This window comes from Oncorhynchus mykiss, chromosome 28 (genome assembly GCF_057628025.1).
Source record: "Oncorhynchus mykiss isolate SJ-2025 chromosome 28, ASM5762802v1, whole genome shotgun sequence".
NCBI classification, from domain to species: Eukaryota; Metazoa; Chordata; class Actinopteri; order Salmoniformes; family Salmonidae; genus Oncorhynchus; species Oncorhynchus mykiss.
The window spans coordinates 37,399,139-37,470,662 of record NC_143049.1 but is presented as its reverse complement, the minus strand read 5'-3'; the positions used below and the strand labels follow the sequence as shown (position 1 = coordinate 37,470,662).

Here is a 71,524-nt window from a genome sequence, read left to right as displayed (position 1 = left end):
TCATTTATAGGAACTATGTAGATCAATGGCCGGCTCAAGCCATGATTGTCCAGCCTTGTAGTCCTCATATCCTCTACTTTATTTCCCCTGGGTGGTGGAAGGATTTTAGGAGGATAGAAACTGGGGTTAATTTAGGATCTGATTTTCAGAAAGAGAGAAAATAATTTCTCTGTTTTCTGGGCTTGTGTGAGTAAAGATTTGATTGACAGTGACATACAGGTTACATACATGTGTACACTGCATTTTTCTGGACAAACTTCAATAAGGCTGAATTGTTGTCGTCTGTTGACTCCTGAAACACATAAGACACGGGCATGTTTGGAAGGAATCCAGCAATGTGTACAACGCCATCTTGTCTATTTCAAATCTTCTCTCATTGATACACCCCACGCCATGATGACACTCACCTGTCTCGATCAATGAGATAAGATTTGAAAATAGACTAGATGGTAGCTTTCACATTGTTGGATTACTTCAAGGAGCAAAACATTTTATTTAATAACAGAGCATTTTCTAAATTCTAACGAACCCCCCCTGCAAATTAGACATGGATGTTTAGTCGGGAATTGAGGAAGTATCTTCAAGTTAAGTCCAACATTTTCTGTGCTATGCCAAACAGTACGTAATCTGTAAGGGCTAATGAAGCATCACATTAGCCCGTTACAATCTGCTAACTAAGCCAGTTAGTGACCCATAGGCCTACTCTTGCTGCTACTTTAGCGCGTCATGCATTATAACATGTATCCAGAAACAACGAGGTATCCCAGCTGTGTTGACATTTCACCGATCCACGTCATGCACTTTTGATGTCACTACAGATGTAGGATCTTAATTTGATCATCGTGTTGCAGAACTTTCCTGCAACGCATTTAACACTTGTAGTGTATTTGAGTTTTTAAAAGGCTTCTGAAGTTTGTAATTTCCACTTTCAGACCTGATTTTCACAAACGAACAATGTATAAACCCCAACATGAATGTCCATGAATTATAATTCACATAAAACATCAAATTTCCTGTTGCTGGAGGATTATTTTCCTGCTGTAGCAAACTGGCTCAAATTAAGATCTGTAGCTAGCTATCCAGCTAATGTTAGCTAGGTGACATAAGCCATGAAGCTAGCCCTTGATAAGTTGTTCAGCTAGCATGTGCCTTGCTAGGCTGCTTACTTCACACATTCAATGTGACATTGGCAGCCATGGATATATACAGTGGGGCAAAAAAGTATTTAGTCAGCCACCAATTGTGCAAGTTCTCCTACTTAAAAAGATGAGAGAGGCCTGTAATTTTCATCATAGGTACACTTCAACTATGACAGACAAAATGAGAAAAACAAATCCAGAAAATCACATTGTAGGATTTTTAATGAATTTGAGTCCCTGGCGGCATAGTGTTCTCAGAGCATGTGCAGACCAGCAAGCAGGTCCAAGTCTGTGATCCTCACATGTCGCAAGCTGACTACCATCATTCCTGTTCCCAAGAACCAAGGTTACCTGCCACAATGACTACCACCCTGTAGCACTCATCTGTAATTATGAAGTGCTTTGAAAGGCTGGTCATGGCACACATCACCTCCATCATCCCAGACACCCACCCCAATTTTCAAACCGCCACAATAGATCTACAGACGATTGCACTCCACACGGCCCTCTCCCACCTTGACAAGAGTAATACCTATGTGAGAATGCTGTTCATCGACTACAGCTCAGCGCTTAAAACCAAAGTGCCCTCCAAGCTCATCACCAAACTCGGGTCCCTGGGACTGAACACCTTCCTCTGCAACTGGATCCTGGACCTTCTGATGGGCCGACCCCAGGTGGTGAGAGTAGGCAACAACTCTTCTGCCACGCTGACCATCAACACGGGGGCCCCCCAGGGGTGTGTGCTTAGCCCCCTCCTGTACTCCGTTTACCCACTACTGTGTGGCCACCAATGTTCCCTCTAAGCTGCAAGTGGGATGCGCAGTAGCCCTGAGACTGCCACTCAGCTCCCCCGGGACAGAAGAAATACTGTATCAGCCCATGGAGAAAAGCACAAGATTGAGTTTTTCCTGTTAGGTAATACTATCAACATTTCCCTTTACTGTGGCAACTGTGATCGAATCAACGCAAGCCACTTCAATGCAACACACCAAAACAAACTATACAAGAGATTTTGTTGTAACCCCTACTCTAAACAGACCGGTGTGGCATAACCAATCAGAGCTGCAGTAGGCCTATATTTAGTTAGTATATATATTTTTTTTAACCAGGTAAGTCAGTTGTGAACAAATTCTTATTTACAATGACGGCCTACAAAAAGGCAAAAGGCCTCCTTATCAGGAATCAAGGTAAGACCCAGATGCAGACACGTCGAATAGACAATGGTTTAATATTCCAACAGGGGCAGGCAATAGACAGGTCAAGGCAGGCAGAGGTTAGTAAACCAGAGGTGGGGCAACGGTACCGGAGGGCAGGCAGGCTCAGAGTAGGCAGAGGTCAACAATCCAGAGGTGTGGCAAAGGTACAGGTCAGCAGGCAGGTTCAGGGTTAGGGGCAGGCAGAGTGGTCAGGCAAGCGGGCTCAGAGTCAGGACAGGCACGGGTCAAAACCAGGAGGGCGAGAAAAAGAGAGACTGGGAAAAGCAGGAGTTGAGAACAAAAATGCTGGTTGACTTGACAATCTGGCAACGGACAAACAGAGAACACAGGTATAAATACACAGAGGATAATGGGGGAAGATGGGCGAGACCTGGAGGGGGGTGGGGACAGTCACAAGGACAGGTGACACTCCTGAAGGGATAGGGGGCTGGGATTAAAAATAAATGTCATAAAAATATAGGACAAAACACACATCACTGTATGCAAAAAGACCATTGCCATATATGGATCTGTGTCAGACTCAGCCCGTACTCCTAACAGACTGGTGCAGCACAACCAATCAGAGCTGCAGTAGGCCTATATATAAACCATTGCCATATATGGATCTGTGTCAGACTCAGCCCGTACTCCTAACAGACTGGTGCAGCACAACCAATCAGAGCTGCAGTAGGCCTATATATAAACCATTGCCATATATGGATCTGTGTCAGACTCAGCCCGTACTCCTAACAGACTGGTGCAGCACAACCAATCAGAGCTGCAGTAGGCCTATATATAAACCATTGCCATATATGGATCTGTGTCATTTACTTTGAACTGGACATTTACTTTGAATGCTGATGCGCATTCTGACTGAGTGACAACAAACTTGGTGGCACAGACAGCCCTCTGCACGCTGCTCCCAATCTGCAGTTTTATTTTCAGTTAGAACATGCAGGGAGATATTTTGCCAACATCTACTTAGGCATATTAAAACATTTTTCTGATCACGAGTATCATGTCAATTTACGAATACTATTACAAATATGAGTATGGAAATGTTGGCACAACCCTATTAGAGGGTAATGCTCTCCCCCCACAGTGCATTCTTATTTTTTTTTATCCTCAATCTTTAGATGTGCTCCACCAAAGCTGCGGGAAGTAGGGGTACTGGGGGTGCTGCAGCACCCCCTGGTGGTGAAATGGTAAAACTGCAATAATTTGTGTTGCAATAAAAACTGTTCTCTTTTGTAAAAAAAATCGTTGCTTTAGGTGCCTTGCACAAGGGCACTGACGGATGTTTCACCTAGTCGGCTATCCGAAATGATTGACACCCTTGATAAAGATGAGCAATAATAAGCTGTATTGTATGCTTAAATTATTTTATACTAATACAATTGCTCAGAGAAAGAGATTTTGTTTAACAAGTAATATTTTGTTTCTTCTCAAATAAGGTAGGGGTCAAAATTATTGACACCTTTAAAGATTCTTATAAAGTAGTTAAAGTAGTCAAAAATAGCAGATTTGGACAATTATTGACAATTAAATACAGAAATGTCTATATTACATAAGTATTCACACCCCTGAGTCAATACATGTTAGAATCAGAAGTTGTCTTCCTTAATTGACTCCCTATAAACGTAACATACATATACTAGTAGCTGTGCCAGGCCCACCACATCTGTTGACTCATCCGGCTGTAACACATATAATTCACTGGCTTGTATTCAAAGCAGTAATTGTTTCAAAACATCTCCTGCCATGTCACTGATGCATCGCGAAACAGTGGTATTTGATGGAGGCATTGTCTGTATAGTTTTTTTGGCCTTTTCACCCCAGCATTGTCCCAGCCATATCCATGGCAGCAGAAAAAATCCTAGCCACTTGGTAGCTCACCATTTAAGACGCTTCTAGCCCCTTCTTATTAATGGTATCTATTGCTTTTATTTATACATTACTATTCGAAAGTCTTAATTCTCGCTCAAAAAACTTTTTTTGGGGGGGGGGTGGGGCTTTTCAAATTGGCATGTTTTGTTTCTAAATGTCTGTGCAAGAGTGAAGGTTTCATCAAGTTGTGAGATAGTACTGTAACGACCCTGGGTTTATAAGCGCCAATGTCGACTCTGCCGCTGGAGTATGCTTTTGCGGCACAGTCGATAGTGCGCTGGACTTCAGGCTAAAAAGTCGAGGGTTCGAGACCTTATGTTTCATTACAGTATTTTTACACATATGACACACTGTGGCTGACGAAAGGCACTACTCCCAATATAAGTGAATCCCAAATCAATGTAGTTCTCATCATATTTGCGCGTCTTCGATGGTCCAACGTCCTTGTCTGTTGTTTGGCATACCCCCGACGGCATTACGCGTTCCCAAATTTGGGAATTCCTGCTGTCATTCAATGCAGTATCCTCCAAATCTCTTTTTCCAACTCATCCATAGTCATGCCGCCGAAAATATCAAAATAAATGTTCCCCTCATCCATCTTAGTTTTCGTAACAAAGTATCGATTTATCCAATCAACTGAAAAAGGTGTATGTTGCTATGATAACCAGTTCGATTTTTCTGTCGGTGTCGTTCGGATACATTCACTTTATATGAGACGGCGGAGATCGCAATTCAATATTGAAACAATATTGAAAAGGTCGGAGAGACAGACAGCAAGGTTCATACAAATCTCTGCTGTTGAAAACCAAATGATAGTCTAAAAGAAATGGGAGATAATGTCTAGATGCTTTATATAGTGGAGATCAAGTGTACATTTCCTGGCAGGGTTGATGAGACAGTGGATTGCGCAGTGAGATGGAACAGAGTAAATAGGCATTTCAACGTCATTTATTTAGTTGGTGGTGATTTGTGAAGTAGACCCCGGCTGGAATGCGGTTTTAACCAATCAGCATTCAGGATTAGACCCACCCGTTGTATAAAGTAATACTATATTCACTCAATATTCACTCATTTTACATCAACATGATGATGTGGAAACACTGGACAGTTACTTTACGATTTAATGTCTGTATGAAATATAATCTTATATTCTTAAAATAAGTATTTTAGATGAATTACCAGCCTTGAGAATTTCAACCATGCTGATAGGTTGATATTTTGATGGGCGGGAGTTGATCATTTATATGCAGCTGTCTGATATCAAACTCGTTTGACACGGTAACAACATGAGATCTAAGATACAGCTGCGAGTTCAATTCTGGCCATTGTTTGCAATTGGCCCCCCAATTTTTTTTTCATTATGTTTCTAATTTATCGGTCATATATTACAGGGGCCTGTTGCACAAAACTAGGATAAGGGATTAAGCCAGGATATCTTGGTGATCCTGGCTCAATTGATCCGTAATCCGGTTGCACTAAAGATGGATAGGGGGCAGGAGGATATGTTATGGTATAAATTACCATGGAGATTTATTCTGTGGAGCTAGCCTGCTCCAGACCAGGCTAAATTCCAGGATCTATTTAATCTCATCCCTAATGTCAGTCAGCAGTCACCACAAATGGAAACCAATAGTTATTTCACTGCTCACTATACATTGTTATCACATATAACTAGACCCACTGTTATTTAAACGTTTGTGATCATTAATTTCAATGATTTTGGATAAAAAATGATTTTTAGATGATGTTGCTATCATTAGATAATTTACAGTTTCCCATAGACTATAAGGCTATATATAAAATGCTAGAATATTAGGGCCACAGAGGGGAAAAAAAACACAAGTCATAATATTGTAACCAGTTGTTTTAAAGGAGGACAGTTGTTAAAATGACAGATGTGGGGCATTTCGTGAAATTGTACTTCAGTATGGTTTCATAAACAAAGACATGCTGATGTGCCAGAATATTAAGTATCACATTGTCATAAGTATCAAAACTGTAAAAACAATATGTAGCTTTTCTGCAGAAAGAACCAGCCTCATAAATTTATGACTTTATCCTTTTTCTTCAGTGTGGCCCTAGTACTCTGTCATATAAACAAATACACATTCCATATGAATATAAAAACACAATGTGTAACATTATGTTCCTTTATTGAATAAGGACAAAACAAAGCAGGTAAACCATCAGCTCCTTTCAAAACTGAAGTCACAGTGACTCTACAAGATGGAAAGCACAGAATCTAAGCATATTATACAAAATGATACATATACAGACCTTTGAATGTGTATAACACACCCTGCATGTCTGCACACTAAAATAAATGCAGGACAAATCCATACACATCAACTGAACAGACAAATGAATGGATGCAGTAGCCTCCCTGCAGCCTTGTATTACACACAGTATACCGCACAAACATCATAAGAGGCCAAATTCGTCAAAAAACGAACCCAAAAAAACCCAAATTCCTCTGCCACCGCAGGACATATTTAACCAAAATTGAAAGCACACATACTAACTAAAATAATTCAACACATATTGGTCCCTCAGCAGCCGACCACTGTCGTCATCAGGGAAGATTGCCGGATTGTCCCAGTCCATGGCTGGTGGCACTCTGAGGGCCCTCTCCTTCCTCAGGCAGGCCACATTGTGGAGGACAGCACAAGCCACAGTAATATCACATGCCCTAACAGGGCTGACCCTTAATTTGTGAAGGCAGTGAAAGCGTGCCTTCAGGAGGCCAAAGGTCATTTCAACTCTGGCCCTGGTCCTGGCATGGGCATGGTTGTAGGCCTGCTGTGCTTCCTGGGGGTCTGTGAAAGGTGTCAGGAGAAAAGGCTGGCAGCCATACCCCCTGTCTCCCAGCAACACACCAGAGAATTCACCTGTCAACACAAAATCTCATCATTACTACCTCATAAACACAGTGATATTCTTGACACAGCCATGATGGTTATAAATAGGGGTTGTGTGGCTTACCTTGTGATAGGCACTGATAGATTTCAGAGGCCCGAAAGATTCTGGAGTCATGGACTGAGCCAGGCCATTTTGCCACAACATTGCTGATCACACAGTCAGCATTGCAGACCATCTGAAATCATAAGATGAGGAATATTACACCAATCAATGCACATCACTGGCAATGCAGAGTGTTCGTCAATGGACAATATCAAAAAGTTATGTTCACCTGAACATTAATGCTGTGAAAGGATTTCCTATTCACAAAATCGGCCTCATGGGCACCTGAGGGGGCTTTTATCCTTATGTGTGTGCAGTCCACTGCACCAATGACATTGGGGAAACCTGTCACACAAAGTAATGAGTATCCTACTATGTGTTAACAGTTGTCCTGTAATTTGTAGATCCTCTTACCTGCAATCCTATAGAACTCCTCTTTGATGTCACAGAGTCTTCTGTGGCCAGGGAAGGAGATGAAGACATCTGCTAATGCTTTGATAGCCAGACACACACTCCTTATTGTGCGGCAAATTGTGGCCTTGTTCAGCTGTTCTGCATCCCCCACTGAGTACAGGAAGGCTCCACTAGCAAAAAAGCGCAAGGCCACACAAACCATTTGCTCCACACTCAGTGCATGGCTCCGTGCAGTGCGGTGCTTAATCCTGGGACCCAGTAGTCTGCATAGATACCTGATGCCATCTGCAGAAAACCTGTATCTTTCATATAGATGGTCATCAGGGAAGGCCAGTGGGTCCAACCGGTCCCTGAAGACCCTTTCTCACCTGAAGGCTCTCCTCAGCACAAGTGCTTCTTCATCCACCACATCTCGCACGAATGGGCATGCCATTGTCAGAGCAGAAAGGAACACACAATTTTGGGCCTTCATATAGGCTAGTGGCCACACCTGGTGCTGGGGGGGGTGGGCAAAAGAGGGCGATGCCTTATAACGATGACTTGGTTGTACTGATTGCTGGGAAAATAAAAAAAACCTTAGAAAGATGCCACCGTCCTGTGTGCTCACAATAAGAGCTCATATGTCATGGCTCACTTGACTTTACGAGAATATACCTAATTTTTATTTTGAGCTGTGTCATCTTCTTGGAGCTGGGGGAGGAAAGAAAAATAATGATTAATACATTTGTGTTACAGTTAGCATACAGTGTACATTGAAGGCATATCTCACCTCCCTCTCAAGTTTTTTTATTTCAAGGTCCAGTTTCCTAATTGTCCTCTTTTTTATTTCGAACTCCAGTGCAAGATTTTCCATCTTTTTCTTCTTGTACTGAATGTCTATGTCTGCCAGTTCTATTTGGCACCGGAGGTGGTTGCCATACAACTTTCTGATAGCTTGTGAGCTCTGTGAACACAATACAATTAGCGCAGCTGGAATTTGGCAGGATGTGGTGTCCTTTTATTAATACGCACTATGTTGCCAGGCTGGTTTTCCCACTGTATAGCATCTGGGTCCTGTAAAAGAAATTAGATTTTTTGATTTTGATGAGGACTCCTCACCATTGTAGAGTAAATAGTACTTTCACAGTCTTAACATGATACCTCATGCCTTCTGGAATCCAGAGAGATGGTCTCCTCCTCATCATCGTCTCCATCATGTGCTGTTGCTGCTGCACTGGGGCCTTCACCCTATCACATTTAATCGGATTCATATTGAAGCTAGTAGACAAGACATGCCAGGCCTACAGTATGCCTTTGATGGAGTACTCACTGGATCAGCATCGTCTGGTGCTTGTGCTGGTGGCTCTAACAGGAACACAGTGCTGCCAGACACTGCAAGGCAATAGGTAAACCAAAGTCAGACAGTCCAAATTGATTCAATATGAATGTGGTTGTATCCCATGTAGAGATGGAAGGACATACCTTGAATGAAGCGGGTGGCATCTTGGGAGGAACCTATGCTCGTCTCTTTCCCCCCAGGGATCCCCTCTAAGACGGGCCTGCCTTTATTTAGCTCCAAGGCCATGTCCTCTGCTGGGGTAAGGTCAGCCTTTGGTGACCCACCACCCGTGCCTTGTCTGTGGGTATTCTTTTTCACTGCTAAAACAGTACAGACAATGTGTGAGCAGGCACCTTCTGGGTACAATATATGCTTGTGCTTTGTTAAATATTAGTCAGGGACCATACCATTCTGCAGAATGTTCTTGTATTTGATTTTGACCTGCTGCCATGTCCGTTTTGGCCCGTTCATGTTTAATCTACACACACACACACACACACACACACACACACACACACACTTAATGGAGTCACACTGCAAAAAATTACTTGGTATTTTTGTCTTGTTTTCAGTAAAAATATCAAAAATTTTATCATAGCTTTATACAGTGTGATGGAGTTACTTTACACAATTTCACTCATATCTGCAGTGCATTTCAATAAAAAAAATTAACCGTTTCATAATTACAGTACAACTGCATTTTTGGAGATGTGAATTAAATATTTGAATTGTAATTGTGATGTTTCAGCGGAGCGGTGAGTGTGTAATTGTGCACTACTTACGCATTCAGGCGGTCTGCAATACTTTGCCACGCTTTTTCTCTTTGCTTTATCACTGTGGCGGTGTTGCCTTTCTTCTTAATTATATCTTTTACCTCCTCGTATGCCTCCATGAGGATTTGTGCTTCCGACGGGGAAAAGTACGCGGCTCTAGTTGCCATGGTAAATCAGTTAATCTGTGATCTGTGGCGGGGTCTATTTGAGTGAGCCGTGAGCGCGCACCTATCCAGGATTGGTTTCACCTGGCTTAATGAATCCGTGTCTGCTCATCCTGGCTTGGTCTTTGTGCAACCAATTAAGCCTGGACGCACATGTTTTGGCTTCATTGAGCTCAGCTGAGTCATTTATCCCGGATGTCTTAATTCTACTTTTGTGCAACAGGCCCCAGGTCATGAGAGCATACAGGTAGCTATAGACCCCTTCCGTCGTGTGCAAACATTGGCACGATAAGTGGATACCCGCACGTGCAGATGGCAGTAGATACATTCAGTGGGCAGAGAACAAACCCCTCTTCACATTATTTAAGATAGAATTGAAATGATCAGTAAAAGCAATACAAATTGAAAATGAATCTTGATATGTAATACCTCTCTGTCTGTTAGGTTTATGTACTCTTGTTCGTATATTTCTGTTTTTATTTTATTTGTTGTGTTCATAATAAAAAAAAATATATAGCTACATTCAGTGAAGAAGTTGTCGCTTAGCAACCGCTTGGGAGTTGACGAAAAACACAACAGCTGATGTTATGAAGAATACGTTTGATTTCGAGGTACACATTTGCAGCTAAAAGCTGATTTACTTTTTTTACATTGCCTACGACAAAAAGAAAACAATAATAAATAAAAACATGGCATAACTGAAATCCCTTGCGCCAAAAGGAACTGTGCTCACTAGGACAGTGATATTGTTGACACGGCATCCGGGGAATCCAACACCAAACACAGAGGACCTGTCAGAGCCACTCACGGCTCTCTATGTCGCCAAATCTAAGGGACCTCTCACCACATGAAGTACAGGAGAAGAGTGAAGAGGCTTTTCCAGAGGATTGAAACAGAAACTGACGTGTGAAACCATTGAGTTTACCTCCAAGGAGCAGTCCAAATGCCAGGCCTGGCACACACACAGAATCAACGAATAACAAGCATCGCATTCCACCGCGTGTACGAGGCAGGCGAAAACACAGATAAAATCAACTTGGTAAAAAAGGACAACGCGTTACCATGACAGTGAGTTGCATCATGTCCCAGCTGTACTATGTGGAAAAGACATGGAGGACACAGCCAGAAAATATTATAAAGACATGGAGGACACAGCCAGAAAATATTAGAAAAAGACATGGAGGACACAGCCAGAAAATATTAGAAAAAGACATGGAGGACACAGCCAGAAAAATATTATAAAGACATGGAGGACACAGCCAGAAAATATTATAAAGACATGGAGGACACAGCCAGAAAATATTAGAAAAAGACATGGAGGACACAGCCAGAAAATATATAAAGACATGGAGGACACAGCCAGAAAATATATAAAGACATGGAGGACACAGCCAGAAAATATTAGAAAAAGACATGGAGGACACAGCCAGAAAAATATTAGAAAAAGACATGGAGGACACAGCCAGAAAATATATAAAGACATGGAGGACACAGCCAGAAAATATTAGAAAAAGACATGGAGGACACAGCCAGAAAAATATTAGAAAAAGACATGGAGGACACAGCCAGAAAATATATAAAGACATGGAGGACACAGCCAGAAAATATTAGAAAAAGACATGGAGGACACAGCCAGAAAATATTAGAAAAAGACATGGAGGACACAGCCAGAAAAATATTAGAAAAAGACATGGAGGACACAGCCAGAAAATATATAAAGACATGGAGGACACAGCCAGAAAATATTAGAAAAAGACATGGAGGACACAGCCAGAAACAAATTAGAAAAAGACATGGAGGACACAGCCAGACAAATATTAGAAAAAGACATGGAGGACACAGCCAGAAAAATATATAAAGACATGGAGGACACAGCCAGAAAAATATTAGAAAAAGACATGGAGGACACAGCCAGAAAAATATTATAAAGACATGGAGGACACAGCCAGAAAATATTAGAAAAAGACATGGAGGACACAGCCAGAAAAATATTAGAAAAAGACATGGAGGACACAGCCAGAAAATATATAAAGACATGGAGGACACAGCCAGAAAATATTAGAAAAAGACATGGAGGACACAGCCAGAAAAATATTAGAAAAAGACATGGAGGACACAGCCAGAAAATATATAAAGACATGGAGGACACAGCCAGAAAATATTAGAAAAAGACATGGAGGACACAGCCAGAAAAAAATAGAAAAAGACATGGAGGACACAGCCAGAAAATATATAAAGACATGGAGGACACAGCCAGAAAATATATAAAGACATGGAGGACACAGCCAGAAAAATATTAGAAAGACATGGAGGACACAGCCAGAAAAAAATAAAGACATGGAGGACACAGCCAGAAAAAAATAAAGACATGGAGGACACAGCCAGAAAATATATAAAGACATGGAGGACACAGCCAGAAAAAAATAAAGACATGGAGGACACAGCCAGAAAAAAATAAAGACATGGAGGACACAGCCAGAAAATATATAAAGACATGGAGGACACAGCCAGAAAATATATAAAGACATGGAGGACACAGCCAGAAAATATATAAAGACATGGAGGACACAGCCAGAAAAAAAATAAAGACATGGAGGACACAGCCAGAAAAAAATTAGAAAAAGACATCAACATTTCAGTGTGAAGCTCTCTGGTCAATCTGATCTTGGGGCATCCCCAGATGGAATGGTAAACTGTTCCTGTTGTGGATAGAGGAACCCATGAAGTTAAGTACCCATACAAATACTATGCTGGCCTGACAGGGTGCAGTGATGACACACAGTTCTGTTTGGATGAATCACTGCGCCTAAAGAAGAATCATTGATTTTACCAAGTTCAACTTCACATGTTCTTATGCAATGTCTAGCGCTGTGACTTTGTGGTTCGGACAAGTGCAGAGGTCATTGTGTGTCGCATAATCAGAGATTAAGAAATGCTGCAAAAAGCCCTACCTAAGGCTGAAAGGTTCTTTCTTCTAAGTGTTTTTGCCGGAACTGTTGAAACAAAGCTACGAGCCTCTCCTAAAAACACTTTGAAAAAAACATTTCTCACTGTGGTATGTCAGAATCTGTACAATCTCAAGCAAATAAAAACACAACATGTAGTGAAATGAATTACAATTTTTACATTAAGTAAAGATGTTGCAATATCACATCACAACACATAGCACACAAACACCTTATATGATCACATTGTAAACGTTTTCTGTTCTTATCTTCTAGCGATGACACTCTTGGTTAGATTTTACACGACACACTATCGGGACTGTAAAATACTGAAATAATTCTGTCTACAGATGACTCTTCAACATGTATTCTGACACGAGACAGTTTCGTTGATGTATCTACCTTTTGGAGAATAATGGATTCAAAACTGTCTATGTAAAATTCCTCTTTAAATAATTTGATTAAAATGTTTGAAATAAATAATAATAAAATGTGCCAAATTGTGGTATAGCGTTCAGAGCTCCCAACCCCGGATCACATAACCCCTGGCGACGGAGTCCGAGCCCCGTCTCGACTTCTCTGAGCCTCTCCCTGTCTGTCTCCTTATCGGCCAGATCACTGTCCTTTCAATAAACATGGACAACGTTACAAAAGGACACGAGGAACACGGTCTCCTTTAAAATCAAGCAAATAACTCATCCCTCTAACCAGTGTCAAAATCCCCATTTGATACAGACGATATGACTTTGATCTATTCTGTCACCGCACGGCACAACAGCACAATTCTATTCAACTTTTGGAGTTTTACACCTGTCTGTTTTGATCACTGAGATCAAACGCACTTCACCTGATTTCAAAATGGGCCAGTCTCTTCTTTTGACAGCAACTCATTAGCTTGTCTGATATGCGTGACATGGCAGAAAAAACATCCAATCCACTCACTCACACTGGAGAGAATTCAGGAAGGGTGAGTGGTGACTCAATTGTCTCTGGTAGTTGACCTGGGCTCTACGGTCTATGTTGTATGGCATTATCACATGGCCTTTGTCCCCACAAAGCTAATAGAGCCTTCTACAGAATACCACATGCAGTCTTGACAGTACTCGCTGGAACGTCTAGTATGTTTCTGTGGCTAAGAAGAAGACCACACTTAGAGACAGAAGTCGTGCTCTCCGGGGTGGTCAATTCAGGACGTGTTGAAATGTAAACATTTTTTAACATTTGAGAAAATTATCCTTAAATACCAGTACATTATTTTTCAATTCATGAATCAGATTTGAGTTCATTCCTTCACTGACTATTTGAATCAAACATATCCCAGTTATGGCCTTTAAAACAGGCTATACTGAACATTCCTTTGGCCCTTCTCCAGTCTGTCATATTAAACGGATACTTCAGAACACATACACACAAACACACACACCTCTCTCACACACACACACACACCTCTCTCATACACACACACACACCTCTCTCACACACACACACACCTCTCTCATACACACACACACACACCTCTCTCACACACACACACACCTCTCTCACACACACACACACACCTCTCTCACACACACACACCTCTCTCATACACACACACACCTCTCTCACACACACACACACACCTCTCTCACACACACACACACACCTCTCTCACACACACACACCTCTCTCATACACACACACACCTCTCTCACACACACACACACCTCTCTCATACACACACACACCTCTCTCACACACACACACACACCTCTCTCACACACACACATCTCTCTCACACACACACACACACCTCTCTCATACACACACACACCTCTCTCACAAACACACACACCTCTCTCACACACACACACACCTCTCTCACACACACACACCTCTCTCATACACACACACACCTCTCTCATACACACACACACCTCTCTCACACACACACACACACCTCTCTCATACACACACACACCTCTCTCACACACACACACACCTCTCTCTCACACACACACACACACACACACACCTCTCTCATACACACACACACCTCTCTCATACACACACACACCTCTCTCATACACACACACCTCTCTCACACACACACACACCTCTCTCATACACACACACACATCTCTCACACAAACACACACCTCTCTCACACACACACACACCTCTCTCATACACACACACACACACCTCTCTCATACACACACACACACCTCTCTCATACACACACACACACACACCTCTCACACACACACACACCTCTCTCATACACACAAACACACATCTCTCTCATACACACACACACCTCTCTCACACAAACACCCACCTCTCTCATATACACACCTCTCTCATGCACACACACACACACACCCCACTCATGCACACACACACACCTCACTCATGCACACCCCTCTCTCATACACACACACACACACACCTCTCTCGTGCACACACACACACACCTCACTCATGCGCACACCTCTCTCTCCCTCACACACACACACACACACACACACACACACACACACACACACACACACACACACACACACACACACACACACACACACACACACACACACACACACACAAAAGGAGGTAGAAGCATCTCCAGTCAGATTTTGTCCAGTCAGAAGTATCGGTGGCAGTGTGTGCTTGGGGATGGGGTGAGCAATCCAGCACTCGATGGAGTTTTCCTGAGAGGGCTCCAATGCTGGGTCAGCCAAAAAAGAACAACCAGCAGCCACACACAAAGAGCCCCAATCCACCAACCTGAGCCAGTCCCAGTCACAATCACAGCACAAACACCACAGGAGAACAATAAGCCCCTCTGCTTTCCAGAAGCTCAGGCCACAATAAAGAGCCATGCGCCCAGGGACTACGGCTGTTTGACACGATCAGGCCATCGAACAGATTCTTAAGCCTCTCGACGATGTCCATGCAGGGTGACTAGCCTTCTTCTGACACCCACACACCTTGTTCTCTCCCATCTCATACCCGCATTGTCCAAGAACAAGAGGCCATGCCTCTGCCGAGACGTCGATCCTCCTTCCTGAACCAACCTGCTGCCAAGGAGCGCCCAGGTAGTGCCAACACCAGGGTTGGCACCGCAGGCATCACCAATGCCCCCCGGGGAGTCTTTGTGGGGACGGCCCCCACGGGCGTCACCTCCAGCATGGGCACGCGCGTGTCACGACGAGCCCTGGGCATCAGCAGTGTGTTCCTGCAGGGGCTGAGGAGCACGGCCGTGCCTGTGATGCCCCACGGGGTCGGGACCGGTGGCAGGCAGTACCCCGGGGGTGCCGAGAACCTCAACAGCTGCCTGATGGAGTACAGGGACAAGGTGCACGCCCTGGAGCAGCTCAACCAGCAGCTGGAGGAGCAGATCAAGCACTGCCTGGATCGTAAGGTGTCCAGCGCTGGAGCCTGGGGTCCCCTCAGACAAGACTGGGAGGATGTTTACAGACATGTAAGTAAGGAAGTAAGAGAGAAAGAAAGAAAGAGAGGGAGAGAGAGGAGGGATTTTAAAATGAAGAGAGGGTACAGACTGATAAGTGGGGAGTGAGAGAGAAGTGGAAGAGAGAGAGGGAGGAGAGGAGTAGAGAAGGAAGGACCTCTGAAGACAGGTAAGAAAGGAAGGATGAGAATGAGAGGATGACGGGAAGAGAGGGTACAGTCAGGTAGGAGAGCAGGGGAGGAGAGGGTACAGAAGGTAGGAGGGGAAGAGAGGGAACAGACAGGTTGGAGGGGAGAGAGGAGGGGAAGAGAGGGTACAGACAGCTAGGAGGGGAGAGAGGAGGGGAAGAGAGGGTACAGACAGGTAGTAGAGCAGGGGAAGAGAGGGTACAGAAGGTAGGAGGGGAAGAGAGGGAACAGACAGGTAGGACGGGAGAGAGGAGGGGAAGAGAGGGTACAGACAGGTAGGAGTGGAGAGAGGAGGGGAAGAAATAGTATAGACAGGTAGGAGGGGAAGAGAGGGTTCAGAAGGTAGGAGGGGAAGAGAGGGAACAGACAGGTAGGAGGGGAAGAGAGGGTACAGACAGGTAGGAGGGGAAGAGAGGGAACAGACAGGTTGGAGGGGAGAGAGGGGGGGAAGAGAGGGTACAGACAGGTAGGAGGGGAGGAGAGGGTACAGACAGGTAGGAGGGGAAGAGAGGGTACAGACAGGTAGCAGGGGAAGAGAGGGCACAGACAGGTAGGAGGGGAAGAGAGGGTACAGACAGGTAGGAGGGGAAGAGAGGGTACAGACAGGTAGGAGGGGAAGAGAGGGTACAGACAGGTAGGAGGGGAAGAGAGGGTACAGACAGGTAGGAGGGGAAGAGAGGGTACAGACAGGTAGGAGGGGAAGAGAGGGTACAGACAGGTAGGAGGGGAAGAGAGGGTACAGACAGGTAGGAGGGGAAGAGAGGGTACAGACAGGTAGGAGGGGAAGAGAGGGTACAGACACGTAGGAGGGGAAGAGAGGGTACAGACAGGTAGGAGGGGAGAGAGGAGGGGAAGAGAGGGTACAGACAGGTAGGAGGGGAGAGAGGAGGGGAAGAGAGGGTACAGACAGGTAGGAGGGGAAGAGAGGGAACAGACAGGTAGGACGGGAAGAGGGTACAGACAGGTAGGAGGGGAAGATAGGTGTAAAGAAGGACATGAAGACATCTACAGACAGGTAAAGAAGAGAGGTTGTTGTGTGAATGGTTCACAAGGTTGATAAATTAAATCTGTTTATTTGTCACACATGCAGAAAACAACAGTTGTAGACTGTCGAAAAACACATGAGAAATAAAACACACAAGAATTTGAGCTATATACAAGTCCAGTCTCTGTACCATATCCTAGAATTAAGTTAAGAAGCTCCTGCTGAGTCTTTAGTGATGCAACATTCTACTGTTCTATACCTTCTACCTGATGACAGCGATGCAACATTCTACTGTTCTATACCTTCTACCTGATGACAGCGATGCAACATTCTACTGTTCTATACCTTCTACCTGATGACAGCGATGCAACATTCTACTGTTCTATACCTGCCACCTGATGACAGCGATGCAACATTCTACTGTTCTATACCTGCCACCTGATGACAGCGATGCAACATTCTACTGTTCTATACCTTCTACCTGATGACAGCGATGCAACATTCTACTGTTCTATACCTGCCACCTGATGACAGCGATGCAACATTCTACTGTTCTATACCTTCTACCTGATGACAGCGATGCAACATTCTACTGTTCTATACCTGCCACCTGATGATAGCGATGCAACATTCTACTGTACTATACCTGCCACCTGATGACAGCGATGCAACATTCTACTGTTCTATACCTTCTACCTGATGACAGCGATGCAACATTCTACTGTTCTATACCTTCTACCTGATGACAGCGATGCAACATTCTACTGTACTATACCTTCTACCTGATGACAGCGATACAACATTCTACTGTTCTATACCTTCTACCTGATGACAGCGATACAACATTCTACTGTTCTATACCTTCTACCTGATGACAGCGATGCAACATTCTACTGTACTATACCTTCTACCTGATGACAGCGATGCAACATTCTACTGTACTATACCTTCTACCTGATGACAGCGATGCAACATTCTACTGTTCTATACCTTCTACCTGATGACAGCGATGCAACATTCTACTGTTCTATACCTGCCACCAGATGACAGCGATGCAACATTCTACTGTTCTATACCTTCTACCTGATGACAGCGATGCAACATTCTACTGTTCTATACCTGCCACCTGATGACAGCGATGCAACATTCTACTGTTTTCTACCTGATGACAGCGATGCAACATTCTACTGTTCTATACCTTCTACCTGATGACAGCGATGCAACATTCTACTGTACTATACCTTCTACCTGATGACAGCGATGCAACATTCTACTGTTCTATACCTGCCACCAGATGACAGCGATGCAACATTCTACTGTTCTATACCTTCTACCTGATGACAGCGATGCAACATTCTACTGTTCTATACCTGCCACCTGATGACAGCGATGCAACATTCTACTGTTTTCTACCTGATGACAGCGATGCAACATTCTACTGTTCTATACCTGCCACCAGATGACAGCGATGCAACATTCTACTGTTCTATACCTTCTACCTGATGACAGCGATACAACATTCTACTGTTCTATACCTTCTACCTGATGACAGCGATGCAACATTCTACTGTTCTATACCTTCTACCTGATGACAGCGATGCAACATTCTACTGTTCTATACCTGCCACCTGATGACAGCGATGCAACATTCTACTGTTCTATACCTTCTACCTGATGACAGCGATACAACATTCTACTGTTCTATACCTGCCACCAGATGACAGCGATGCAACATTCTACTGTTCTATACCTGCCACCTGATGACAGCGATGCAACATTCTACTGTTCTATACCTGCCACCTGATGACAGCGATGCAACATTCTACTGTTCTATACCTTCTACCTGATGACAGCGATACAACATTCTACTGTTCTATACCTGCCACCAGATGACAGCGATGCAACATTCTACTGTACTATACCTTCTACCTGATGACAGCGATGCAACATTCTACTGTACTATACCTTCTACCTGATGACAGCGATGCAACATTCTACTGTTCTATACCTTCTACCTGATGACAGCGATACAACATTCTACTGTTCTATACCTGCCACCTGATGACAGCGATGCAACATTCTACTGTTCTATACCTTCTACCTGATGACAGCGATGCAACATTCTACTGTACTATACCTTCTACCTGATGACAGCGATGCAACATTCTACATCTTCTACCTGATGACAGCGATGCAACATTCTACTGTTCTATACCTGCCACCAGATGACAGCGATGCAACATTCTACTGTTCTATACCTTCTACCTGATGACAGCGATGCAACATTCTACTGTTCTATACCTTCTACCTGATGACAGCGATGCAACATTCTACGGTTCTATACCTTCTACCTGATGACAGCGATGCAACATTCTACTGTTCTATACCTTCTACCTGATGGCACTAGGTCAAATCAAATCAAAAAGGTTGAAGCACTGATTGAGTGGGTGGTCGGAGCTGGAGATTGTGGCGGGCTTTGCATTGGATAGCTCTTTCATTTAGAAGTGACAGTTTTGTAATGGGAGTCTAACCTCGATGCAGTGTTTCTGGGCCCGGGTTGCATAAAAAGGTGTTTCCCTTAAGGGTTAATTGTCCCTTACCTAAAGGAATTGTTTAAGGGTGTTGCATAGAGCCCCGCAGACATTTCTTTAGGTGAGGACATAATTTAAGGGTTTTACGTTAGGCAGAAAGAGTCTCTGGTTACCATGGAGACGACCTGATTCACTGACTGAAAGTCTCATCAAAAGAGATCACATTTATTTTGGGGAGAAAAATAGGTGTGGTAATGCTGTTCGAGGGATGAATAAAGTATATTTGGTTTTCAGCGATAGGTGGGTGAAATCCTCTCGCAAAATAAACGGGGTGTGTATTCAACGTTCACCTGCTTTAACCCTCCAATACACCACCGGTCTTACTGTCCTCTCATAATGGTCCTACCTAAATAAGGCATTTTGAGTCCCTTGACTTCAGATATCATAAGGGTTATATTAAGACACTATAAAAGGTGTTTAACAAGTAATAGTGCATTATACATGCATGCAGAATACCCATTGATGTTGCACTTCAGAGCATCTGTTGCGCTGTAGTGGATAGACTGACAATTTGCAAAAAATCCCCCACAGGTTAGTGAGTCCATCCTTGCCAATGCCAGGCTAATGCTGCAGACAGAGAATGTGCAGGCCAACGCTGAGGACTTCAAGGACCGGTGAACATACACTCTCCTACCATCCTCTCTCCTAGAATCCTCGCCTCCTCACCTCCTCGCATCCTCACCTCCTCTCATCCTCACCTCCTCTCATCCTCACCTCCTCTCATCCTCTCTCATTACCTTCTCTCTCCTCGCATGCTCTCTCCTCACCACCTAGCATCCTCTCTCCTCACCTCCTAGCATCCTCTCTCCTCACCTCCTAGCATCCTCTCTCACCTCCTCTCTCCTCATCCCCTCACCCCCTCTCTCCTCACCTCCTAGCATCCTCTCTCCTCACCTCCTCTCTCCTCACCTCCTCTATCTTCACCTCCTTGCATCCTCTCTCCTCATCCCCTCACACCCTCTCTCCTCACCTCCTTCCCAAAATGTCAGTACCTAGGGAATTCGAGAAGATCTCTTTGACTTTCGAGTTTCACTCTGTCTCCGTTTCCTTCTATCGTCCTGTAGGTATGAGAATGAACAGCCGTTCAGGAAGGCGATGGAGGAAGAGATCAGCTCTCTGTACAAGGTGATTGACGACGCCAACCTGACGAAGTCGGACCTGGAGAGCCAGATGGACAGCATGAGGGCTGAGCTTCGGGACTTGGCCTGCAACCACGAGGAGGTGGGTCCAGCATGAAGGAATAAAGCACATAAACCAGTCAGAATACCAAGCTAACAGGATTTTTCTCACTTAGAATACACAAGACAATTTTGGGATATTCATTTAGTTTACTTACCCAGCATAGGAATAAATACGACACATATGAAACCCTAACTGCTAACATTTTCATAGGATTCCTTTCTTGTGGGGTTTCAAGTGTTATGACAAATGTTCCACTGACAATCATTTGCCTCCACAGAGTGAGAGACTACACCTCATCGAGCTAATTGTTATCTAAACTCAAGATCATTTAGTTGATTATGTGAATCCGGTGTGTTAGTGTTGTGTTCTGCTGCCCCCTACAGGACGTGAGGGTGCTCTACAAGCAGATGGCAGGTGGCGAGATGGACGAGCTGGACGCTCCCATTGAGACCAATCTGGACCAGATACTGGCCTACATTCGCTCCCACTGGGAAAGAGTCATCGAGAAGAACCGTGCCGAGACCGACGCCTATCTGGAATGCAAGGTAAATTCATAATGTTGTGCCCCATCTGTACAAGCTATAACACCTGAATAAGCAAGGGGTAAAACAACCATTTACTTTTAAACAGATGTGTACTTGACATTTATTTACATTTGTCTGTCAGTTGTTTATCTATTCTGAGGTCAGCTTGAGGTTTATTGTGTTTACTAAAAGGGCCAGTCAAAACGAATGAAACACACCTGCTCTTTGATGTAGCTTTGACGGCTGTACATTTGTATGCGTGTGTGTGTGTGTGTGTGTGTGTGTGTGTGTGTGTGTGTATGTGTGTGTGTGTGTGTGTGTGTGTGTATGTGTGCGTGTAAATGTGTGTGAGTTCAGCAGGCGGAGAGTATGGGCAGTAAACTGAGCCGTGAGGAGGAGGAGCTGGAGAGTCTGAAGACAGAGTGTAATGATGCTGGCTGTAAGATCCAGAGTCTGCAGGCCCAAACTGAGTCTATCAGAGCACTGGTACGTACGTATTGTGATGCCCTGCTGTAAGATCCAGAGTCTGCAGGCCCAAACTGAGTCTATCAGAGCACTGGTACGTACGTATTGTGATGCCGGCTGTAAGATCCAGAGTCTGCAGGCCCAAACTGAGTCTATCAGAGCACTGGTACGTACGTATTGTGATGCTGGCTGTAAGATCCAGAGTCTGCAGGCCCAAACTGAGTCTATCAGAGCACTGGTACGTACGTATTGTGATGCTGGCTGTAAGATCCAGAGTCTGCAGGCCCAAACTGAGTCTATCAGAGCACTGGTACGTACGTATTGTGCTGTAAGATCCAGGAGGGGTGGGGGGGTGGTTGGAGGTGTCAACTGCTTCAAAGCCGGCACACCTCCCAACACACCCGTTCTCAAAGACTGATATATTGTGGACATTTTCATCTTAATAAATATTTTTTTGCTGTTTTGTGCGATATGAAGCATGTTTCTTTGTGGGTATTTACAGTTGAATTCTGGCCTGATCCTTCGTGTTGTTCTTATTGCTTCAACAGAAGCGAGGTCTGGAGAACTCCCTGAACGACGCCAGGCATTGGCACGACATCGAGCTGCAGAACCTGGGATCCGTCATCGGCAAGCTGGAGTCGGAGCTGGGTGACGTCCACGGCGACGTCGAACAACAGCGTCGCGACTATGAGACGTTGCTGGGAAACAAAATGCGTCTGGAGCTGGAAATCGGCACCTACCACGGCATCTTGGACGGGGAGGAGAGCCGCTACCACCCCTCCATGTGAGTAGGGTTAGGGTAGCTAACTTCAAAGAAGAAGATTAATAGCCCAGCAGGCAAAATTTGACACATGACGTTGTAATGACATAATTTTAGGCCGTCATTGTAAAATAAGAATTTGTTCTTAACTGACTTTCGTAGTTAAAATAAAGGTTACTTAAAAATTCAAATTCATTTTCTGGTCGTAAACTGGTTTTGTGTTTATACTATGATTGCAAGGTGAACTGCACGTAATGTATTCCAATGGGTGGAAATAGCATGACCTCTTTTGACACAGTGTTCCTCTCAACAGGTGCACAGGTGCATCAGAGCCCGAGGGGAAACAAACTCCCCTTCCTCCCCATTCAGAGCCCTCTGGCAACCCAGCCCTCCAAGGTAAAGTCTACAGCCCGGTTCAAAACACAAGGAGCAAGGCACTCTTTATGACCTCAAAATGGCTCTATTGTGATGGCAAGTTCAATTGAACAATATCTTTAAAAACGCAAGACTTGTTTCGTAATGTAAAGCATTCGTCGGGGAGAACAGCTTGCTGAGAATATTGACAGAGGCATTTAATCTCTTGCTTAAGCATAAATCCACACACAGATCACAATGGTCTTGAATTTCACAAACATTTCACACACCTGTGAAATCTGACTGGCTCGTGAGAGGTGTGTGAAGTTGTTCTGTGCTTCTGGAAACATCTTCCTTGTGCTAAAAGGGTTCCAAAAGGGTCCTTCGGCTGTCCCCATAGGAGAACCCTTTTTGGTTCCAAGTAGAAGCCTTTTTGGTTCCAAGTATAACTCTTTTGGGTTCCATGTAGAACCCTCTGGGCTCTATTTTAACTAACCTAACACAATGGTAAATCTAAGTGCAGGCGGTAGTGCTATTGGTTCAGGGGTGTGTCAGAAATATTTTTTTTGCTATTTTCACTGTCACAATTATCAGAGAGCTTGCTGGCGTTGGCGTGAAAGGGCTGGGCTTTGATGAATAAATACGTTGTAGGTGTGTCGAGGCTTGGCCCCTCACTGGCCAATCAGAACGTGCTCCATATGCTGGGTGCTTCAAGTTGTGTACTTACGATCTTTTATGTATTGCCGTGGAATCAACTCCGATTCCAATGTTAGTTCGTTATAGTTTGTTAAATGGCTTACAGAAATGAAATAACAAAATGTAGACCTAAATAGGTTAACTTAAATCCATTTGCAGTCCACATTGTTCTAAGTAATTGTGTGGCTTTAATAGCATTCACACTGATATAGGGGCTAGACCTACTGTAAATTGCATTATGGCTGAGCATGGACATGACAAATATTGTCAATAAGCACGATTAAATTCATTATTGATAAGGCCTAACAAGAGAACAAAAAATTCTAATCAATTTCTAAAACAAAACAACTTGCTTTAAATAGGTCATGTCACACTTACAGGCACCGTCATTTCTCATATTAAAACAACGCAGACCATGGAGTTTTACGCACATCCAAAATGGTTCCTGCAAGGCTAAAATAATGTGGGCCTACCTACAATGCATACAGCGCCTTCAGGAAAGTATTCAGACCCCTTGACTTTTTCCACGTTTTGTTCCCTTACGGCTTTATTCTAAAAGGGATTAAATAAAAAAAATCCTCATCAATCTACACACAATACCCCATAATGACAAAGAGAGAATCGTTTTTTTGTGACATTTATGCAAATTAATAAAATAAAAAAAACAGATACCTTATTTACATAAATATTCAGACCCTTTGCTATGAGACTCAAAATTGAGCTCAGGTGCATCCTGTTTCCATTGGTCATCCTTGAGTCCACCTGTGGTAAATTAAAATGATTGGACATGATTTGGAAAGGCACACACCTGTCTATATAAGGACCCACAGTTGACAGTGCATATCAGAGTAAAAACCAAGCCATAAGGTCAAAGGAATTGTCCGTAGAGCTCCAAGGCAGGATTGTGTCGAGGCACAGATCTGAGGAAGGCTACCAAAACATTTCTACAGCATTGAAGGTCTCCAAGAACACTGTGGCCTCCATCATTATTAAATGGAAGAAGTTTAGAACCCCCAAGACTCTTCCTAGAGCTGGCCGCCCGGCCAAACTAAGCAATCGGGAGAGAAGGGCCTTGGTCAGGGAAGTGACCAAGAACCCGATGGTCACTCTGACAGAGCTCCAGAGTTCCTCTGTGGAGATGGGAGAACCTCCCAGAAGGACAACCATCTCTGCAGCACTCCACCAATCAGGCCTTTATGGTAGAGTGGCCAGACGGAAGCCACTCCTCAGTAAAAGTCACATGACAGCCCGCATGGAGAAACAAGATGATCTTGTCTGATGAAACCAAGATTGAACTCTTTGGCCTGAATGCCAAGTGTCATGTCTGGAGGAAACCTGGCACCATCCCTATGGTGAAGTATGGTGGAGGCAGCATCATGCGGGGATGTTTTTCAGCGGCAGGGACTGGGAGACTAGTCAGGATCAAGGGCAAAGGTGAACAGAGCAAAGTACAGAGAGATCCTTGATGAGAACCTACTGCAGAGCGCGCAGGACCTCAGACAGGTGCGAAAGTTCACCTTCCAACAGGAGAACGACCCTAAGCACACAGCCAAGACAACGCAGGAGTGGCTTCGGGACAAGTCTCTGAATGTTCTTGAGTGGCCCAGCCAAAGCATGGACTTGAACCCAATCGAACATCTCTGGAGAGACCTGAAAACAGCTGTGCAGCGACGCTCCCCGTCCAACCTGACAGAGCTTGAGAGGATCTGCAGAGAATAATGGGAGAAACTCCCCAAATACAGGTGTACCAAGATTGTAGCGTTATACCCAGGAAGACTCAAGGCTGTAATCGCTACCAAAGGTGCTTCAACAAAGTACTGAGTAAAGGGTCTTATACTGAAATATCACATTTGCTGCATTGAGACGCATTGAGACGCATTGAGACGCATTGCCAATACGATTGAATTACCTGGTCATTTGAATGTGAAATAATTAGCTGACAAGTGGAAGCTAGGTGCTGGCAATTTATTAGCTAAACTATCTTGCAAAGTCGTTAGCTTTGTAGTTAGCTAAGACATTGTTGTTAGGTTGTTTGTAATTATGGAGAACCAGGAATGATTAAAAATCAAATAAATGAAAATGTATACATATCCATGTATATAATTCCTCCTCATCATTTTTGGAATTTGTTATCATCTTTTTAATGATCCCAAATGCATTATCAATGCATTCATTGTCAATTACTTTTGTAATTTAATCATGGGTTTATGTGTATGCATTTCTTTAGTATTTTCCAAATGTTGTATTTATTTAGATATTTTAATATGTTTCCAGATGTATTTTGTTTCCACTCCTGGTTTTCCAGACCAGTAGTTTGCTGGTTCATATATATATATATATATATATATATATATATATATATATATATATATATATATATATATATATATTTATTATGCATTTTTCAAGTCCTTCATACTATTTTGGTAAAATTAACTACTTATTAATAATTTTTTGTATTTTCAGGCTCCAACACATCTAGTCCCTAGTGGAAGGACTTTGGGCCATTTGGGGAATAAAGCTCTCACACCGTTGTTCTCCAAGGTTTCTGTGCAAGGTATCATTTTGAAACCACGTTTTCACTACAGAGTTGAATAAAATCAAAACCTCTGCAAGAAAGCGTTTGGACCTCTTTTTTTCCCCAACTAGTCCTCTATTCAAATAGATTTGGGTTAGAATGGGAAAGTATTCACACAGAAAGTATTCAAACCCCTTGACTTTTTCCACATTTGTAGAGCACATCTGTTCTGAGAATCGTCGCCTCTTTCTCTCTCAGTGCATCAAAAAATTTTGAGCACGAGCACGCCGGGCAAAACGTAAGTACACACTCCCCTTCTCCCAGGATGCAGGCATGCATAACAAATCAACACAACATATTGATATATGAACCTGGTGAAATTCACATAGTACTTTAACAACTGTTACACGTACAGAATAAAAATATTCCAAAACATGTATCCTGTTTGCAACAAGGCACTAAAGTAATACTGAACAACAAAAAAAATTGGGGACAAATCCAATACAACACCTTACTGACTACCAGTCTCCATATTTTGAAACCGACGCTGAAAAACATCCCTACAGCATGATGCTGCCACCTTGCTTCACCGTAGGGATGGTATTGGCCAGGTTTCCTCCAGATGTGACGCTTGGCATTCAGGCCAAAGAGTTCAATCTTGGTTTCATCAGACCAGAGAATCTTGTTTCTTTCGGTGCCTTTTGGCAAACTCCAAGCGTGCTGTCCAGTGCCTCTTACTGAGGAGTGGCTTCCGTCTGGCCACTCTACCATAAAGGCCTGATTGGTGGAGTGCTGCAGAGATGGTTGTCCTTCTGGAAGGTTCTCCCATCTCCACAGAGGAACTCTGGAGCTCTGTCAGAGTAACCATCGAGTTCTTGGTCACCTCCCTGACCAAGGCCCTTCTCTCCCGATTGCATGATTTAGCCGGGCGGCCAGCTCTAGGAAGAGTCTTGGTGGTTCCACATTTTTTCCATTTAAGAATGACAGAGGCAAACTGTGTTCTTGGGGACCTTCAATGCTGCAGAAATGTTTTGGTACTCTTCCCCAGATCTGTGCCTAGACACAATCCTGTCTCAGCGCGTTACAGACAATTCCTTCAACCTCATGGTTTTTGCTCTGACATGCACTGTCAACTGTGGGGCCTTATATAGACAGGTGTGTGCCTTTTCAAATCATGTCCAATCAATTGACATTTACCACAGGTGGACTCCAATCAAGTTGTAGAAACATCTCAAGGATGATCAATGGAAACAGGATACACCTGAGCTCAATTTCGAGTCTTATTACAAAGGGTCTGAATACTTATGTAAATAAGGTATCCATTTTTCATTTTGAATACAGTTTCTACATTTTCTAAAAACCTGTTTTTGCTTTGTCATTATGGGGTATTGTGTATAGATTGAGGAAATGTTTTTATTTAATCAATTTTAGAATAAGGCTGTAACGTAATAAAATGTGAAAAAAAGTGAAGGGGTCTGAATACTTTCCGAATGCAAGGTACACTACATGACCAAAAGTATGTGCTCATCAAACATCTCATTCCAAAATCATGGGCATTAATACGGATTTGGCTGGCAGGGATGTTCCTGTCCCATCGCGCACTTGTGACTCCTGTGGCGTGCCTGGCGCAATGCATGCTGACACGGTCACCAGATGTACGGTGTTTCCTCTGACACATTGTTGCTGGCTTCCGGGTTTAGCGGCCGTTGTGTCAAGAAGCAGTGCAGCTTGGCTGGGATGTGTTTCGGAGGACGCACGGCTCTCGACAGTCGTGTCTCCCGAGTCCGTACAGGAGTCGCAGCGATGGTACAGGACTGTAATTACCAATTGGATACCACAAAATTGGTTAAAAAAATAAAAAATAATAATAAAATATAATAAACAAATAAGATGTCCCGTCCCTGGAACTAAAGGGCCTAGCCCGAACCATGAAAAACATTCCCAGACCATTATTCCTCCTCCACCAAACTTTATAGTTGGCACTATGCATTGGGGCAGGTAGTGTTCTCCTGGCATCTGCCAAACACAGATTTGTCCGTTAGACTGCCAGATGGTGACGCATGATTCATCACTCCAGAGAACACGTTTCCACTGCTCCAGAGTCCAATGGTGGTGAGCTTTACACCACTCCAACTGACGCTTGGCATTGCACATGGTGATCTTAGGCTTGTGTGTGCGGCTGCTCAGCTCCTGCTCGGAAACCCATTTCATGAAGCTCCCGACGAACAGTTCTTGTGCTGATTCTGCTTCCAGAGGCAGTTTGGAACTCGGTAGTGAGTGTTGCAACCGAGGACAGACACATTTTACACGCTACACACTTCAGCACTCTGCGTTCCTGTTCTGTGAGCTTGTGTGACCTACCACTTCACAGCTGAGCCGTTTTTGTTGCTTCTAGATGTTTCCACTTCACAACAGCAGCACTTACAGTTGACCGGAACAGCTCTAGGAGGGCAGAAATTGGACAAACTGACTTGTTGGAAAGGTGGCATCATATGACGGTGCCATGTTGAAAGTCTCTGAGCCCTTCGGTAAGTCCAATCTACTGTCAATGTGTCTATGGAGATTGCAAGGCTCTGTGCTCAATTTCATGCACCTGTCAGCAACAGGTGTGACTGAAATAGCTGAATCCACTAATTTGAAGGGATGTCCACATACTTTTGTATAAATAGTGTATCAGTGTTTCCTTTTCCTTTTTTAATTATTATTATTTTATTTTTTTCAAATGTTAGACTTTTTCTTCCCCTCTAACATTAAAGAGTATTTTGCTGGCTGTTTGTGTACATCATTGACTAAAATTCTGAGTAAGGTGTGGTTCGGTCCTATGAATTTTTCCACTCAGATGGTTTTGGAGTTATAATTAATGCTGTGCCATGGTTTCAATTACTCATTAAAAAAAAACCAATTGTGTCTCACGCAGGCTATATGACTCAGTTAGCCTGGGTAAACAACTGAACGCTGATGTAAAACAATGGAGAGCACAGCATTCAGTCTGGTTTAACCAGTCTATGACTTAGCAGGTGTAGAGATCTAAATTGAAGTCATTGATAATGACAGGCCCAAATTTTCAGTCTTGCCCTTGTGAGTCAAAAAGAGGACGGGGGAAAGGACATTTAAATTGCACGCTCCCACAAATCAAATGTATTTATATAGCCCTTCTTACATCAGCTAATATCTCAAAGTGCTGTACAGAAACCCAGCCTAAAACCCCAAACAGGGGTTAAGACCACATTCATCCATATACATGACACTGCACAATTCATATGAAACAGAGACTTTCATTCATCTTAGAAAACACATAGAGAAGTTCAACAACACAGTGTGTGCTCAATATACAGTGCCTTGCGAAAGTATTCGGCCCCCTTGAACTTTGCGACCTTTTGCCACATTTCAGGCTTCAAACATAAAGATATAAAACTGTATTTTTTTGTGAAGAATCAACAACAAGTGGGACACAATCATGAAGTGGAACGACATTTATTGGATATTTCAAACTTTTTTAACAAATCCAAAACTGAAAAATTGGGCGTGCAAAATTATTCAGCCCCTTTACTTTTAGTGCAGTAAACTCTCTCCAGAAGTTCAGTGAGGATCTCTGAATGATCCAATGTTGACCTAAATGACTAATGATGATAAATACAATCCACCTGTGTGTAATCAAGTCTCCGTATAAATGCACCTGCACTGTGATAGTCTCAGAGGTCCGTTAAAAGTGCAGAGAGCATCATGAAGAACAAGGAACACACCACGCAGGTCCGAGATACTGTTGTGAAGAAGTTTAAAGCCGGATTTGGATACAAAAAGATTTCCCAAGCTTTAAACATCCCAAGGAGCACTGTGCAAGCGATAATATTGAAATGGAAGGAGTATCAGACCACTGCAAATCTACCAAGACCTGGCCGTCCCTCTAAACTTTCAGCTCATACAAGGAGAAGACTGATCAGAGATGCAGCCAAGAGGCCCATGATCACTCTGGATGAACTGCAGAGATCTACAGCTGAGGTGAGAGACTCTGTCCATAGGACAACAATCAGTCGTATATTGCACAAATCTGGCCTTTATGGAAGAGTGGCAAGAAGAAAGCCATTTCTTAAAGATATCCATAAAAAGTGTTGTTTAAAGTTTGCCACAAGCCACCTGGGAGACACACAAAACATGTGGAAGAAGGTGCTCTGGTCAGATGAAACCAAAATTGAACTTTTTGGCAACAATGCAAAACGTTATGTTTGGCGTAAAAGCAACACAGCTCATCACCCTGAAAACACCATTCCCACTGTCAAACATGGTGGTGGCAGCATCATGGTTTGGGCCTGCTTTTCTTCAGCAGGGACAGGGAAGATGGTTAAAATTGATGGGAAGATGGATGGAGCCAAATACAGGACCATTCTGGAAGAAAACCTGATGGAGTCTGCAAAAGACCTGAGACTGGGACGGAGATTTGTCTTCCAACAAGACAATGATCCAAAACGTAAAGCAAAATCTACAATGGAATGGTTCAAAAATAAACATATCCAGGTGTTAGAATGGCCAAGTCAAAGTCCAGACCTGAATCCAATCGAGAATCTGTGGAAAGAACTGAAAACTGCTGTTCACAAATGCTCTCCATCCAACCTCACTGAGCTCGAGCTGTTTTGCAAGGAGGAGTGGGAAAAAAATTCAGTCTCTCGATGTGCAAAACTGATAGAGACATACCCCAAGCGACTTACAGCTGTAATCGCAGCAAAAGGTGGCGCTACAAAGTATTAACTTAAGGGGGCTGAATGATTTTGCACGCCCAATTTTTCAGTTTTTGATTTGTTAAAAAAGTTTGAAATATCCAATAAATGTCGTTCCACTTCATGATTGTGTCCCACTTGTTGTTGATTCTTCACAAAAAAATACAGTTTTATATCTTTATGTTTGAAGCCTGAAATGTGGCAAAAGGTCGCAAAGTTCAAGGGGGCCGAATACTTTCGCAAGGCACTGTAAATTCTGGAATTGTGAAAACAAAGTGGGTGTCAGTGATGACATTCATATGGATGATAGTTCCTTGGAGGAAAGTTGCTCGAGTTTAGTATTTTGTTCTTTCTTCATTTACTGGGGATTCTGGGTTGTTTATTTCTCCTCTGTAAGGAGGAAACCAGATCCTGCAGGGTGTGTCTAGGCAGTTGTACAACTTATTAAGAAACAGCTCAACTTAAGTTAAATTTAGATACAGAACGTGTAGCAAAAAAAAAAAAAACTGATCTGAGGGTATTCAATAAATAAGGACTGTTATGGACTGTGACCTCAGTGGTGTAACGTACTTAAGTAAAAATACTTTCAAGTACTATTTAAGTTGTTTCTGGGGGTATCTGTACATTACTTTTACTTCACTACATTCCTAAAAAAATATGTACTTTTTAATTTCACTTGAGTCCTTTTCTAATAAAAGGTATCTTTAACTTTTACTCAAGGATGACAATTGAGTCCTTTTCTATAAAAGGTATCTTTAACTTTTACTCAAGGATGACAATTGAGTCCTTTTCTATAAAAGGTATCTTTAACTTTTACTCAAGGATGACAATTGAGTCCTTTTTCCCACCACTGTGTGTCCTTATGGTTCACCTCGCTGGCGTGGTGATCGTGTTGTAGTGGGGCCACATATGACAGAGTAGCAGCCAGAAGAGCAATGTGAGGGTTTCTGGAAGGAGTCATCGGTCCCCCTTCTCCTGCACAACTGGCTCCTGCTGATGTTCCGCATTTATCTCACTCTGCGGAGGACAATGGATCAACTGTTACTTAACAAAGTGTCAATCAGAAGTTCACCCAAATCTTCCCATTGCCATTAATGCATAATTCATGTGAACGTAAAGACTAACACACACACAGATCTGAAGATAAGCTTGGGTCTATAAGGACAATGAGAAAATCACCAAATGTAATTATGTATTCAAGACAGACGTGAAACTATACCGAACAAAAACATTAACGCAACCTGCAACTATTTCAAAGATTTTACTGTGTTACAGTTAAGGAAATCAGTCAATTGAAATAAATAAATTAGGCCCTAATTTATTGATTTCACATGACTGGGAATACAGATATGCATCGGTTGGTCAAAGTCACCTTAATAAATAAAATAAAAAGTAGGGGCGTGCATCAGAAAACCAATCAGTATCTGGTGTGACAAACCATTTGCCTCACGTCTCCTTCGCATAGAGTTGATCAGGCTAAAGGTTGTGGCCTGGGGAATGTTGTCCCCACTCCTCTTCAAGCTATGCAAAGTTGCTGGATATTGGCCGGAACTGGACCACGCTGTCGTACACATCGATCCAGAGCATCTCAAATATGCTCAAAGAGTGACATGTCTGGTGAGTACGCAGGTCATGGAAGAACGGGGACATTTTCAGCTTCCAGGAATTGTGTACAGATCCTTGCGACATGGGGCTGTGCATTATCATGCTGAAACACGAGGTTATGGTGGCGGGTGAATGGCGCGACAATGGGCCTCAGGATCTCGTTACGGTATTTCTGTGCATTCAAACTGGCATCGCTAAAATGCAATTGGAGGCGGATTATTGGAGAGAAATGAACAATCAATTTTATGGCAACAGCTCTGGTAGACATTCCTGCAGTCAGCATGCCAATTGCATGTTTCCTCAATTTGAGAAGTGAAAACCTCCTGGAGTTTATATTTAACATATCTTATATTATAATAAATAATCAGAATATGCAAAGTCTAACCATGTTTCAGGCTGATTTACAATGACTGCCTACCCCGGCCAAACCCGGACGAAGCTGGCCCAATTGTGCGCTGCCATATAGCCTCTTACTTTTTTTAAACGTTGTAAATATTTTTCTAATTCTATTTCTTGAACTGCATTGTTTAAAGGCTTGCAAGTAAGAATTTCACGGTAAAATACAAATCACAGGAGTTCAGGCCACACTATCAATGTTGTTGCAATAAATGAATCATTTCTCGTCTTGACGCTTTTTTTGTTGTCGGTAATGACGTACAGAATACACCATTTCCCAGCAACCCTTCCTTTACCCGCCCTACATTAAAATGAGAAGGTGGAGCTACAAAGACAACTCGGCGTTTCATTGGTCGGGTGAGCCGGCGTAGGGAACACGCGACAACGAGATCATTCTTTCTTGTGCGTTTCCAACGTCGTCGCCGCCGCCGGTGAACAGGTACAAGACCGGTAAGAAAATATATTTCATTATATTTAAACGTATATGAACCACACCTGACATAGTCACAAATAATAGTATACAAAAAAATTCGTATGTGGGCTTTTAGTAAGAAGATACAAGATTGATTCGATCAGTAACGTTAGCTAACTAAAGTCGAGCTAGCATACCCGCCGGTAAACTAGCTAGTTACACAATGCAGTGAAGAGGACCACGAGTTGCTTCGGCATTAGCCACCAGTTAGCTGAATCATTACTTGGAGTCTGACTCAATCGTTTTGTGGGGGTGGGGGGATTTATAGCCAGCGGAATTTATTGGCATCTGTCAAATCAAAGGACATGAAGGCCCACACGGGATTCCTGGATTTGTGATAAGATTTTATAACTATATTCGGACGTAATTTTAGCTAGACAATTTTACCTTTGGTTGAATATAACCGTTGTGTGTGTATATATATTTTTCGACCTAGCCGTTTAGCTAGCGAACATTAGCTTGGTAATTTAGGGGCCTCTTTATCAACCTCCATATAAAATGGCCCAGGGCGCCAGTTTCGCATCTAGTTAACTACCGCAGTTGGGCTAGTTGATTAAATTATGTAGCTACTAGTTACGCACAGTTCTTACAGGATATTGGTTAAAATAGCCAACTAGGTAAATGGCAGGAAATGCGTGTGAGGACGACACGTGAGATTACATTACCCACCTGTCTTAACTACCCCGGTTCTTCAGCGCTTACCGCTATGCTGTAAGAACGAACTAGCTTGCTACAAGGGAAATTATGCTGGCATTTATTGGTGTTGAGTAACGATGCTAGGCCCGGAATGTACTGATGTTGCAATCACCACGGCACCAATATAATTAGCTAGTTACATACCGTTAGCGATCTTGGCGTAAAATTCATCAGCTGTGTAACCTGATATGAACTGGCAATTTCCAATGTCTCGTCTTTGCTTGCGATTCATATGAATGGAAACCAATGATGTCTATGAACACCAGCTTGTGTTAATACGATGTAGCTAATGAGGCTTTGAAGCCACTGGCCTCCATATTGGTGCTCCTCAGTAGGCCCAGTCCTCCATAGAAATGAATGGAATTCTGCAGTATTTCAATATCATTTAAGCACCAAATTACATGTATTTGTAGTGGGAGCAGTTAAATTGGTACAAAAATGTTGTTCTTTTTACCCCTTTTTCTCCCCAATTTCATGATTTCCAATTGGTAGTTAGTCTTGTCCCATCGCTGCAACTCCCGTACGGACTCGGGCGAGGTGAAGGTCGAGAGCCATGTGTCCTCAAACTCGACCCTGCCGCACTGCTTCTTGACACACTGCTCGCTTAACCCGGAAGCCAGCCGCACCTATGTGTCGGAGGAAACACAGTCCAGCTGGCGACCAAATTCAGCGTGCATGCACCCGGCCCGCCACCCACAAGGAGTCTCTAGAGCGCGATGGGACAAGGACATCCCGGCCGGCTAAACCCTCCCCTAACCCGGACGACACTGGGCCAATTGTGTGCCGCCTCAAGGGACTCGTGGCCAGCTGCGACACATCCTGGGATCAAACCCGGGTCTGTAGTGATGAATCTAGCATGGTGATGCAGTGCCTTAGATCACTGTGTCACTCGGGAGGCCGTGTTTATATATATTTTTTAATGTTTAGGTTACATAATATAATGCTAAAATATGCATTGAGGAGTCTAATAGAATATATAGACACGCTGTCAAATATTTTTTTACTTTGGAATACCAAAATGGCTGTGCGGTGGCTTCAAAACAGTGCCCCCTGTATGTCATCTAGGGTTAATACATATCATTAATGGCAACTAAGGCTGGAAGGGAGGACTTGCAAGCCTTCCACTAAAGCCCGATCAAGTGGGGCTTTATCGGGGTTGATTGCATTGAATTTCCCATTTAGCTGGTCAGCAACAAGTCACCTTGAATCTAACACAGGCAACCCCTTAAGTCAACCATTTATATAACGTTACTTTAATTTGTTTACTCTTATGCCAGCTAATGGAAATTAGGTGTTGGCTTGCTACATTGGCTTGCTACTCTTTTCCATTTTAGTGGCTGCATCAAACAATATACCATTACTTTCACCCTAAGACTGCTTAGCTGCCGTATTAGCCTCTCTGATAATCCAGATGCAGGGAACACAACGTCACTGACCCAGTTTCCCCTGCTTTGTCCCCCTTCTCGCTGTGTCTTCAGGTTGAATTTTTTTCCCTCGAGGTCCTCAGCAGCCATGCCCTCCGACCTGGCCAAGAAGAAGGCGCAGAAGAAGAAGGAAGCCGCCAAATCCCGGCAGAAGGCCAAAAAACCAGGAGAGGACGGAGAGGGAGAGATACTAGAGCAAGGCCAGCAGAATGGAGCAGAAAGCAACGGTATTAGTTGTCTATCATAGAGGAACTAAAGGGCTCAAGTCTAAATCCTCTTCACAGCTACATTAGGTGCTCAGAGATGTGTTTTGTTTTCTTCTTGCACTAAAATGTAAATAGCTCTTGAGCGTCTGCTAAATTACTCTGTCATGTAAGTGGGTGGGTGGTTGGTATCTCATGTTAAATATGGGTTGACTGGTACACATATGTCTGTCAGTGGAGATGGATAACCCCTTTTTTTTTCATGTATAAAATGACAAACTAAACTAAAGTCTCACTGTGTCACAGGAGTGGATATGCTGACCAAGGAGATGGACGAGTTTGAGCTGAAGAAAACAGAGGCGCGGGCTGTAACCGGCGTCCTGGCGTCGCACCCCAACAGCACGGACGTCCACGTCGCCAGCTTGTCGCTCACCTTCCACGGGCAAGAGCTGTTGCAGGACACCAGCCTGGAGCTCAACTCGGGCCGGCGCTATGGCCTCATTGGCCTCAACGGCACTGGTAAGTAGTTACCGCCGCCTGAGTTGTGTTCAATGGGCATAAAACGGAAGAAACCCCTCAAATTACATTTTGAGTAGAAACACAAATGTACATTTTTTTTTAATTGCAAAACATTTTGCTACGGTGTGCTCTAATGAACATGACCCAGTGCCTTGGGACACCTTTTTTGCCATGTAATCTTCAGTAGTGGGTACGCCCGTCTCAGTGGGTACGCTTTTCAACCATCTCAGCCGTTTATTGGAACAATGGGGCGGCAGGGTAGCCTAATGGTTAGAGCGTTGGGCTAGTAACCGAAAGGTTGCAAGTACGAATCCCTGACAAGGTACAAATCTGTCGTTCTCCCCCTGAACAGGCAGTTAACTCACTGTTCGTCATTGAAAATAAGAATTTGTTCTTAACTGACTTGCCTAGTTAAATAAAGATAAAATAATTATTATTTATTTACGAATACAACATTTGATCTCCTATGGGGACTCTACTTTTTCCAGGTAAATCCATGTTGCTGTCAGCCATTGGCCACCGCGAGATACCTATCCCAGAGCACATTGACATCTACCACCTGACCCGTGAGATGGCGCCCAGCGACAAGACGGCCCTGCAGTGTGTCATGGAGGTGGACGCGGAGAGGATCCATCTGGAGAAGGAGGCCGAGCGCCTGGCCTCCGAGGACTGTGAGTGTTTTGCATTCGTCCTTCGTCTACTTCGCCCTCATAGGAAGACCATTGCTAAAACTGTCTCAAATGGAGCAATTTAAGGTTGTTCCTATTTATCTAAACGTTTTGTACCTTGCTGTGGTGATAGCGATTGCCTTTTTATAATGGTGGATGGGTTGTGGTAATTTAAGAGTATTTCCACGTTACCATGGGAACTGTGCTCATCGTGGCAGCATCCCTTCCTAGGCGTGGTACACTACTTCCCATGTCCCGAACAGTCCTACAGAATGAGTTCCCTTTGTGATGTAGCGTCGGGCAATGGGCACAAAGGCTTATTTGGTGGCATGACAACCGTGATTACATTTCACCCCGCCCCCAACCAGTTAAAATGAAAACCGTTGAGTGGAAGTTCCCTCCCTTCTGTCCACCACTCCAACTCACCTCCTTTCTCTTTTCCTACGCTCTCTCTCTCTCTCTCTCTCCTTTTTTCTCTCCCCTAAAGCTGAGTGTGAGAAGCTGATGGAGCTGTATGAGCGTCTGGAGGAGCTGGACGCAGACAAGGCCGAGGTGCGGGCCTCCCAGATCCTCCACGGCCTGGGCTTTACCGCCGCCATGCAGCAGAAGAAGCTCAAGGACTTCAGCGGAGGCTGGAGGATGCGTGTCGCTCTGGCCAGGTAACACACCCACCCTGTACAATACAAACCTGCTGATCTAGGATCAGGTCTTCATTATCCACAGCTCTGGGTCTGTATTGATAAAACATCTCAGTGAATGAGTGCTGATCTAGGATCAGGTCTTCATTATCCACAGCTCTGTGTCTGTATTGATAAAACATCTCGGTGAAGGAGTGCTGATCTAGGATCCGTTATATAACCTTTGAATCATAACAGGTGGGGGACCTGATCCTAGATCAGCAATCCTACTGTGAGACACTTTATGAACGCAGGCCTTGAGCCCAGTCTTTTTCCTAGACTCTCAAGCATCGCTACAGAAATTCCCCTTTTAACATCTGTCTAGAAGAAATGTCAGATCTTCATGAAAGCGGTAGGAGCCAATGCCGCTAGGGTTCTGAAGGGCATAGCGCTATGGGATATATATATATATATATATATATTTTAATGCTGCGTAGGCGTTTGCCTCAGAACTGTTTGGGAAGTGATGTAAAGAAAGGCCGAATGATAGCGCCACCGCCAAGCAGTATGTTCACAGTGCGGCGGCGCGGTGACAAAAATGGACCGAAGCGTTTATCTGATCCCTACAGTTCTGGGCACTCTACTCTTTGTGTTCCCTTTCACTTTGCCCAGATGCCTTTTTAGTCATTAAAAACAATTTATAGATTTAAAAGGTTTTAAGATTTAAAAAATAAATAAATCTAAATCACACATCAATAAGAATCTAAGAGTGAATGGGTGTTTTTCATTTGCAAATGCCCTGTTTTTTTTTTAAAAAAAATTTATGTTTTGGGTCATCTCCCCCCACCCCCCAAAAAGTAATGTTTTGTTTGTGTGTTCCTCGACTCCAGAGCCCTGTTCTTGAAGCCCTTCATGTTGCTGCTGGATGAGCCCACCAATCACTTGGACTTGGATGCCTGTGTGTGGCTGGAGGAAGAGCTTAGCCAGTAAGGCCCATTACCTGTGTGTGTAAGATGTAGGACATTACTTTTCTAGACAGATTTGTGCCGTTTTTATCATTTATTTTTATTAACTCGAAAAGCCACCGTTGATTGGTTGAAAGCAGCTTTCTGCTATGACCTACTGTGGTTTTATTGATCGACAACTCCAGAGGTAAACTAGGAAGTCGTGTAAATATGTTTCCGCCTTTAAGATATTACTGCTGCTGTGACATGATGTAAACAAAAGGCCGAATTATAGTGTCCCTGCCTGGCAGTATGTTGTCAGTGCGGGGGCGCGTTGACAAAAACTAGACCGAAGCGTTTATCTGATCCCAGCAGCATGCCAAAGTGTAGAACGGACGCCACAGGGTTTGTTCGTTCCAACATGAGATGTTTTAGACATTACTCATGGAGTTGACTAATCTGTACTAACCACTAGCTATAAACTTTGACTATAATCCTTTACATTTGGATGAAGAATCCCCATGTTTGGTGTAACTCAAGATTAGCTTTGTCAGTATTTTGAAGTGTCCAAACAATTCTCTCTCCAATTCAACAGATTTAAACGTATTTTGGTCCTGATTTCCCATTCGCAAGACTTCCTTAACGGCGTGTGCACCAACATCATGCACTTACACGAGCGCAAGCTGAAATACTACACGGTAAGAGCAACTGCACCCTGCAACTAGCCAACATGGACCAATGGGATGTTTGTCTGGTTTAGAATAATCCTCCAAGTCAGAGCAGTTGCATTTCCTGTCTTCAGTTGATAAATAAAACACCAGTTTATCATACTTACCAGGGCCTAAAATTAACACCTACCAAACATGGGTAGGACTTGGCATTGGCGGGTAAGTATGTCTAATTCACCATCCATGTGAATTACAGGGATGTAAACAAATTTGTGCACAAATTGTGAGAAATACGTTTTTTGTGCGTATGGAACATTTCAGGGATTGTTTTATTTCAGCTCATGAAACATGGGACCAACACTTCTTGTGTTTTTATATTTTTGTTCAGTGTAAAATTAAATCGAACATATACCACATCACTTATTTGTAATACATTTGTTTTTAGAAACATTACTAAGCATGCTCATGTTGTGTAATTATTGCTAAAATATTTTGTTTGGTAAAAAAAAAATCTGTGGCTGGTAGAAATTATATCTACCTGCCACCATGATTGGCATACAAAAAAGTTAGTTTTACACCCTGATACTTTCTCAGACTTCAACCATCTAGTAGTTTTATATTGTATTTGCCCATGGTTAGTTACTCTGGATAAAAGTAAGTATATTCAAGTCATAAGAACAAAGGAAAATGACTCCGGTGTACGAGTACATCCCATTTCAAGTGTAAAATGGTACTCGTGTAAAAACAAATTCCTGGTAGGGCAGGGATGGGCAACTTTGATTGGGGGGGGGCACAAAATATGATGACGAGCTGCACTTGGGTCTGTGTACCAACATCCATCCTCCCCCTGACATGGGCTAATTTAATTGAGTGACTATCAGTGACTGACACAACAAGACAAACTACTGATGGACAACCAAATTTCGACAAAATTTGGACCTTGTGTATTCTACTCTTGATCCGAGGGCCTTCAAAGGGGGACCACCAGTTGCCTATCCCTGTGGTAGGGTAACTGTTTGTTTACATCCTGATAGGGCAACTATGTTTGTTTACTTCCTGATAGGGCAACTACGATCAGTACATAAAGACCAGGGAGGAGCTGGAAGAGAACCAGATGAAGAGATTCAACTGGGAGCAGGACCAGATCAAACACATGAAGGTATCTAAGATTCCCTTTCTCTAAACACACTTCCTCATTCACTAGTGGTTTGGCAATTTATTTATGTGAAATTCGGGCTGATGCCAGTTATGTGATGGATCAAGCATAGTGGTGGGTTATTTTGGAACCACCTAGGGTGTGGTCGTTTCATACAAACTGTTTTAAGTTGAATAAACTCATGTGACACACAATTATGAGGGAGTGTTGGGAGTGAAGGGCTTCACCAAACAGATATTTATTTTGTAAACCTCCCTTTCTCTCCTTACCACCCCACCAGAACTACATAGCCCGGTTTGGGCACGGCTCAGCCAAGTTGGCTCGCCAAGCCCAGAGTAAAGAGAAAACCCTGCAGAAGATGGTGGCCTCTGGCCTGACTGAGAGCGTTTCCAATGACAAAGTAAGTTTGTTTAGTGACTTACTCGGTGGACAAAAGTGACAGTGCTTCCCATATAGGGTTTGAAAAGGTTCGTTTTTTTTTGGTGTGTAATTAGTTTTGACTGCAAGTCACATGGTCAGAATTATCTGGACTATAGTAAGTGGATATTACTGCAGGTAACTCTTTTTTTATTTTAGAAAATTCTGAACATAGTTATGGTCTATTGTGATGCAAAGAAGTGTACAGTAGATGCCACAGAGTGAGTTAGTTCCAGGATAATAGATTTGTTTTTTTTATAGAATTGCAAAATAGAAACCAAAATATCATAGCTCCATTCAGGGTGGTAGGGCAGGGATCATCCTCAGATCTGAAGACAGTAAGCTATATCCTAAACTCCTCCCCGAGGACAGTAAGCTATATCCTAAACTCCTCCCCGAGGACAGTAAGCTATATCCTAAACTCCTCCCCGAAGACAGTAAGCTATATCCTAAACTCCTCCCCGAAGACAGTAAGCTATATCCTAAACTCCTCCCCGAAGACAGTAAGCTATATCCTAAACTCCTCCCCGAAGACAGTAAGCTATATCCTAAACTCCTCCCCGAAGACAGTAAGCTATATCCTAAACTCCTCCCCGAAGACACTAAGCTATATCCTAAACTCCTCCCCGAAGACAGTAAGCTCATTCTTCTCTTCTCCTTTAGACCCTGTCATTTTGTTTTCCTCCCTGTGGGAAGATTCCCCCTCCGGTCATCATGGTACAGAATGTCAGCTTCAAGTACTCCGATGACCAGGTAGGTGATTGTCCAACCTCTCACTTCTGACTGAATGTTTTTTTAATTTATTTGTTTTATTTATGAGAAGAGAAATTCCAGCTCCGAACTACTCAATCACGTTTTTTTTGTGATATTGTTAGTGTGAATTTCTTATTTTTTCCCCTTGTTTGACATTTCAGCCCCATATATACAAGAACCTTGAGTTCGGCATAGACCTCGACACCCGAGTGGCCCTTGTGGGGCCCAACGGGGCCGGGAAATCCACCTTGCTCAAACTTCTCACTGGAGAGGTGAGTCTTGACATTGTTATAATTATATGGTCATTTAGCTAACTAATTGTTCTGCTATTCGGCCCTGCCATGAGGCATTACCTTAATGGTACTGTTTTTACTGACAAGTGAGGGGCCAATGAGTAGAAACCATGTACGTTGTCACTTTTTTTCTTTCCATTTCCTGTTCAGTTGTCTTTTCTAGTTAAATGTCATTTTATTTTATTCAACTTCTCAAAAGTATACATGTTTCTGATCAGACATCCCGACTCACGTCTCGTCATTCTTTGTCCTCAGCTCCTCCCTACTGACGGTATGATCCGCAAGAACTCCCACGTCAAGATTGGCAGATATCACCAGGTACCATTTTAAAATGCACTAATAGCCTAAACTGTCTTGACAATTGTGTCCAGAAACACTTTTTTTTTTGTGTGCTCCTACAATGGCAAAAAATTGGAGTAGACTGCAAATTTTGAGATGACGGGATGGTCAGTGGCATCTTTAGTTTTATTTAATTACTTGAAGTTAAAGTCATCCTCCAGTGATATTATTATTATTAAAAAAACAATTTAACTTATGGTTGAAAACGAAGTCCCAACTATAAAAAGTGATGTACACATTAAGTTCTAGAGTCGATGTCTGCGTCCCTGTAGAAATCTAATTAGCGTTAAAATAAATCCATCAATCTGTCAGTTTAAGCTAGATATGTTTTATATTTAATTTTTTAAATTGATGTCTCAATCCACCGCATCCATCACGGGACAACTTCAGAAATTAGATATTTTTTTTTACAACTCTACACGATTCACATGGATGAACCTACTCCTTATTTCCCCTCTAAAGCATCTAACTGAGCAGCTGGAACTCGACCTCTCGCCCCTGGACTACATGATGAAGTGTTACCCAGAGATCAAGGAGAGGGAGGAGATGAGGAAGATCATTGGCCGTTATGGGCTGACGGGCAAACAGCAGGTCAGTTTGATCATTAGTGATCCTAAAACATTTGTCATGTAGCAGGGTTTGATTGAGCCCGTCTGGCATGCCACGGGAGTGGGGTTTGTACTTTTGGGACTATTCCATTGGTTCCATTTGCACCATTCAAGCTCCAAGGGCAGCTTATGTATTTGGAGAGAAAAAAAACAATTATATTTGAGCCCAGGTTTGCAGGGTTGTAGGTCATTTAAAATTAAACTGAAGTCGGAAATGTAATTAAACCCATAGATGAATTGGGGGGCTGTCTTACGACAATTTACATTTTAGTCGTTTAGCAGACTCTCTTGTACAGAGTGACTTACAGGAGCAATTAGCGATAAGTGCCTTGCTCAAGGGCACATCGGCAGATCTTTCACCTAGTCGGCTCAAAGATTGGACCCAACGACCTGTCGATTATTGGCCCAACGCTCTTAACCACTAGGCTACCTGCCGCCCTGATTTTACTGACATTGGTGGCAATTTTCTGCATTTTACCAGGTGAACCCCATCCGGAACCTGTCTGATGGGCAGAAGTGCCGGGTGTGCTTCGCCTGGCTGGCTGGTCAGAATGCCCACATGCTCTTCCTGGATGAGCCCACCAATCACTTGGACATCGAGACCATTGACGCCCTGGCCGACGCCATCAACGAGTACGAGGGCGGCATGATGTTGGTTAGCCACGACTTCAGGCTCATCCAGCAGGTTTGGATAAAAAGACTAGAACACTTTGTATGAAAGGGTTGTTTTTAAATACATTGTTGGACAACTGCCACACTGTCTGAATATACTCCATCATGCCATTGGCATACTGGTGCTGCACTGTTACACTCCACTAATATACAGTAGCAGAGTCAACATATTTTGAATGAGTTTATTATAAATAGTCCTAGTTTATATATACCTATGAGAAATCTTTGTTGGAAGAATGGGGATTGATGCACATTTGTCCCTTTTCAACCCCGTTTCTCCTTTTTGTTCCCTCCCTAGGTGGCCCAGGAGATCTGGGTTTGTGAAAAGCAGACGATCACCAAATGGAACCGGGACATCTTGGCTTACAAACACCATCTGAAAAAGAAGATTGACAAAAATTTGCACGGTGTATAAAAAAAACAAACATATTATTTAAAAAAAACAACGACCTCCCCAGATTCAAGACTGTGGACTCCCAATTTCCCATTCCATCTTCACTTGACTATTTATCTCAAGAAGCATGTTGCTCCATTTCTTGATGCCCATTTCCTTCCTGCTTAAAGCCTCTTTACAGACTGCTGGAAGGTTGTGGTGCGTCCTACTTGCCTTCCATTGCTACCCCTTCAACAGGCATACATACGGTATCTTCATTTCTCTGAATTAAAAAGTATTAAAAAATAATATGTATCCATTTTTAATGTAGTGGAGAACATGTGCACTTTGTTTTTAATTCACGGTTCATGACATTTCCACAGATCAGATCTAGGTAGGATATAAACTGCCTGCAGGGTTGGGTAGGTAAAAATGTAATACGTTACTAGTTACCTGTTCAAAATTGTCATCAGTCTTTTGGATTACCCAAACTCTGTAATCTGACTTACTTTTGATAACTTTCCCCTTTAGGAGGCATTTAAAGACAAATGATCCATAAAACGCATTTGTCGTCATCGGTGGTCTGACTTGTCAGACTCACTCAGGTGGAACAAATTTAAACTTGCACCCCCCCCCCCCCCAATGCTGAATTGTCATTGAGAAAGGTGTCATGATTTTTTTTTTTTTTTTTTTTGTGATCATACTTTTTAAATCTAAAAAGTAATCTAGTTCAAGTGTGTAATCTGATTACAATATTTTTTGCTGGGAACGTAACTGATTAGTTTTTAGTAATCAGATTACATGTAATCAGTTACTTGCCGCCCGGTTTTTATTTTCCTTTCACTTTTTAAAAGAGCTTTATTATTTTGTCATTATTTAACACTGTACCAGCAATAATGGGAATGTCTGAAATAAAGGAGCAAAATAACTGACGTGGTCTGTTTTTAGTAACATGACAATGATAACTTTGATTTCATCAGTAAGTTGACAGTGCTTTTCTTTTTCCAGTGTCTTTTTAACCTTTTGAAATTTGTCTAGATATTTCAAATTGATTGGCGTTAGAGCCCACACACTAGGTTTGGTTAGCTCTTAGCAGGGCTAGGCCATGTCAACGTCTGCCTCGCATCCTCCCTTAATTAAGACATTTGCTTGAAAAATTAGCAAAGCAGCAATATAATTTGTCCCTCTTGAGATGCCATGGCAACAGCAGCCAGTATACACTTCCTCAAAATAGTTAACTAGGATAAATAAAAAAATATCAGAAATTGAAATTTTTTGCCAAATCGGTCTCTCATGCAATTTTACATCTAAGATGTTTGGTACAGTATTTGTCAAGTGAAATGAAAACTAGTTTCTTGTTGAATGAAACACTTAATTGAAGAATCCTGTCTACTTGCCACTCCTATTAGTAGTACTGTTGACCTTCACACATTTAGGGCTAGAGGGATTTATCTTTTGTCAAATATGGCCAGAGATTTCCTCAGTTATGTACGGCCATTGTGTACGTTGCCTGTGTCAATTGCATTCTGGGGAAAAGTTAAGCACTCCCAAGTAGTGAATGGGAATCAATTGGGCACAACAAATTAATTTTGCGAACTACATTTTGTGATCTTTTACTTGTTCTCTGTAATAACTTGTTTCTAACTTTCAATTAAGACCTAAGCGGTGTTCGAATACTCATACTAACCGTACTATTTGATGTAAATTGAGTATGTAGTATGCCTATTGACTTTTCAAATGAACTTATTTGAAAAGTCATGACTATTACATTGCTCAACATTTGTCATATATGCAATTATTTATTTAACCTTTATTTAACTAGGCAAGTCAGTTAAGAACAAATTCTTATTTTCAATGACAGCCTAGGAACAGTGACTTAACTGCCTGTTCAGGGGCAGAACGACAGATTTGTACCTTGTCAGCTCGGGGGTTTGAACTTGCAACCTGAATTTGTATCCGCTCTTGTCGGACTTCGGCTGCATATTTTCTGCCATTTTCTTCAAATCTTAATGTTGTGGAAGCCACACCCATTTTCTAAAGAATTGAATTATGGGCCCTAAAACCATGGAAATAGTGTCCTGCTTGTTTACTTCGTATTTTGGCAAATGTTGTACGACATCCGGGAACTTTTGGCATACTAACAGTATGGACCAATAAGCATACTACATACTCAATTTATGTCACAAATAGTGCAGTTAGTATGAGTATTCAAACACACCTTAGGTCTTAATTGAAAGGCAAAAACAAAACCCCACAGAAGCTAGGGTAGGCCCTACGTGGAATGAGTTTGACACCCCTGGCCTATGGCCAATCAGGGGTGTCAAACTCATTCCATGGAGGGCCAAGGGGCTGCGGGTTTTTGTTCCTTTTCCAATTAAGACCTAGACAACCAGGTGAAGGGAGTACCTTACTAATTACAGTGGTGGAACAAGTACCCAATTGTCATACTTGAGTAAAAGTAAAAATACCTTAATAGGAAATGACTCAAATGAAAGTCACCCAGTAAAATACTACTTGAGTAAAAGTCAAAAGTATTTGGTTTTAAATATACTTATTTATCAAAAGTAAATGCAAAAATGTACTTAAGTATCAAAAGCAAAAATCATTACAAATTCTTTATATTAAGCTAACCATATGGCTCAATTGGTCATGTTTCTTTAATTTATGGATAGCCAGGGACACACTCCAACACTCAGACTTCATTCAGAAACAAAGTGTTTGTGTTTAGTGAGTCCGCCAGGTCAGAGGCAGGAGCGATGACCAGGGATGTTCTCTTGATAAGTGTATGAATTGGACCATTTCTGTCCTGCTTTCATTCAAAATGTAACAAGTACTATTGGGTGTCAGTGAAATATATAGAGCAAACGTGTTAAAAAAAAAAAAATAGAAATTTAGTGAAGTGAATGTAAAAGTTGTCAAAATATAAATAGTAAAGTACAGATACCCCAAAAAACGACTTAAGTAAAAATACTTTAAAGTACTATTTAATTAAGTACTTTACACCACTGACTAAATAGTGACCTTAATTCATCCATCAAGTACGCTACGTGGAATGAGTTTGATACTTGTGTCATAGGCTTTCCCCAACCAACGAACCATGTCGGAATTGGTGCCTACAAAAAAGACGACATTGCTATTGCTCGCTATTTGAAAACGGGATTCCCATCTCCTTTCTCTAATATTTCTGGTGTAGGGGCTTTTATTTTGAAGGCAGAAACTGGAAAATACTTTTATGTGTTTTCTATTAACGTCCTTGCTACTTGGCATCCTTGGGACGTCCCTACCCCATGTTACCCCATTGGAGTTGACATTTAAAATGGTTACGGTAGGGGATTAATGCCGCGTTCGGAACAACTGGGAACTCGGAAAAAATACGAGGTCAAAACATCACGTCAGATATCTTCAGGTCCGAAAGGAAGAGCTCTAGAAAAAAAAAACTCTAGAAAGAGGCCCGAGTTCTTAAATTGGATGACCGTTCAAAACAATTATTCCAGTCGCTGCTGATATACTGTGTGTGTATATATATATATCCTAGTGGGACAAAAAAAAAACACCTGTGGGATGCATGCCAGCAAAGCCACTACAAATCACATCACTAAACCAGTTGGGACAGCTTTATATAGGCCCTAACAGTTTGTGGGTACCGTTAGTCACCATTATAGGATAATTAATGTATTGTTTAGTGTTGTGTAGTGGCTTTGCTGGCATGCATCCCACTTTTTAAAAAATCCACCAAGATTTACATGCTAAAAGAGAGGCAATCTGAAATTTTTCGCGTTCGAATTGTCTACAGACAGGTCGATAGACAAAGATTTCCAAACTATGGAATTAGGGAGCAACAAGCAGATAAGAGACAATCTGCAATTTCGATTAAGACATTAATGAAGGAGCTAGGACGGACGTAGACAATATAACTATGTGTTCAGCACTTTTGAAATGTACAGCAACAGAATTCAGAATATGGGCCGTTCTTACAATATTCTCCCTGTACACAAAGTCAGAATCGTAGGATAAATAAAGGGGGCATATAAGCAGACAATGAAAGCTCTTACAATATTCAATGATTATATTTCTCTAAAACAGGTTAAAGGCTTCATGTGCACCACTAAGTCAGAACAGTAGGTGAAATTAAGAGGGGTAAATAGACCAAAGTATTATGGTGAGGCACATTGGCTACTAACATCTTACTACACAACATACACTTAGTTTTACTTTCTTAGCTATAATATACATATCTCCCTGGCATATTACATAATTTGTGCAGCAGCATGCAATACATTTTTGGACTCACCTTGTTGTGCTGTGCTCACTTGCCTTCGTGGGCAAATTTTGTCACAAGTCTGGCATTCTCTGGAATTATGGGGCTTTCAAAACAACTGGGAACTCGGACAAAAACAAGGTTGAATCATGAGGGCGTCATTCATCTACAGGTCATGGCTCTAGAAAGAGGCCAGATTTAGTTGGATGACCGTTCAAAACATATTTTCCTAGTCGGAGCTAATTTATTCCCGACTTCCCAGTTGTCTTGAACTCACTAAAGTCAAGTTTTCACAGTTCCGAGTTAACAGTTGTTTTGAGCACACCACAAATCATGCTTCATTGACAGCATGGCCAATGTTGAATGTTTTTCCTTTTAAACTTGGAAAAGAGCCCCTTAATCCCAGATTTGGGACCCCACAGCCACTCCACTGAATAGCAGGCTAGTGATTGCTGTGCAATTCTTGCAGTTAGCCACTGTCACCAATGACTTCCAAACCACTTATTGTTGTATTTGCGATTTCCAACTTGTTGTGTAATGTTTAAGTCCAATGGCCGATGAGCACTGATACATTTTATCTATAATTTCTCTTCATTATTTCTCTTCACATGACAAGGATTAAAAAGGATTTGCCAGTATATTGTCAACTTTATTCATGATGATTACTGCTAGCTAATATTTTGAAAGTATGATGTTGACATGATCAGTCCAATCAAAGCTTCTGTATATATAACGTGATTTGACTTCATTTTTATCTGTGGCCAATAACCTCAAGCCTTCTTGGATGGGCACATCTAATGTAACTCTATGGCAGCACCCAAGGGGCCAGAATTTTCTAGCTCTACCCTTAAGACTTGGCGGTGAGATAGTGTCTCCATGAGTGACAGAACACTGTGCCAATCACGGCGCAACGTTCCAAATTGTATGCTGGTTTGCCCCACAGAAAGCACTTAGCTAGGCTGAAACAACTGCATTTTGGAACTGCCTTACTCAAGAAAACAAAAAAAGAGACCATGTTTGTATGCAGCTTTATTAACCCAATTATATATTTTTTTACATGGTTTATAAACTGATATGTGACACGTATTAATGCCAAAATAACATGCTGCCCTGAATGACGGGTAGCCACTGTTAATGCAAATGAACCCATCATTTTAAAAACAAATCTAGTAAAGCCAGGCAACTACAATCAACTTTCTAAACAATATTTTGGTTCGTTTCCATCTTGTTAACTAGCTAGCGGCCTAGCCAGTTCAAATAATGACCAGAGCACAACTGACAACTTCTTAATTAACTTTATATAATTTGTTAAAATTATTATAGAAAAATAAACTCACAACAAGATAATTGAGAACTAGTCCTGAATGGGAAAAATCGATTTGAATGGTCATCCAACTCGTAATTCCAATTTGGGAACTCGGGCCTCTTTGTAGAGTTCAGACCTGAAGATCACCGACGTCATGATTTGACCTCTTATTTTTATTTATTTTTTCCAAAGCTCCCATTTGTCTTGAACGCAATAATTTTAACCAGTCAGGTAACCATGACAACGGACGCAGCGACAGGGTCAAAGTTGAATTATTATTATTATTATTTTAATCTGTCTGTTTCCCAGGGAAACCGACAGGTCTATAGATATTCTACCGGAGTATAAATTAAAATGTAGTTTTGATCAGCGACACTTGTCCCTTTCGAATTGTCTACAGACATGTCGATAGACAAAGTCTAAACCGGCCTTTATGGTTTAGGGACGTCTCAAGGATCCCACATTGCAATTAAGCTTTCTATGCCCGTTATTATTTGGGTCATTGATCGATTGGCAACTGTGTAACAGGTAAAAATCATTGTTTCATTGGCATTTAACTAGTGTACACGACAACTTGATATTATTGGATATCCGCAGTCCAGCAATAACATGTAAAAATAACAGACATAATGTTACCTGGCTAATAGTACAAAAGTGGATGGGATACTCGTTAGCTAGCAAGCTTACAGCTAGCTACAATAACTAGCTAGCTAATTTAGCTGTTCCTTCTCGTTTTTAGCAACGATGGCAAATAGTGTCAATTGTAACATTACAGATGATGCGTTTTAATGCATTTTTTTTGTAATGCTAGCTAATATGTTAGACTTCTATAGAGCCTCGGCTAATAGCTTGCTAGCTAGAGTTGAGTTAGCCACCTGTTGTGTTGTTACGCGCAGAATCAATATTTTCACCTTGTGAGAGCTAGTAAACACTAACGTTAGTAGCTAGCCAACTAGCCAACACATTTTCTTTAAGAACAGCTACCTCTCATGCCATGGTCTCTCATGCAGGATTTTGTACCAGCCCCAGTCTAACATACCCGACTAATCAACTTCTCCTCGATGTTGAATTAAGTGTGTTTATGCAGGGCTGGACCAAAAGCCTGCAGATGCCGCAGTTCTCTGAGAGGAGGATTGGCACCGCTGCCCTAAGTTTACCCCTTCAATGTTTACAGTTCTGAACAGACAGCCAGGAGATGTGTAGCCTTCTAATGGCTATGGAGAGTTTGGATTCTGACACACTGCTCAGGTCTATCCGGTTCCTTCAGATTTGGAAACGTTGAAAGAGTGGAGTTGAGGGGATATAATTTAAAGATTGTTTAAGTCTCAACGTCCTTTGTCATCCTCAGCTTTTTCCCCACACAGACTGCCTCACCTCACCCATGAGTCTACCGGCCGCCCCGCCCAGTTACGCTGAAGCCATGGCAGGGGACAAGGAGCAGACGTACGGTGGAGTGATGGTGGCAATGCCCCCCTACAGTGACAACCTGCCCCCCATGCCCCCTCCACCGGTGCCCATCCACACCAGCTGGGCCTACGTGCACCCCAGTCCCAGTGAGTCAAGGGGAAACATGGTCTCCCTCCTTATCTTATAGAAATGGAATTGCTATGTCCAAACTAACCCCCCCTTTTTTTATGCTGTTTTATAATGTTCTCCCTAATCTTCCTGACCTAGATAGTCTGTGTGCATGCATTGATATGTAGGCTACGTGTGCCTTTATTTTTTTTAAATGTAGTTATGTCCTTGAGCTGTTCTTGTCTATTGATGTTCTGTATTATGTAATGTTTCATGTTTTGTGTTGGACCCCAGGAAGAGTATCTGCTGCTTTTGCAACAGCTAATGGGGATCCTAAAAAAAATACCTAATCTTGTTTTATAACATTCTCCCTAATCCCGTTTTATAACCTTCTCCCTAATCCTGTTTTATGGACACAGAGTTTAGCCTTGCTTGTTCATCATAACTGTCTTGGTGTGGTCATTGCGTGACCGCTGTTATTCCCAAGAGTATTGTCCTTTCACCCCCCCCCCCCCCCCCCCACACACACCCTGGGCCCAATTGTATCGCTGCAAAATGATCACGTTAAAAGAGACCAGGTCACTAACTTCAAGTACTTCATTGTACAATGTCCAGAAATTAGATTTTTAGTCTATACATGTAAAAACGAGTGTGGATTTGCAATACATTCTCCAGATCTGTTGCATCCCAACCTTTTTTTTTGTTGCAATAAATTCTGAGTTGAGTTTTTAATTAGACGGTCTGTTCTGAAATGAGATGAGTGCCACTTTATTTTGCCCAGTTTTCAAGTTCTTTTCTAATTCTCTTTTTCTGCCTCTGTTAGGCCCGGGCTACACCAACCCCTACGCTTCTGACATGTCCTCTCCCTTCTCTGACCCCAGCACCAGCGACAGCTTGGATGGAAGCAACTGGGAGGACAAGAACATCCGACGTATGTTCATTCGCAAAGTGAGAGGCTCTAGTGTCCCTTTTTTTTTTTTTTGTCAACATATTTTTATTGACAAAGGCTCGCCACCATACCACGTTGATGAGGTTTTGGTTCGGTTCATGTAAAAATTCTCTGCTGTATGTTATTAATGGTGATTTGTATAATTTACAGGTGTTTCTGATACAAGCCAATGATCAGAGAAATAAGCCATTCATGGAATAGCCAAGCACTTTGGATCGATCTGCCATCAATTTCTAATGAGTTCTCTGGACAACTTTTGTCTCCCAAACCTCTCTGCGTTGCTTTCCTATATTTGCACCTAGTGCTTACCCATGAAAGTCCTAGTGCTTACCCATGAAAGGATGAATTAATTAAAGGTTTATACAAGTATGTCCATGCAATAGAAAATTACGTCAGAAAAACAGTAGTCAGGGCCTCCCGGGTGGCGCAGTGGTTAAGAGCGCTGTGCCACCAGAGACTCTGGGTTCGCGCCCAGGCTCTTTCGTAACCAGCCGCGACCGGGAGGTCCGTGGGGCGACGCACAATTGGCCTAGCGTCGTCCGGGTTAGGGAGGGATTGGCCGGTAGGGATATCCTTGTCTCATCGCGCACCAGCGACTTCTGTGGCGGGCCGGGCGCAGTGCGCGCTAACCAAAGGTTGCCAGGTGTACGGTGTTTCCTCCGACACATTGGTGCGGCTGGCTTCCGGGTTGGATGCGCGCTGTGTTAAGAAGCAGTGCGGCTTGGTTGGGTTGTGTATCGGAGGACGCATGACTTTCAACCTTCGTCTCTCCCGAGCCCGTACGGGAGTTGTAGCGATGAGACAAGATAGTAGCTACTAAAACAATTGGACACCACGAAATTGGGGAGAAAATGGGGTAAAAACATTTTTTTTTTAAAGAAAAAAAAAAACTCTGATTACTAAATACACTGCTCAAAAAAAATAAAGGGAACACTAAAATAACACATCTGAATGAATGAAATATTCTTATTAACTACTTTTTTCTTTACATAGTTGAATGTGCTGACAACAAAATTATCAATGGAAATCTAATTTATCAACCCATGGAGGTCTGGATTTGGAGTCACACTCAAAATTAAAGTGGAAAACCACACTACAGGCTGATCCAACTTTGATGTAATGTCCTTAAAACAAGTCAAAATGAGGCTCAGTAGTGTGTGTGGCCTCCACGTGCCTGTATGACCTCCCTACAATGCCTGGGCATGCTCCTGATGAGGTGGTGGATGGTCTCCTGAGGGATCTCCTCCCAGACCTGGACTAAAGCATCTGCCAACTCCTGGACAGTCTGGTGCAACGAGGCGTTGGTGGATGGAGTGAGACATGATGTCCCAGATGTGCTCAATTGGATTCAGGTCTGGGGAACGGGCGGGCCAGTCCATAGCATCAATGCCTTCCTCTTGCAGGAACTGCTGACACACTCCAGCCACATGAGGTCTAGCATTATCTTGCATTAGGAGGAACCCAGGGCCAACCGCACCAGCATATGGTCTCACAAGGGGTCTGAGGATCTCATCTCGGTACCTAATGGCAGTCAGGCTACCTCTAGCGAGCACATGGAGGGCTGTGCGGCCCCCCAAAGAAATGCCACCCCACCCCATGACTGACCCACCGCCGGGCCGGTCATGCTGGAGGATGTTGCAGGCAGCAGAACGTTCTCCACGGCATCTCCAGACTGTCACGTCTGTCACATGTGCTCAGTGTGAACCTGCTTTCATATGTGAAGAGCACAGGGCGCCGAATATGCCAATCTTGGTGTTCTCTGGCAAATGCCAAACGTCCTGCACGGTGTTGGGCTGTAAGCACAACCCCCACCTGTGGACGTTGGGCCCTCATACCACCCTCATGGAGTCTGTTTCTGACCATTTGAGCAGACACATGCACATTTGTGGCCTGCTGGAGGTCATTTTGCAGGGCTCTCAGTGCTCCTCCTGCTCCTCCTTGCACAAAGGTGGAGGTAGCGGTCCTGCTGCTGGGTTGTTGCCCTCCTACGGCCTCCTCCACGTCTCCTGATGTACTGGCCTGTCTCCTGGTAGCGCCTCCATGCTCTGGACATTACGCTGACAGACACAGCAAACCTTCTTGCCACAGCTCGCATTGATGTGCCACCCTGGATGAGCTGCACTCCCTGAGCCACTTGTGTGGGTTGTAGACTCCGTCTCATGCTACCACTAGAGTAAAAGCACCGCCAGCATTCAAAAGTGACCAAAACATCAGCCAGGAAGCATAGGAACTGAGAAGTGGTCTGTGGTTACCACCTGCAGAACCACTCCTTTATTGGGGGTGTCTTGCTAATTGCCTATAATTTCCACCTGTTGTCTATTCCATTTGCACAACAGCATGTGAAATTTGTCAATCAGTGTTGCTTCTTCCTAAGTGGACAGTTTGATTTCACAGAAGTGTGATTGACTTGGAGTTACATTTTGTTGTTTAAGTGTTCCCTTTATTTTTTTGAGCAGTGTATATATTAATTTACAAAGCCAACAGACTGAATTTAAATATCCACCCTCCGCGAAGACAATCTGTTCTTGTTTTCATTGTGTATTTCTGAGTGTTTCCCTTTAAATTGCCATAGAAACAGCCCCTCTCAACTTAGTTTGATCGCCAATATAGGCAATGAAAGCCAAGGATCTGTCGGTGAAAATGACAAAGGTATCAAGTTGATTTGGATTGGTCCAACCAGTGGAAACGCCTCCAAATGTTACCACCTCACATACCAAATATGGAAGAGATAAAACCAAGAGCGGTACAGTCTAAATGGTCACAGGAAATTAACGTTCTTATTTCATCAACACGGTCAAGTACAAGTCTCTTAAGGCCATAACATTGTAAAAAACAATCTGATTCATTCTATGTAATTGATAATGACATGGGCAAAGAAAACATTTTGACCTAAATTTTGTATCACCCTCTTGAATAGCCCCATTTTTCTCAACATTGAGTGAGAACACACTCATGTGTAGCACCACCATGTCTCAATGCTGTTCTGCCTGATCTAGGCCATTTCACTGTGCCCTTATTTACATTCCTGGATTTGTATTTATTTATTTTTTGAAAGGACCAAAACGAGCTTACTTCCTTTTGTAACCACACTCGATTTCTCCTTGTCACCATGTCTTGTGTTTTTAACCGCTTCCTGTTTCAACAAGTCATGACACCCATTCTGAACAATTTGAAATGGTGGGTGTCAGAATCCTCTTTCTTGTGTTTAGAATCCTCTTTCAGATGGTTTAGACCCTTTCTTCTTTAAGGTTGTTGCCCCTATCATCACAAAGCCTACCTCCAACATTTTTTACCTGTCTCTCCTTTCTGGGGAGGTTCCCATTGCTTGGAAGGCAGCCACAGTTCGTTCTTTATTTAAAGGGGGCGATCAAGCTGATCCTAACTGTTATAGGCCTATTTCTATTTTGCCCTGTTTATCAAAAGTGTTGGAAAAACTTGTCAACTGACTGGCTTTCTTGCTGTCTATAGTATTCTTTCTGGTATGCAATCTGGTTTCCGCTCAGGTTATGGATGTATCACTGCACCCTTAAAGGTTCTCAATGATGTCACCATTGCCCTTGATTCTAAGCAATATTGTGCCTCTATTTTTATTGACTTGGCCAAAGCTTTTGATACGTTAGACCATTCCATTCTTGTGGGCCGGCTAAGGAGTATTGATGTCTCCGAGGGGTCTTTGGCCTGGTTTGCTAACTACCTCTGTCAAAGAGTGTAGTGTATAAAGTCAGAAAATCTGCTGTCTCAGCCACTGCCTGTCACCAAGGGAGTACCCCAAGGCTCAATCCTAGGCCCCACGCTCTTCTCAATTTACATCAACAACATAGCTCAGGCAGTAGGAAGCTCTCTCATCCATTTATATGCAGAAGACACAGCTTTATACTCTGCTGGCCCCTCCCTGGATTTTGTGTTAAATGCTCTACAACAAAGCTTTCTTAGTGTCCAACAAGCTTTCTCTACCCTTGACCTTTGTTTTGGAGGTGTTCAGAACAAGGTTATGTGGTTTGGTAAGAAGAATGCCCCTCTTCCCACAGGTGTGATTACTACCTCTGAGGGTTTAGAGCCTCATACATGTACTTGGGAGTACTTGGGAGTCTCAGCACATATCAAAGCTGCAGGATAAAGTTACATCTAGACTTGGTTTCCTCTATCGTAATCACTCCTTTCACCCCAGCTGCCAAACTAACCCTGATTCAGATGACCATCCTACCAATGCTAGATTACAGAGGGGTAATTTATAGATCGGCAGGTAAGGGTGCTCTCGAGCGGCTAGATGTTCTTTACCATTCGGCCATCAAATTCGCCAACAATGCTCCTTATAGGACACATCACTGCACTCTATACTCCTCTGTAAACTGGTCATCTCTGTATACCCGTCGCAAGACCCACTGGTTGATGCTTATTTATAAAACCCTCTTAGGCCTCACTCCCCCTATCTGAGATATCTACTACAACACCCGTTCTGCCAGTCACATTCTGTTAAAGGTCCCCAAAGCGCACACATCCCTGGGTCGCTCGTCTTTTCAGTTCGCTGCAGTTAGCGACTGGAACGAGCTGCAACAAACACTCAATCTGGCCAGTTTTTATCTCAATCTCTTCATTCAAAGACTCAATCATGGACACTCTTACTGACAGTTGTGGCTGCTTTGTATGGTGTATTGTTGTCTCTAACTTCTTGCCCTTTGTGCTGTTGACTTTGCCCAATAATGTTTGTACCATGTTTTTGTGCTACTAACATGTTGTGTTGCTACCATGTTGTTGTCACGTTGTGTTGCTACCATACCGTGTTGTCATGTTTTGCTGCCTTGTTATGTTGTTATCTTAGGTGCTCTTTATGTAGTGTTGTGTCTCTCGTTGTGATGTGTGTTTTGTCCTATATTTATATTGTTTTAATCCCAGGCCTGCATCCCCGCAGGAGGCCTTTTGGTAGGCCGTCATTGTAAATAAGAATTTGTTCTTAACTGACTTGCCTTGTTTAAATAAAATAAAAAATAACATTTTGATATGGAATGACCCATTTAGTCTTTCATTAACTCTGATCCTCTCAAACCGTCCTCTTCTGACACTGTCCTATCGTTTTTTTAACCTTCTTTACATCACTGTCAAAAGACTACCGTCAGAACGTGAAATCATGTGCCCACAGTGAGTGGTATTTCATCAGTACAGCACTAGACGTAACCATAGAAACGTAGAGCAATCTTATCTGGTAGATAGTATAGTGTGAAACAATCTTCTATCGTGCCGACCTGAACTAAACTGCGCTGTCACTTTTACATGATTTTCTTCGGTAACTATGTTGGATGGTTACCAGGCCAGTTCAGTGCAGCTTGGTTTGGCTCGGCTCGATTCGCCTCCGTACTGTGTAAAGCTTAATAGTGTCTTCTGTCTCAGTACTGTGTAGTTCTCTCAGCTAGCCTCTCAATACTGTGTAGTTCTCTCAGCTAGCCTCTCAGTACTGTGTAGTTCTCTCAGCTAGCCTCTCAGTACTGTGTAGTTCTCTCAGCTGGTCTCTTGTGAGAGACTCTCTAACATGTCTTATTTCTATCCTCAGGTTTTCTCCATCCTCATGGTCCAACTGTTGGTGACCTTTGGTATCGTGGCTCTCTTCACGTTTTGGTGAGGGCCACTAACATGAATCCACACTCCAGAAAACATTTGAGAGCCCAATTTACAAAGTTATTATTATTATTATTATTATTTTTATTTTTTTATTTTTTTTGCACTCGCAAACTCTGGTTATTTTCCAAATGGAATAAACCCCAAACACCTTAACATGTGCAAACGCTTTGTTAGATTATGCTGTCTCCATATTGTGATCAAAAATGTATTCTCACCTTCTGATATATACTGAGTGTACAAAACATTAAGAACAGATTCCTAATATTGCATTGCCACCACCTTTGCCTTAAGAAAAGCCTCAATTTGTCTGGGCACGGACTCTACAAAGCGTTCCACAGGGATGCTGGCCCATGTTGACTCCAATGCTTCCCACAGTTGTGTCAAGTGGGCTGGATGTCCTTTGGTTGGTGGACCGTTCTCGATACAAACGGGAAACTGTTGAGTGTGAAAAAACTCAGCGGCGTTGCAGTTCTTGACACAAACCTGTGCACCTGGCACCTACTACTACCATACCCCGCTCAAAGACACAAATGTTTTGTATTGCCCATTCACCCCCTGAATGGCACACATTCTCAATTGTCTCAAGGCTTAAAAATCCTTCTTTAACCTGTCTCCTCCCATTCCTTCATCTACACCGATTTGAAGTGGATTTACATCAATAAGGGATCATAGCGTTCACCTGAATTCACCTGGTCAGCCTGTCATTGAAAGATCAGGTGTTCATAATGTTTTGTACACTCAGTACATGCTTTGTGCTTCTCACTGGAATGGTTTGATAAAGATGAGGCTAAGTAAAACAAATCTGTATATCTGAAGCTGAAAAATGGGTTCCCATCCATTCATAAGTTGTTAAAAACGAATGTATTTTCGCTCAACTTTACAGTGAACCAGTCCGGCAGTTTGTGCAGTACAATCGAATCCTCTACCTTGCCTCATAGTGAGTATCTCCAACTTTATGTGCTGTCTACCAATGCCAAACTGGTAAAATAGACCGTGCATATCATAAAATGACTTAACGGTAAAGGATGATTCATCCCAATGTTCACCTAAGACATTTTCTTACCTTGAAAGCAGCAACTTGTCCATTTATTGTGTAGATCATTGGTCACCAACCGGTCAGTTGCGATCGACGGGTCGATCTTCAAGGCATTCCTAGTTGATCTCCAAACATTTCTGTTAAAAAAAAAACGATAAAGCCTTGCGTTGTTATTTTTTGTATTCATTTCACTCTGTTGGCAGTAGGTGCACTTGATTCAGCAGCCCTAGCGCCGGGATGCAAAGTGTTTCCACTTTGAACCCTTTCATATGTCTGAAGGTAGAACTCCGCCTACCTGGCAGACTCGGAGAGCAAATCAAGTGCACCTATAGGACTACCGCTGGCCAATCGGATAGCTCAGAGCACCGTGTCTGTACAGTTTCCTCGCGCCATAGACCGTAAAAAAAGAAGAATCGGACGCTCAGCAAAGTTGACACTTTGAGATGTAAAAACTATTGAAACCACGACTAGAGAGAGACTCAACGAATACAACAAAGAGCTGCTGTTTTTATGAGTTAGTTCATGTTTAAGTTGTTATTCAGCACTGTCAATACATTGTTCAACACTTTTATGAGACATAAAATACATACAAAATCTCCCTACTTCCACTCATGCTACAACCAGCACTGTAGCTGTAATGAATGGATGTAGCAAATTGTTCCGTTACACTTGTGTTGTTGTTATTAGCGTCTTGTCTCCTTTTTTTTTTTTTTTTTTTTTTTAATATCGAGGAATATTTCACTTTCTCTGGTCATTGGAGTAAACATGAATTGGTGCATGAGGCAGAAGTAATGCGACTTAAGTTTCGCCATCAGCTGTAAGACCGTGTCCCCTCTTCTTTAGCGAGGGATGGTGAGATGTGTGAGAGGCAGCCTTTTACCACTGCTCCCTCCCTCCTCACAGACTGACCATCAGATGCAGACCATCAGTCCAGTAGAAAGAAAAAAAGCCAATTATTACGCTCACTCAGCTGTGCCTCACAAGTAATTCAACAAATTATCTATTACCTTAGTGTAAATATAATTTCAAAGTGGTCTCAGAAGAACATCAGTGGCAGGGCAATTCAAGTACAGCCAATTTGCAGTGATAATGTATTGGGCCTATAGCCTACTGCACAAACCTCATTGCTACAGATCTGTTTTTAATTGGGTAATGTTGCATAGGACGTAATGTTCATGTTTAAAAGAAATCTGAGCAGTAGATCTTGGCTTGCGTTTTGACTCAGAAAGTAATCTTGACTCAGAAAGTAATCTTGACTCAGAAAGTAATCTTGACTCAGAAAGTAATCTTCACTCAGAAAGTAATCTTGACTCAGAAAGTAATCTTCACTCAGAAAGTAATCTTGACTCAGAAAGTAATCTTGACTCAGAAAAGGTTGGCGACCACTGGTGTAGATCCTTCAGGGGAATGTTGTTATTTCGGTGGTATCCCCCAGCCTTTTAGATGTGGTGGTGTTGTCGTCATTGGATTTAGGAGCACTGATATGGCACTCTGAGCCAACCTTCCTATCTGGTGACCACATAACTGTTCCTGTTCCAGCATCATCTTCATGGGGGCATACCTGGTGCTAGTCTGCAGCACAAGTGCCCGGTAAGAAGACAACTCTTTAGTCAATACTACCAGCTTTACTTTGACTATTATTTTGTATTTCTACCACTTTCTTCACCTTTTATTCTTCTTCTTTACAACATTCTCAATGTATACTTTCATAACTAAGAGATGGAGGTACATGACTTTAACATGATACATTTTTCTTTGATGGCTATTAGATTTTTTATTTATTTTTTAGATTTTTTTTATAAAAGTTTTGTGAAAAGGTTTTATCTGGCTATGCTTCTCAAGTCTTAACTCCTGAATTGGTGTTCTCTTCACACTAAAATGTTGTCATTGTATCCCGTTGTCTTTTTTTACAGGCGACAGTATCCCACCAACCTCATTCTCTTGGGGATATTTGTAAGTATCAGCCAGAGGTACAGCATCTCGGCTTGACAGTTAGTGATATGCTTAGTTAGTGCTTTGATGATATTATGACCATTCTACTGACGTTGTGGTACTCCAAATGATGTGAGGTGCAATTCATACTATACATACTACTCTGTAATATTTGTGTGTTTGTGATCCTCTTCTTGTCTCCAGACTTTGGCAATGTCTTACATGGCAGGAATGCTGGCTAGGTAAATTGTGTGTGTGAATGTAGACTGTCTAATGTGGAAATGCTGTCTAGCGATTTTTTTTTTTTTTTGACCGTCTATGACGGTCACTTTGTGTGTGTATCAGAGGTGGTAGTAACTTGGTTATCCTTCCTCTGTGTCCATAGCTACCACAACACTAAAGTGGTGATGCTGTGTGTGAATGTAGACTGTCCACTCTTTTTCTATATGTGTGGAAATGCTGTCTAGCGACTTTTTTTGACGGTCACTTTGTGTGTGTATCAGAGGTGGTAGTAACTTGGTTACCCTTCCTCTGTGTCCATAGCTACCACAATACTAAAGTGGTGATGCTGTGTGTGGGCATTACCGCCATGGTGTGTCTGTTCATCACGCTCTTCTGTTTCCAGACCAAGGTGAGCTTTTACAAGCAGATGGCCAACAGCACAGTTTGTGTTTCTCTTGTCAAGTTAAATCATTCTGTTTTGTGGAAGCAGTGGCATTGCGATTTATTTAGCTCTGTTGACTGGACGTCATTTTGATCATTTAACTAGGTTGGCTGGACGTCATTTTGATCATTTAACTAGGTTGACTGGACGTCATTTTGATCATTTAACTAGGTTGACTTGACGTCATTTTGATCATTTAACTAGGTTGACTTGACGTCATTTTGATCATTTAACTAGGTTGACTTGACGTCATTTTGATCATTTAACTAGGTTGACTTGACGTCATTTTGGTCATTTAACTAGGTTGACTTGACGTCATTTTGATCATTTAACAACTAGGTTGACTGGACGTCATTTTGATCATTTAACAACTAGGTTGACTGGACGTCATTTTGATCATTTAACTAGGTTGACTGGACGTCATTTTGATCATTTAACTAGGTTGACTGGACGTCATTTTGATCATTTAACTAGGTTGACTGGACGTCATTTTGATCATTTAACTAGGTTGACTTGACGTCATTTTGATCATTTAACTAGGTTGACTGGACGTCATTTTGATCATTTAACTAGGTTGACTGGACGTCATTTTGATCATTTAACTAGGTTGACTGGACGTCATTTTGATCATTTAACTAGGTTGACTGGACGTCATTTTGATCATTTAACAACTAGGTTGACTGGACGTCATTTTGATCATTTAACTAGGTTGACTGGACGTCATTTTGATCATTTAACAACTAGGTTGACTGGACGTCATTTTGATCATTTAACAACTAGGTTGACTGGACGTCATTTTGATCATTTAACTAGGTTGACTGGACGTCATTTTGATAATTTAACTAGGTTGACTTGACGTCATTTTGATCATTTAACTAGGTTGACTGGACGTCATTTTGATCATTTAACTAGGTTGACTGGATGTCATTTTGATCATTTAACTAGGTTGACTGGACGTCATTTTGATCATTTAACTAGGTTGACTGGACGTCATTTTGATCATTTAACTAGGTTGACTGGACGTCATTTTGATCATTTAACTAGGTTGACTTGACATCATTTTGATCATTTAACTAGGTTGACTGGACGTCATTTTGATCATTTAACTAGGTTGACTGGACGTCATTTTGATCATTTAACTAGGTTGACTGGACGTCATTTTGATCATTTAACAACTAGGTTGACTGGACGTCATTTTGATCATTTAACTAGGTTGACTGGACGTCATTTTGATCATTTAACAACTAGGTTGACTGGACGTCATTTTGATCATTTAACAACTAGGTTGACTGGACGTCATTTTGATCATTTAACTAGGTTGACTGGACGTCATTTTGATAATTTAACTAGGTTGACTTGACGTCATTTTGATCATTTAACTAGGTTGACTGGACGTCATTTTGATCATTTAACTAGGTTGACTGGACGTCATTTTGATCATTTAACTCGGTTGACTGGACGTCATGTCATGCTTCGTCATGTTCAGCAGAGCAAAAACGTTCAGATGCCTCTCTGACATGTAAAATAATGAATCATTTCTGCTCTCTTTCAGTATATTTCTATGTGCTATGTTTCCCTGCTGAACATGGCCCCCCTGGTTTTCGGTCTTGTCTTGACGTTGTGTTCCAGGTGGATTTTACGTCGTGTCACGGTCTGCTCTTCTCTCTCATGATGGTGCTGATGGTGACGGGACTGTTGCTCCTCTTCACCGCACCCTTCGGATATGTAAGCAACATGCCTCAAAGCTACAGTCTGTGATTGGTATATTCATTTTTTTAAACTTTAAATTAATGATATATATATATTGATTGATTTTATTTGTCAATAAAATAAAACCATTTCAAAGGAAATGGATTGCACAGTATAGTCAGAGACTTCTACTCATTAAACATTCTAAGTTCTAAATGCTTGATGAGCTTCAGGGTAGACACGTTCATTAAAGGAAGCACGAGGGTAAAGAACTTTACTGTTTGACCAAATTGACATTTTCGGGTGGGGTGACGATGTAGAATGTGCTCTTTTCTAAGTTTATCGGCTCCCAACTTTCCGTCTTTTACGATCCATGATCTTGGCTGTGTCTATCTGATGACAGAGTCGGGTCAAGTCAATTTGCTGATGCCTTGTTTGACTTTGAACGCGAGTTTACATGACCTCGGCTCAGCCTATCAGACAACCGTGCCGGCCCATCTTGGTGGTGGGGGGGGGGGGCTCATTATAGATTAGTATAACAGAGGAATTGTCCATTTTAAATGAATAGCCTATGATCCACCAGCCATGTAAAAATAAAAAAAATGTTTTCATCCCTCAGCTGTTTAACAAAACAAGTGGTGGGGTTGATGTGTTATTTTATCACAGACTGTAGCTTTATGTCCTTAAGGCTGTGTCCGTACAAAATCTGTCCGCTTTTTGTGCGTGTGCAACTCGTCCAAAAGAAGTAGAGATGGGTTGAACTGTTGACGGGGGGGGGGGGGGGGGGATGAATGAATATGCTTTTTCATACGTCTCTGTGTGTCCACAGCCTATCCCGGAGATATAATCACGAACCTGGAACTTTCTCACAACTCTACCACTGACCTTTTTGTGATTTTTACCTGAAAGGTCGACTAGAGTTTGTACCTTGTTGGACAGGACCGTCTCCTCTCATTTGTGACTGGCTGTCTCTCTTTATGCTGCGTTTTCTGACCTCGTTTGTCTTTCACAGATACCTTGGTTGCAGACAGCGTACGCTGGACTGGGTGCCCTTGTCTTCACATTGGTACTTAATCATCTATCATTGAAAATCACCACTTAATGAGTGTAGGATTGCTGTGGTGTTGGGACAGGTGTCTCTTCTCTTGTAAAATAGATTTCTGATCTAAATGCAATGAATCACCTGTATAAATATAAGGATGAATGTACACTATATATATATATATATATATATATATATATATATATATATATATATATATATATATATATATATATATATATATATATATATATATATATATTAAATACACACAAAAGTATGTGGACACCCCTTCAAATGAGTGTGTTAGGCAATTTCAGCCACACCCGTTGCCAACAGGTATATAAAATTGAGCACACAGCCATGCAATCTCCATAAATCAAATCATATTTCATTGGTCACATACACATGGTTAGCAGATGTTAATGCGAGTGTAGCGAAAATGCTTGTGCTTCTAGTTTCCGACAGTGCAGTAATATCTAACAAGTAATCGAACAAATTCACAACAACTACCTTAAACACACAATGTAAGGGGATGTAATAATAATATGTATATATTTAGACAAACATTGGCAGTAGAATGGCCTTACGTGAAGAGATCAGTGACTTTCAACGTGGCACCATCATAGGATGCCACCTTTCCAACAAGTTCATCAAATTTCTGCCCTGCTAGAGCTGCCCCGGTCAACTGTAAATGCTGTTATTGTGAAGTGGAAAATGTCTAGGTGCAACAACGGCTCAGCTGTGAAGTGGTATAGACCCCAAACAAGCTCACAGAACAAGAACGTAGAGCGCTGAAGTGTGCAGTGCGTAAAAAAATAATCTGTCCTCGGTTGCAACACTCACTACCGAGTTCCAAACTGCCTCTAGAAGCAACCTCAGCACAAGGACTGTCCGTCGGGAGCTTCATGAAATGGGTTTCCATGGCCGAGCAGCCTATGATCACCATGTGCAATGCCAAGCTTCGACTGGTGTGGTGTAAAGCTCGCCGCCATTGGACTCTGGAGCAGTGGAAATATGTTCTCTGGAGTGATGAATCATGATTCACCATCTGGGTTTGGCGGATGCCAGGATAACGCTACCTGCCCCAATGCATAATACCAACTGTAAAGTTTGGTGAAGGATAAATAATGGTCTGGGGCTGTTTTTCATGGTTTGGTCTAGGTCCCTTAGTTCCAACTCCATATTAATGCCCATGATTTTGGAATGAGATGTCCGACGAGCAGGTGTCTACATACTTTTGTTCATGTGGTGTATTTCTAAAAAGCCACAAATGTGAATGTTAGTGACGACTTAGTTTTCTAGGACCTTGAGTAATGGTCTCTTCTCCTTTCTCCCCCATCCCTTGTTCTTTCTCTTTCCTTCTCGCTCTCCCTCTCTCCACCTCGCTCTCCCTCTCTCCTCCTCGCTCTCCCTCTCTCCTCCTCGCTCTCCCTCTCTCCTCCTCGCTCTCCCTCTCTCCTCCTCGCTCTCCCTCTCTCCTCCTCGCTCTCCCTCTCTCCTCCTCGCTCTCCCTCTCTCCTTCTCGCTCTCCCTCTCTCCTTCTCGCTCTCCCTCTCTCCTCCTCGCTCTCCCTCTCTCCTCCTCGCTCTCGCTCTCCCTCTCTCCTCCTCGCTCTCTCCTCCTCGCTCTCCCTCTCTCCTCCTCGCTCTCCCTCTCTCCTCCTCGCTCTCTTCCTTAGTTCTTGGCCTTTGACGTGCAGCTACTGATGGGCAACCGGCGGTACTCCCTGAGTCCTGAGGAACACGTGTTCGGAGCGATGTGTCTTTACATGGACGTGGTCTACATCTTCTTCTTCCTCCTACAGCTGTTTGGGAGTCAGGAGTGAAGTCACACCACCTTGTAGTCACGTTCAATAGCCCCCTCCCCCCCTCGCTGAGTTTACTTTATTAGGATCTCGTTTAGCGACTGCACATGCAGCAGCTACTATTCCTGGGGTCCACATAAAATAGTACAAATACATTACAAAGTACAGAGCAGTAATAGACAAGAATATAAGATATTACATTAAATTCAAAATAACAATGAAGTAAGGGTGTGTGTGTGTGTGTGTGTGAGAGAGAGAAAGACACAACAAATGTACTATTCACACACGTCATATATTCTTATATACAGTAAAGTTAGATTAGCTCTATAGAAAGAGGAGAGGTGATGTTTTTTTAAAGCTATTCTTGCTTTTTGCCTAAGAAACCTCTGGTGGCAGAGTATTCCGCAATCCCGTGGCTCTTTACAGAACAGGATAGCCACACCACCTTGTCACGTTCAATAGATCCCCCTGACTCTCTATGCCTCCTCAAGTGTATACATCTACTCTGATATCCTTATGCACGTACTTCTGTTTGGTTACGCTCGTACAAGCACACACACATTTGAGAATGGATACAAATACATACCGGCACATATTTGTAATCTGACGCAAATACACACCCGCAGTACACTCACACACACCCGCAGTACACTCACACACACCCGCAGTACACTCACACTCACACACCCGCAGTACACTCACGCACCCGCAGTACACTCACGCACCCGCAGTACACTCACGCACCCGCAGTACACTCACGCACCCGCAGTACACTCACGCACCCGCAGTACACTCACGCACCCGCAGTACACTATCACACCCGCAGTACACTCACACACCAGCAGTACACTATCACACCCACCATATACTAACACATCCACTCTGAGGTATCTTATAAAAGCATAGTTTGCGTATATTTTTCCTCTCCCTGAATGTTGACACAACTTAATTAAGTTTAAAAATATATATATATATATAATTTGAAGTGTGTGCGTGCGTGCCTGCGCGACTGCTGGGATTTCAGTTCTGTCTGCACAGGCAAGCTCCTACCTCTAGGGGGCACTTCAGCCCTTGCCAAGTTAGTGTTGCTAACTCTGGGCCTGTGTAAGGGTTAGAACCAATCTAGGGGCTGGGGTCAATTTGAATTGAAGATGGGTCAATTCAGAAAGTAAATTTGAATAATAATTTTAAACCATTTTAAATTACTTTTCAATAAACTGAGGAGTAGAAGCTATTTCTAGTGTTTTTTTTAAAATGTATTTCCTGAATTGACTGCCTTCAATTAAAATTGACCACAGCCCTGTTGGATGTTAGATCTGCACCGAGGCAGTGTTGGAAGGTAAGCTGATCTCAGATCTGCCCTACGTCTCCCAATGTCACTCTTAGGACGTGACCAGGCAGTTGATGAATCACAATGAGACTGCAAAAGAATAAGCTGACAGTGTGCTGTTGGTGGACAATCCGTTTGCTGGGACAGATATGAGAACGGGTTAATTGCAACCACGTTTATTCAGGGTGACTTGTGGTTGACCAGTTAAATGGACACTGGCTGATTCCCCTGGTAGTACTTAAACTTTTCTTGTCTTTGTTATATTGGAATATATATATATATTAAAGTTGACAAATCAGAGTCATTGCTTTTGTTTAAACAATTACTTTAAACAGTTTCAGTCACTGGTGAGTCCAAAAGTATTTCAAGATTACATTTATGCCCTTAAAATCACATTTATAGACATGGACTTAACCAAGCCGAAATTTGACCCCGATTTTGGCACATCTGGATTTTCTCATCTGGGTCTGTGAAACGTCATCAAGCCAATGAAGTTGAAGGATAAAAGTGACGCTTGCAGTCCTTGGTGCAATAATGTGTCTTTGGCTAGGTTGCGATTCTCTAGCCTCGTATTACCAAGCTGATTACTGCTGCGGAATCCGTGAAGCGAAACAGAATGTAAACTTGCGAGACTTCCGGATGGTTGTACGAGGTTACCGATTCTCTACCCTTCTGTTGTACAACCTTCTGGTGTTCGAGGTTACCCTTTTCCAGAATTTTGCACTCGTTCATCCCGCCTCATACAATTTAAAAGTATTGGATTGGTGCAACATAGCTGGAGGGTGTTTTCACCGTATTTCTGACACCATCCATCCTTTTAAATAAAGGGGGGTTGCACACTTTGGAAGAAGGTTAAAGAAAAATAATGTAGCTCTTGAGTGAGGAATGCTTTTTAGGGGGCAAGTTTCGTTTCTTTGTTACATTTAACTCACTTCCTCTTCTTTGAATTTACGTGCCCGTGTTACGAGGTTGTCAGGGCAGATTTCAAATTATACTATGCCTTGGACTGAACTGGCAGGTTTTTTTTTTGCTATCAAAGGTGTTTTTAAATAGAGTAGTCGTGTGTCTCTTCAAATATGTATGAACCGACCTCGGATGTAGAACTTGTATAGAGGCATGTTTTGAGGTCGTTTTAGTTCAATTGTGAAGTAAGAGATCTTCGGGAGGTGGGGTCAGTGTGACGTCAGTTGTCATTAGCTGACATTTGACATGTTATACATATGTCAGGGGTGTTCGACATAGGCTTAAACCGAGTTAGACACGCTTAGAACATTCCACTTTTTAATATATTTGTTTTATTGTTGTTGCATTTATTACCTAGAATTAAAAAAAACATTTCCTTTTTTAGATGCCCTGTAGTACACCTTAATTATGGCAAAGGCTGGGCTCGTTCTGTTCGGCTGTATAGGTGCACTGTTTAGTGTGGTCTCTTTTTTTCACAATGAAACTGCCTAGTGCATACAATATAATTTGCACGAAGTGATCGCTATAGAATCTCCATAACATTTGTTAGCACTTTGTGTATTTTAAAAGCCAATTATTTTTGGTGAAAAGTGAAAATCTGGCACATTAACTTTGTAATACTGAACAAAAATATAAACCGGTCCATTTCTACGATTTTTACTGATTTACAGTTCAAATAACTAAATCAGTCAATTGTAATAAATAAATTAGGCCCTAATCTATGGATTTCACATGACTAGGCACGGGTGTAGCCATGGGTGGGCCTGGGAGGGCATAGACTCACCCACTTGGGAGCCAGGCCCAGCCAATCAGAAATGAGTTTTTTCCCCATAAAAGGGATTTATTACAGACCGAAATAGCCCTCAATTTCATCAACTGTCCGGGCGGCTGATCTCAGACGATCCCGCTGGTGAAGAAGCCGGATGTGGAGGTCCTGGGCTGGCGTGGTTACACGAGGTCTGCGTTTGGCAGGCCGGTTAGACGTACTGCCAAATTGTCTTATGGTAGAGAAATTGACATAACATTTTCTGTCAACAGCTCTGGTGAACATTACTGCAGTCAGCATGCCGATTACACGCTCCCTCAACTTGAGACATCTGTGGCATTGTGTTGTTTGACTAAACTGCACATCTTAGAGTGACCTTTTATTGTCCCCAGCACAAGGTGCACCTGTGTAATGATTATGCTGTTTAATCAGCTTCTTAATATGTCAGGTGGATGGAATATCTTAGCAAAGGAGGAAATGCTCACTAACAGGGATGTAATCACATTTGTGCACACAATTTGAGAGAAATAAGCTTTTTGTGTGTATGGAAAATGTCTGGGGATCTTTTATTTCAGCTCATGAAACATGGGACCAACACTTTACACGTTGTGTTTATATTTCCGTTCAGTATAATTAAAGTTGGATCACACCTTAAATTAATTGCACGTCAAAAAGCCTGCCGGATCATTTGATAAAGCCTTCACGAACATGGCACACATACACATACAGGTTTATAAATGATTTACGAACTTGTTTAAAACGTGTGTGTGTGTGTAACTGAAACACTTCACAAGGTGTAATGCCACCTAATAGTAGTTTATGAATGATTCATAAAGCCTTCATGTCTTGTGACTGCAGACTTTTGGGTGATCCAAACTTGTAACATTCAGGTTTAAGCTTATTTTTTTAAGCAAACATTTCTGGGTGGTTGATACCGACAACAATAAATCCTTGTTTTTTTTGTTAATATTGACAAAATAAGTAAAGTTTTTTTTTTTTTTTTAACAATGTGTAAATACTTTCTTAATTATGTGAAATAGATATTTATGTGAGTAGTTAAAAGTAATTTATTATTTAGCCTACCCTTGTTAAAGAGGAGTTGTATTATCTTATCCTTGTTCACCAGCCAGTCTAGAGGACTGGTAAGCATGCCTTTTTAAAAACGTCATAGGTAAATGTTCAAGTACATGTCTAAGTACTACTCCTGTTCCTACTTATTCTTGTACATTACTTGGATTTTTTTTCCATAGATGTCACCAGATTGAGGAAACGGGTTTAAACCATTAATCAAGAGAATGGCGGTAGACTCTATGTATGAGTCAATGCTCCTGTAAGTTGCTCTGCATCGGAAGCATCTGCTAAATGACTAAAATCTAAATCTATATATTCTGTATGGTAATACCCGTTTTGACTCTTTTGATATCATTTTGAATTTGACTTAATTCACTCTGGGTCATAACTCTGATGGATCAATGCTGTTCTTACTACATTCCCCCTCTAAATCAGTATTATTTTACAAAGAAAATGAAAGACAATGTTTGACATTAGTGTAATGCACCAATACTCAATTAGAGTGGGCTGACATGAACCAACAGAACAATGTTGATACATTGTAAAATACTCAACATACTACAACTAGTGTTATTATTATGTCCACCAATAGTTAGATTCTATATGGTACATTTAACCTTTTCACCTTATATTACACTTAAATCATGCACATTTCTAGCCTACCTATTAAACTGCTCTCGCGTGCAAGGACGGATAATATTGTGGATTTTTCTGTTCCTGTTCATGGAACAAATCTTCTCAATGGTGTATGCTCCTCCCTTTTCTACTGTAACTAGAAAGATGGTTCGACCCACAATGTCTTCGGGATCATCATCTTCTATTAAAACTTAAGTGGTGTGATGTACTAGATGTGTGTGTGTGTAATTTGGTCCCATATTTTGTTGCTTCTTGAGTTCGAACCCGAACTCTTGACTAGCCTGCATGCAGTGACAGTGGTTAAGTAGAGCATGACTCTCTTAAATACCGTAAGTTGAAACTAAACCATTTTGATGACAGCTCAATTAGTTTGGAAACCTTCCCTGTTTGTTGAAGTAAAATATGTTGTTTGAAAGATTTGTGTTGTGGGTTTTTTTCTTGCTCATGTCCATTATTTTTTTTTTTAACGAACTATATCTTGAATTTTCTGTGGACCATTTATGCTAATTAGAATTTACATGGACACTTACACAATTTTAAAAGTTTGCATGGTACCTGAGCAGCTAGCTAGCTAAAGTTAAATTTGAATTAGCTTTATATAGCCAATATAGTAGCCTTTATAGGTCTGTTTAAGAACCACCAGATTCTCTGCGATAACAAGCACGATCAACGATGCTGATTCAACTGAATCTGGCCCGCCACTTACTAGAAACTAGCCCGGGCTCTACCTCAGCTGTCACCACTGCAAGCGAGTTTACATGCTACTGCTAGCACCACCAGCTAGCTAGCTGTACGTTTGGACCCGGCGCATTAGGGACCTGAGCCACTACCCCCACATCTGAGGCGTTTTGGGGATAATGAGCTGCCCCTGCACCAAGGCAGCTCTCAGACATGTTCAGCA

General features: G+C 42.4%; 4 protein-coding genes across 8 annotated transcripts; 3 read left to right on the top strand and 1 right to left on the bottom strand.

Moving 5' to 3' along the window:
* Positions 1-8,255: 8,255 nt before the first annotated feature.
* On the bottom strand, positions 8,256-10,080 carry LOC149971145 (uncharacterized). The gene is made up of 4 exons (XM_090225268.1): positions 9,323-10,080; positions 9,059-9,235; positions 8,907-8,968; positions 8,256-8,824 (listed from the first exon to the last, which is right to left on the bottom strand). Exons 1-4 carry the CDS (start codon positions 9,384-9,386, stop codon positions 8,726-8,728), a joined length of 402 nt encoding a protein of 133 aa, XP_090081394.1. The 5' UTR covers positions 9,387-10,080; the 3' UTR covers positions 8,256-8,725.
* Positions 10,081-15,570: 5,490 nt separating this feature from the next.
* LOC110508244 (phakinin-like) lies at positions 15,571-26,612 on the top strand. Its single transcript, XM_036966857.2, has 8 exons — positions 15,571-16,260; positions 20,544-20,626; positions 21,077-21,233; positions 21,578-21,739; positions 22,076-22,204; positions 22,732-22,967; positions 23,257-23,339; positions 26,460-26,612. Exons 1-8 carry the CDS (start codon positions 15,814-15,816, stop codon positions 26,480-26,482), a joined length of 1,320 nt encoding a protein of 439 aa, XP_036822752.1. The 5' UTR covers positions 15,571-15,813; the 3' UTR covers positions 26,483-26,612.
* Positions 26,613-32,679: 6,067 nt separating this feature from the next.
* On the top strand, positions 32,680-44,974 carry abcf2a (ATP-binding cassette, sub-family F (GCN20), member 2a). 2 transcript variants are annotated; one of them, XM_090225266.1, is made up of 17 exons: positions 32,680-32,840; positions 33,489-33,674; positions 34,885-35,227; positions 35,871-36,043; positions 36,326-36,538; positions 37,027-37,209; positions 37,694-37,865; positions 38,714-38,809; positions 39,363-39,465; positions 40,499-40,594; positions 40,872-40,991; positions 41,672-41,761; positions 41,923-42,033; positions 42,310-42,372; positions 42,856-42,984; positions 43,483-43,686; positions 43,972-44,974. In XM_090225266.1, exons 3-17 carry the CDS (start codon positions 35,109-35,111, stop codon positions 44,086-44,088), a joined length of 1,989 nt encoding a protein of 662 aa, XP_090081392.1. In that variant the 5' UTR covers positions 32,680-32,840; positions 33,489-33,674; positions 34,885-35,108; the 3' UTR covers positions 44,089-44,974. The 2 variants fall into 2 exon arrangements, with proteins under 2 accessions (XP_090081392.1, XP_021445752.2); XM_021590077.3 differs by lacking the exons at positions 32,680-32,840; positions 34,885-35,227 and having other exon boundaries at positions 33,626-33,674.
* Positions 44,975-49,857: 4,883 nt separating this feature from the next.
* On the top strand, positions 49,858-71,038 carry faim2a (Fas apoptotic inhibitory molecule 2a). 4 transcript variants are annotated; one of them, XM_090225264.1, is made up of 12 exons: positions 49,858-50,138; positions 50,975-51,163; positions 51,949-52,073; positions 57,620-57,684; positions 58,571-58,624; positions 60,263-60,313; positions 60,637-60,676; positions 60,860-60,897; positions 61,199-61,286; positions 62,949-63,044; positions 64,021-64,074; positions 65,732-71,038. In XM_090225264.1, exons 2-12 carry the CDS (start codon positions 50,992-50,994, stop codon positions 65,876-65,878), a joined length of 930 nt encoding a protein of 309 aa, XP_090081390.1. In that variant the 5' UTR covers positions 49,858-50,138; positions 50,975-50,991; the 3' UTR covers positions 65,879-71,038. The 4 variants fall into 4 exon arrangements, with proteins under 4 accessions (XP_090081390.1, XP_090081389.1, XP_036822129.2 ...); XM_090225263.1 differs by having other exon boundaries at positions 49,868-50,138; positions 50,959-51,163; XM_090225265.1 differs by having other exon boundaries at positions 49,938-50,138; positions 50,959-51,163; positions 51,949-52,056.
* Positions 71,039-71,524: the final 486 nt, after the last annotated feature.

What these genes read in the sequence shown, in the direction of transcription:
- LOC149971145 (XM_090225268.1), bottom strand. Translation starts at nt 9,386, where the DNA reads ATGAACGGGCCAAAACGGACATGGCAGCAGGTCAAAATCAAATACAAG. An exon ending in CAAGAACATTCTGCAGAATG is followed by an intron (nt 9,236 to 9,322) that starts GTATGGTCCCTG and finishes GTACTGTTTTAG; the next exon opens with CAGTGAAAAAGAATACCCAC. An exon ending in TGCCACCCGCTTCATTCAAG is followed by an intron (nt 8,969 to 9,058) that starts GTATGTCCTTCC and finishes ATTGCCTTGCAG; the next exon opens with TGTCTGGCAGCACTGTGTTC.
- LOC110508244 (XM_036966857.2), top strand. Translation starts at nt 15,814, where the DNA reads ATGCCTCTGCCGAGACGTCGATCCTCCTTCCTGAACCAACCTGCTGCC. An exon ending in GCTGAGGACTTCAAGGACCG is followed by an intron (nt 20,627 to 21,076) that starts GTGAACATACAC and finishes ATCGTCCTGTAG; the next exon opens with GTATGAGAATGAACAGCCGT. An exon ending in ACGCCTATCTGGAATGCAAG is followed by an intron (nt 21,740 to 22,075) that starts GTAAATTCATAA and finishes GTGTGAGTTCAG; the next exon opens with CAGGCGGAGAGTATGGGCAG.
- abcf2a (XM_090225266.1), top strand. Translation starts at nt 35,109, where the DNA reads ATGGGACAAGGACATCCCGGCCGGCTAAACCCTCCCCTAACCCGGACG. An exon ending in CTGGAGGAAGAGCTTAGCCA is followed by an intron (nt 38,810 to 39,362) that starts GTAAGGCCCATT and finishes CCAATTCAACAG; the next exon opens with ATTTAAACGTATTTTGGTCC. An exon ending in TCAAGTACTCCGATGACCAG is followed by an intron (nt 41,762 to 41,922) that starts GTAGGTGATTGT and finishes TTGACATTTCAG; the next exon opens with CCCCATATATACAAGAACCT.
- faim2a (XM_090225264.1), top strand. Translation starts at nt 50,992, where the DNA reads ATGAGTCTACCGGCCGCCCCGCCCAGTTACGCTGAAGCCATGGCAGGG. An exon ending in ATCCTCTACCTTGCCTCATA is followed by an intron (nt 58,625 to 60,262) that starts GTGAGTATCTCC and finishes TTCCTGTTCCAG; the next exon opens with CATCATCTTCATGGGGGCAT. An exon ending in ATGGCAGGAATGCTGGCTAG is followed by an intron (nt 60,898 to 61,198) that starts GTAAATTGTGTG and finishes CTGTGTCCATAG; the next exon opens with CTACCACAATACTAAAGTGG.